The sequence below is a fragment of the Crocuta crocuta genome, unplaced genomic scaffold (genome assembly GCF_008692635.1).
Source record: "Crocuta crocuta isolate KB4526 unplaced genomic scaffold, BGI_CrCroc_1.0 scaffold795, whole genome shotgun sequence".
Taxonomy (NCBI): Eukaryota; Metazoa; Chordata; class Mammalia; order Carnivora; family Hyaenidae; genus Crocuta; species Crocuta crocuta.
The window spans coordinates 449,855-521,943 of NW_027527825.1; the positions used below are offsets into that span (position 1 = coordinate 449,855).

General features: G+C 41.3%; 1 long non-coding RNA gene across 1 annotated transcript; it reads right to left on the reverse strand.

The window, feature by feature from the left end:
* Positions 1-11,852: 11,852 nt before the first annotated feature.
* On the reverse strand, positions 11,853-41,575 carry LOC144243306 (uncharacterized). Its single transcript, XR_013338601.1, has 3 exons — positions 41,508-41,575; positions 41,290-41,418; positions 11,853-12,322 (listed from the first exon to the last, which is right to left on the reverse strand). It is a non-coding gene; the product is annotated as an uncharacterized LOC144243306 (long non-coding RNA).
* Positions 41,576-72,089: the final 30,514 nt, after the last annotated feature.

A 72,089-nucleotide genomic window follows, 5' to 3' on the forward strand; every position in this document is an offset into this window, starting at 1 on the left:
CGTGTATTAGCAGTAACTTTGTCTTAAATTAGTGTATTAAATCGTGTATTAGCAGTAACTTTGTCTTAAAAAAAACTTTGTTTTTTTAAATGTGTATTTATTTTTGAGAAAGAGAGAGACAGAGCATGAGCAAAGAATGAGCAGAGTGAGAGAGAAATAGAATCTGAAGCAGGCTCCAGGCCCTGAGCTATTGGCACAGAGCCCAACGTGGGGCTTGAACTCATGAGCTGTGAGATCATGACCTGAGTCTAAGTCGACTGAGCCCCAGGCGCCCCTTAGCAGTAACATTTTTAACTCCTTGATGGTTTTAGGATGCTGGCCATATATATGGGATCTGCATGAATTAGCACTAAAATAAAAATATTTAAAAGATTTCCTGGCTTCTGTGTTGTCAACATTTGGAATAGTGGTTTATTTCTTGCCATGCTTGTAATATATTTTGTATTCTATACATTAGCTCATAAACATAGTAGAAGCAGCTTGATTGATAGAGAGTATAGATACAGACACAATGTCTGGGAGACTCAGAAAGGAAAGAAGAGTGAATCTCGTCTTTGCTTGGAACTTGGGGTTTTTATTGAGGGTGGGGGTCCAGTACATGAGTCCCCCGAGCCATCCAGAAACTAACTGTTGAGGTGTTTTCCATAATCCACTTATGCCCTGGAGCCAGGGGTCTTGATGAGTCACTGGTCTTGGAAAATGTTCATGATGGCCCCACCTGCTCACTCCTTAGATGTTATCTATTGTGCTGGAATGCTGCAAAGAAATCATTAACTCTTTGACCTTTACAAAGAGGACATACATTATCTATTCTGTGAGGCGCGTGTAAGGCAAGTGTGTGGATCCTAGTAAAAAGAGAAGCAGGAAAAGAAGCAGTATTTCATGGGGTCCCTTTAGTTTCCCTGTCTCCAGTCCTTTCCCCAGGCCCCATTTCCATGTTGGGAATTGGTGGTGGTGTGCACAGGGACTTCTCTAGGCCAGGCCACAGAACCATCTCTTGGTGATTGCTGATGTGTTAAGGTGCACATGTTTGTTGGTCTTGTTTTGTCATTGCTAATGGAAATCTCAGAAGCCAGAGCTACAAAACTGGGGGGCACAGGCCAAGCACTTAAAAGCTGTTAGAGTGCTCACCAACCAATTCTGAAAATCTTGTGTTAAGGTAAATTGGTCTTAGAATGGGTTAGGTTGACACTACATCACCTGCTAACCTCAAGATAATGTCCATGCAGCCCAAGGTATGCTGTAGGACATCGCACAATCCCCAACCCAGCGGCATGTCCCTTCTAGGTATTCCTTTGGCTCCAAGAGACCCAAAGGCTTAGCTGGAAGAGACAGGATTCTTAAGTTAAAGTGTTAAGTGTGCCACCTTCTGGCACACCTATTTATCTTACGTCTAAAAACTAGAATCCCAGAAGCTATGAATATTTACAACAGTGGCAAAATCTTACTGAAAACAACCTATAATTATGGTGGCCATTACGGGCACTACTCCGATAAGATTAAGAACATTTTAGAAGTAGACCTGAAAGCAAGGTTTACCAAATTAAACAGAATGGGATACCTACTTTCTTTTCTGTTTTAAAAATATTTATTTGTATTTGAGAGGGAGAGAGACAGAGCGTGAGTGGGGGAGGGGCAGAGAGACAGAGACAGAATCTGAAGCAGGCTCCGGGCTTTCAGCACAGAGCCCGATGCAGGGCTCAAATCCATGGGCAGTGAGAACATGACCTAAGCCAAAGTTGGATGTTTAACCAACTGAGCCACCTAAGTGCCCCAGGGATACCTATTTTAGTTGGCATGTAGAGGCCTCCAAAAGATTTCAGAATTCTATAATAATTTCACTGAAAGATTCATTGCAAAAACTAAAAACACTAAAGAACTAAACATTAAAGACCTAAAAAAAAGGTGCTTAAAACAAAAAGACTATAAGACTGAGGCATAAGACTAAAGTAACTCCTTCTGTTCCCTTCTCACCTGTATTTGAGTAATCATTCCAGTAATTCTCTGATTTCAGAGAGTTCATAGTGCCTTTGCACTCTGAAGAGATTATTTTTTTTAATGTTTATTTATTTATTTTGAGAGAAAGAGAGGAGAGGAGGGGTAGAGAGAGAATCCCAAGCAGGCTCTGCATTGTCAGTGACTTGGGGCTCCATCACAAGAACCAAAAGATCATGATCTGAGCTGAAACCAAGAGTCAGATGCTTAACGGACTGAGCCACCCAGGTGCTCCAGAAGAAACCATTAAATAGTTACCTTTTAAAATAGGACCACCCAAAGCTTCAGGTGAACCTCTTCAACTATCTTTCACTCTTGGGATAAAGGCTGACCCAAGGACCATAATTAAAACATTTCCTAAACCCAGAGAAGATCCTCAAAGTTTTTGTAAGTGAATTACCCCCTGAGATGAGTGGTTTGATAGAAAAGGCAGAAAATAGAATGGGAGGCCAGTGGTCTGACAGAACACGTGATCATGGCAGAGCACTTCAAAAGGACTTTGGAACAAGACCATAAACAAAGCCTGCCATATTATTGGCCTTACAGATGGCCCCGTATCTACCCTCAAGAGAGGGCCTTTGTATGGGCCCCTCCCAGGGATAATGAAACTCTGAGAAATTTTCTGCTAAGCTGCTACATTATTCCCTTAAACAGCCAAGGGAAAATAAAATTAAACTTAATGGTAAACCTTGCCAAATTTTGGTCAATAGTGGAGCTACACTCTCTTTGTTTATTTTTTTTAATGTTTATTTATTTTTGAGAGACAGAGAGAGAGAGTGTGAGCGATGGAGGGGCAGAGAGAGATAGAGACACAGAATCCGAAGCAGGCTCCAGGCTCTGAGCTGTCAGCACAGAGCCCAATTCAGGGCTTGAACCCAGGAACCATGAGATCATGACCTGAGCCGAAGTCGGACACTTAACTGAATGAGACACCCAGGCACACCTCTTTGTCTCTGTCTCTGTGTCTCTCTCTTTTAAATTTATTTTGAGGGAGGGGAGGGGCAGAGAGAGGGAGAGAGAGAATCCCAAGCAGGCTCCATGCTGTCAGTGCAGAGCCTAGTCTGATGTGGGCCTTCATCTCATGAACTGCAAGTTTGGGACCTGAGCCGAAATCAAGAGTTGGACATTTAACTGACTGAGCGACCTGGGGCCTCTACAGTCTCTATTTTAAACCCTGGTTGGAGCTCCCAGATGGGATCCTGGGAAAACTGGCAGAAGCCAGCTAAGGGTGAGAATTCTTAACAAAGTCTCCCTCCCACATGTCTGTAGTACCCAATGGAAAGAGAGAAGAACATTTTAGCACTTTCTTTGGAGATACCCCTTGAGGCTAAAGGGGTGTTCAATCTTGACAGTGATACTTGCTGTTTGTCCTGGCTGAAACCTGACAGGATATTTGGAAACATTTTTTAAGTAGCTCTATGGTCAGCGGTTGGCCAAATTGGAAGATACTATGTAGAGCCTGATGGGAATGTTTTTTAAGGCCTTCTTTACTAAGCTAAACTGAAACTGTATCAGCAATGTGGATGGAACTGGAGGGCATTATGCTAAGTGAAATAAGTCAGTCAGAGAAAGACAGATACCATATGTTTTCACCCACATGTAGATCTTGAGAAACTTCACAGAAGTCCATGGGGAAAGGGAAGGGGGAAAAAATGTAACAAACAGAGAGGGAGGGAGGCAAACCATAAAAAGACTCTTAAATACTGAGAACAAACTGAGGGTGGATGGGGGTGGGGAAGAGGGGACAGTGGGTGATGGGCATGGAGAAGAGCACTTGTTGGGAAGAGCATTGGGTGTTGTATGGAAACCAGTTTGACAATAAATTATATTTTTAAAAAAACTATGTCAGAGGAAAAGAAAAACATTTTGAAGCTTTCTTGAAAAGGTTTACTAAAACATTCCAAAGACAAGCAGCTCTAAATCCACAGCACAGACATTTTCTGATTTCCATTTTAGTTGGAAACTGTCTCCCTGATATAAAAAAGCAAATTGAAGGTGAGGTGGTTGGATGGACAGATTCACCTGCGATATCATTTAAGTTGGAATTCTTTGAGAAATTAAAGTCAACCCTCCTTATCATACATATCTTTGCAAAACCAGAAATGTGGCTTCAGAAATAACCCAAAGTCCATTCCTCCTTTTAACCAGTCCCTAAACCTTCCCCATTTATCTAAAATGGCTTGTAAGTATCATAAAAATTCTGGCTGTAGGGAACAAAAGCCTTTCTTGGAGGAACTTGAAGTTCTCTCCTGTGTCCTTGAGAGGTAGCTGTTTTATTTGGTCTCCAGGAACTCTTGTCTAGACCAATTCCAGTTCCTAAGACAGAAGGAGAAAAGGTTGGATGCGGGGAGCTTTTGAAAAATAGAGACCTCTTGTAAGCTCCCTCGCCCAAATTATGGTCCACAGCTTCTATAAGGTTACTTGTCAAGGTCAAATGCAATATTTTTTAAGGCTCAGACTTTGTGGTCTTACTAAGAGTTTACATTTTAGTATTCTAGATGTTTCCTCATGGTCTGTCTCCTCAGTCATTGTCCATAGGACTCTAAGCAGCTGTAGGAACGTGCAGGCTGGCTCTCTCTCTGACCTTGTGGAAGAGGACTGTCATCATGAGCAGAACCCTATATCCATGTTGGACAAATGCAAACCTTAAGTGTCTTCTCCACAAATATTAGTAGAAAAAGCTTTAGCCATCCGAGCAGGTAAACTTAACTTATTCCAACATTTTTTAATTTTTAAAGCTAGTGAATCTTACCCTTCTCATGGCTAAAATTTTAGAATGAAAACTATAAGGTCTCTGTTTGCCTTTGTATGTTTATCTATGTATGTATACGTGTTGTAGAGGTGTGGTACTTTCTATGTTTAGATAGTATTGCCAAAGTTAATTTGTAAAAAAAAAAAAAGCTCTACTTAATTGGCATAAAGAAAATTAAGTGCTCATATGAATTAAGTATTCCTAAGACTCTCAGAAACATAATAGAAACTAACCCAAATACTTTTAAGTTCACATGATCCAAGATTACCTTTGGTAAATAAAATTTAAAGTCTTTTGTTGTTGTTGTTTAGTTAAAATAGGGATGTTTTCAGTGTTATCAGCATTTAACATAAGACTTTTATTCTGGGTTTACTAGAGGTTAAATAAGTTCTTGTTATCTTTTACAAAATTTGTCAGCAAAAAAAAAACATAGCTTGGGATTATGGCTGGCTTTGTCTAATGTCTCATGGAATTTTGCTCAGTAATCAAATTGTTAAGAACAACTGAATTAAATAGGTGTAAGGATCTATTTATTAAGAGGTAAAGAGTTTTTTTATTTTTTTTAAATGTTTTATTTGTTTCTAGGAGAGAGAGAGAGAGAGACAGCGTGAGCAGGGGAGGGTCAGAGAGAGAGGGAGTCAAAGACTGAAACAGGCTCCAGGCTCTGAGCTGGCAGTCAGCACAGAGCCCGACGCGGGGCTCGAACCCACGAACCGCGAGATCATGACCTAAGCGAAAGTCGGACGCTTAACCGACTAAGCCACCCAGGCGCCCCTTAAGAGGTAAAGAGTTGAAGGATGAGACTTTTCTAGGTGACCTTTACATCAACAATTATGTTTTATGGTATGCCTACTTAAGAAATAGATTCCGAAATATTTTTGGGTACTTGAAACTTAAAATGTTGCTAAGTTAAATTACATAATGAGTGAAGCGCTTTGACTATCAAGATCATTTCCAAGTAAAATAAAATAATGACATATTAACAACTGAACATATGTTTACCAACTTTTGGTTTCACATTACAAAGGAACTAAAGATATTTGGGTCTATTAGTAAAGGTGTTTTGTGCTATACTAAAAAAATCATACTGTAAGGAACCATAGGCTTTGAGAAATTAGGAAATGTATTCCTAAATTTGCCGATGTAAAGAATACTGGTGTAACAGTTTGCAATTATTCACTTCTTTATTTTCACTGAAAATTAAGGTTTTTAAAAGTTAAGAAATTTAAAATATGGGAGCTACTAGAAATAATGAGGAAAACATCTTGATATGCAAGGAAAGTGGGATGTGTGTTTTTGATAAAAGAAAATACGAAGAATGGAAATCCATTTTTGTTCAGGGAAAAGAAAGTAATTTTGTCATACAAGTGAGGCTGGTTATTTCAAAATAGGAAAGAGGAAAAACATAGGACAAAATCTAAATGTGAAAAAGAAAGTTGTAGCAGGTTTGTGGCAAAAGGAATCTTGAGGAAAGAATTTTATGCATGGTCAAGCTGGCTGAGATTAAAATAAATTTATTTGAGTAACAAAAATGAGTTTTTATATCAAACCTAAACTGGTGCAGTATTAGAATTTGGTTTTCTGTCTGTTCAAAGGAGAAACATTTTTTGACTATTGGTCTGCTCTCGATAAACAATTGTAAAAAGCTTGACCTTCTGATTTGTTTTTGTTTTCTTAATTTTATTTAAACCAAAGTGAGTTAACATATTGTGTAATAATGATTTCAGGAGTAATATTTGGTGGTTCATCACTTATATATAATACCCCGTGCTCATCCCAACAAGTGCCCTCCTTAATGCCCATCACCCATTTAGCCCATCCCTCCACCTCCCCTCCAGCAACCCTCAGTTTGTTCTCTGTATTGAAGAGTCTCTTATGGTTTACCTTCTTCTCTGTTTTTACCTTATTTTTCCTCTTTTTCCTTTTATGTAATCTGCCTAGAAAACAAAGATTTTGTGTCTTATCAGAATAGTTTCCTCAATTCCATGTTGTCTTTATTAATTTTGGTTACTTAAGAAAACTAAGACTTACCTGTTAAAACAACTAGGTTTTGTTTTGTTTCATTCTTTACAACTATGTTAACTTTCTATATTTGCCTGTAAAGTCTTTAATTGTCACTTTGGTTAAATGGATAACTAAGTATTGTTTCCCAGTGCCTCAAGATCTTATTTGACCAAGCATTGAAAAACCTTTCAAGATATCTAGATATAATATATAATTATATATTATATATATTAATTTTAGAGGGAAAGCAAGAGAGCGAGCAAGGGAGAGAGCCAGAGAGAGGGAGAGAGAGAGAATCTTAAGTAGGTTCCATGCTCAGTGCAGAGACTCACTGAAGGCTAGAATCCATAACCCTGGGATCATGACCTGAGCCAAAATTAAGAGTCAGATGTTCAACTGAATGAGCCACCTAGGCACCCCAAAACCTTTTGATATTTTTGACAAAATTCCCAAATACCCAATTCTAAATGAAGTCCTTTTGGTGTGGAAGTAACTTTGGGATTTTTGCCAGAGGGGCCCTAGAAAATGACAAAAGATTTATCATTTTCTCCCTATAAAAAGAGAAATGTTGGGGCACTTGGGTGCCTCAGTTGGTTAAACGTCCACCTTTGGCTTAGGTCATGATCTCTGGTTCTGTGGGCTCAAGCCTGGTGTCGGGCTCTGTACTGACACCTCGGAGCCTGGAGCCTGCTTCAGATTCTGTGTCTCCCTTTCTCTGCCCCTCTCTCACTCATACTCTGTCTCTGCCTCTGTCCCTCTCTTTCTCTCTCAAAAATAAATAAATAAACAAATAAATAAGCAAACAACAACAACAAAAAAGAGAAATGTTAAACTAAATATATGTATTTGATGTGTTAAGCTCCATGGGAAACATTGTCAAATAAGAAGTAACACTATACCTTCTTTATGCTGTATTTGTAGAGGTATACATAATGGATGTTGCAGAAATTATATGAAATTCCTGGAAGTCTGATATGAATGTTATCCATCAGAATTCCAGTTATTATTTTAAAATCTTAGAGATCACAAAAATATCTACAATTCCCTATCAAATGAACTGTCATCAGATCTTTAACAATAGACATTTTTCAGTCTTTGTCATTTTAAGAGTGTTATCAGTTCACTCTGATACTTTCACAAAAATGTTCCTGTAAAAGTGTTTCATCTCCAAGGAAATTCATGGAAAGGACTTTGACAAGTACAAGTCTCTGCTAACTTTAAGATTTTAAGAATAACTGTATAAAAATTTCCAGAACTAAGAGTAAAACTGGATTCAAGCAGAGTGAGGGTCCGTTATATGGGCCTGAATGAATTGAGGAGGATGATTATAACTTTTTATGACTTTTTGTTTGAAATATTGCTAGTTCCTTAATGGTCCCCCCCCCGCCTCAGATTTAGGGAAACCTTTTCTCCTAATCTATCTATGACTTCCAGCAACTTGAGAAAGTACATCTTTGTAAACAAAGATGAAACATTTCCTTTTTCTCCCTACCTGATCCCTTCAGAATTCAGAAACTCTTAAGTATTCTTTTCATGATGATATAGTTAGTTATTTGCATAAGTTCAATAAGAATCTATTCTCCTTGTAATAGGACACATTGGCTATATTGCCAAGGCTCTGACTGGAATGTTATATTTGAGAGAGATGTGTATAAACTCAGCTATGACCAGGCAGCTAAAACCGCTAAAAAAGTAACACAAAAAAATTTGGCCTACTATTGTACTTATAGAGTTCCCAGCAGCCTTACTAGGTAAGCAAGGTAGATCACTTCTTGGTGAGCCCAAGAACGTCAGAATATTTTGGGGGACCTCAAGAAGTGAAGAATTTATCCAAAATTTAGGTATTGTAAATTAAATCTACTGGTGAGTCCTTGGTTTGGCTTCCTGGCCTCAGGGGCTTTTAAGAGTTCAATATGAGATTCCTTATGAAAAGTTGCAGCAAAGCAGTCTTGAAAAGAGCTTATATCATTATTCTTGTTGTACTTATGTAAGTACCTGGCCAAGTTTAGTACAAATAAATTAGTTCTGCTGTGATTATCATGGTTAAAAAGGTGGGGAGATGTAAGCGAGGAAAACTATGTGTGCACCATATAGATACTAGACTCTATCCTGTTAATTGCCTTTGAGGGGCTGTTATACACCTGTAAACTGGACTAGATTCTGAATTCTTCTAGTTTCCTCAACTATCTTGCTATAACTCTCCAAACATTTCTAATTTTCTCCCACCCTTCCGATTTGGAATCACTAAGAACAAAGCCTGCCTTTGAATCTCCTTGGAAGGGACTATACACTTCTTCCTCACTACCTAGATGGCAGCCAAAATTCAGGGACTTGAACCTTGGACCCACATTTCCCAATTAAGAAGGGCACCTTCAGAGTCCAGGAACCAAAATACCAGCTACAGTGCTCAAAACCAAACTGATGAGAAAGACAAGTAGCTGACATCAAGGTAGACTGCTTCTACTCAAGACACTGGATCAAGACTTCTAGTTTAGCCAAACAGGAAACTCATTTTTCTTTTCTATCTTTCTTTCACTCTGGCATGGGCCTGGAAAGATACCACCATCATCTGTATCTCCCAGGACATTGCTAAGGGGAAGAAGGTAAATCTTTCAGACTGCTGGATATGTCATCAAAAGCTCTGACCTGTCCATGGTGCTAGAAATAGTGTAATCTTAGCAGGAGTAGTTTGTGCTCAGACAGGATTTATCTTGGTCTGTGGTGGTTATCACCTCCTTGGGCTTTTGGATGTCCAGATAGCTGGCACACAGCTGGGCAGTGCCAGTAGCTCTTCACAGACACCTCATTGGTTTACGCCCTTGAATTTACATTGTTAAGTTAGAAAGGACCTACCAGGAAGTTTCATCATTCAGGTTTGCTTCCTTTGGAGGTCCTTGTATCCCTAGTTATGAGTGAATACAAATGAGGCTATGATCAGGAAATTCTCCTTACCTCTGGAAAGTACTGCAGAATCTGCTGCCATAGCAATAGTTACCAACAAAGATCCTTAGACTCACTGGCCAAAGTTGTTTTTGCTAATAGGATAGCCTTTGATTATCTTTTAGCTGAGCAATGAGGTGTCTATGCTGTGACCAACACCACAGCTGTACCTGGGTTAGCATTTCTGGGAAAGTTGAAACTCAGCTAAATAAGATCACTGAACAAGCTGCTTGGCTTAAGAAAGTTACGCTTTCAACAGGGTCTTTCTTTGACTTATTTGCTTTTGATTGGATGGGTCTTGGGGACCACAGCTCTGAAGTGCACTCCAGACATTGGGGATTATCCTGCTTATAGTAATCATAGGAGTCTCCTTGGAAAACTGTGCTCTCTCAAATGCTTTAAATACATGTTTGCAGCCACTAACCAAAGCAAGTGATCTCCCCAAGACTGGATTGTCAAAAAAGGAACAAAGAGAAAGACCAACTTAAAATGGGAACCTAGAGGCACCTCCTGGGCATTGGGCTCTGTGCTGACAGCTCAGAGCCTAGAGCCTGCTTCAAATTTTGTCTCCTTCTTTCTCTGCCCCTCCCTCAATTGTGCTCTGCCTCTCTCTCTCTCTCTCTCAAAAATAGATAAACATTAAAAATAAAATAAATAAAATAAATAAAATAAAATAATAAAATGGGAACCTGAAGTCATGATCTGTAAACACCACAGAGAGTGAACAAAAAACATCATGACCTGTGAATACCAATTAGAACCAGAAAAAAATTTGAGAACTACAGTGTGGTGGCTGAAAGTGGCAATAATGCTTTACAGTTTGATCCCATCTCTTAGCTGAGCTTAGAGTCTGATTAAAAGGGGGAAGTTGTGAAAGAGAGAGAGAGAAAGGCCCTTTTGGGCCTTTGGAGTCAATTGCATTAATCTCTCCTCACCAAACTGAAACTTAATAACTAATCTAATTTCATTTTCAGCTTTTCTGAGGTTTGTGCATCTTAACCTGTCAGTCTGGAATTACCTGGTCAGCACTAGTGAAGTAATCTGCTTGATAGACCCCCCACTAGCCCCTAAAAGGTGACCTTGCCTGAAACAATCCACTCTTTACTAGTGACTTCCTCGTCCTGCCCCTTCTACCTGTAAGAGTCTTCCATTTTATAAAACTCCTTGGAGCTAGCTCCTTTTTTACTTGTCAGATGGGATGCTGCTCCATGTATGAATCATTGAGAAAAGCCAAGTAGATCTTTAAATTATTTGAATTTTGTTTTTTAAGAAGCTAAAGATGAAAGACACACCTGTTTGTGGGGAGGAGGGCCCCTTATGGAAGGTTGCCAGTAACACAGTCCACAAAGGTAAGGTTTGTTATGCAGATTTCAGTCCCTGCCTTCTCCACTGATAATAGTTTCTTGTGATCTGGAGTCATCCTTTTCTTCCAGTTAGGGGGTCTCTTACACATGGAGATTTCCTTTATACATGTAAATTTCCCGTGAAAAGGGTAACTCTACTATGTTTTCAGAGCTCCTCTGTGTCTGCAGTTTCTTGTAAATAATCAGCTCAAAATAATCTTTATGCCAAAGAGGAAGTATTTTAGGGTGGCAATTCTGCCTCTGCTACCTTCAATTCATAAATGGAATCACGTAATATGGATTGTGTGTGTGTGTGTGTGTGTGGCTTTTTCTGTTTATTGAGTTTGTAAGATTCATCTATGTTGTCCTGGGTAGCAATAGTTTGTTCTTTTACTTGCTGAGTAGTCTGCTACTCATAATATACCATTATGAGAATATTTCAACCATATCACTCTACTAGTGATGGACAATTGGTTTATTTCCAATTTTTATCTATTTTGAATAAAGCTGCTATATGCATTATTGTATAAGTCTTCTGGGGGACATATACACTCATTTCTCTAGGGTATATAGGTACATGCTCAGAGTTGAAACTGCTGGGTCATAGTTGTAGTTACAGGAAGAGCCACTGTGTTATTTTCCAAACCTATTATGCCAATTTACACTTCCACTCACAGGGCTCAGAGTTCCGTTTGTCCCAAATCCTCACCAACACATGGTATTTTTTTATTAAATGTAAATGCTATTGTTTATTTTTTCAGTCTTTCATTCCCTCTTAATAAAAAGTATTTATTGAGACCTTATAGTAGAGCAGGCATTACAATATAGTAGTATGGTTTGGTATCATATGGTATGGTATGTATGGTCTGGTGTGATATAGTATAGCTCTTAGATTTAAGAAGTGTGTGCTATGGATGAGACATTGTTTCTGCTGTCACAGACCTCATACTCAAGTTCGGGGCCCACAGGCTTGTGCAACACATACACATGTACAATATGGTCAGCCTTTTCAATGAAGAGGATTGTTATTTCATGTACCAGAGACGACATCCAGAGACGACAAAGCCTTCTTGATTGGTTGGTCTAGCAGCTTTGTGGTAGCACCAAGGTCTCAGTTTCTTCCTAGATCCCTACTCTGGTTTCTAAGGTGTCATCTTCTCTAAGACTGGTTCCCCTCATGGTTTGAAGATGGCTGTTGCAGGCATTGCAGTTCTGGGGCTCCTATTCAGTTCTGGTGCAACAGAGAGAGTTTATGTCTCAGCAGTCGGATCAGGTCCTGAGATCCATCCTGTGTTTGAAAGAGGGAAGGATTGTGTTTACTCTGGGAGTGGGGGTGGGGGAAGGAGGCAGGAAGAGAAGTAGCTACCTAAGTAAAATCTGGGTGCTATTAAGAAGGGAAAGATAGGAAGTGTATTGGGTAGGTAATCAACTGTGTCCATTATAAGCAAGAATTCTTGACTTCTGTGTTTCTGGACTTTGAGACACCACCTGGCCAGGTCCTCGACCAGCCCTAGGGATTCTGATTCAGTAGATCTATATTTTAGCACATCTCCCCTGCTGATTCTGGTAACAAACTACTTTTGAGAACCACAAGAGTGTATGACATTAGAAAAATTTTAAAACATTGTTAATGAATTCTTTTTCCTAATAGCAAGAGTGCATGTTCATAACATAAAATTTAGAAAATGCAGAAAAGATTTGAAAGGACTTTTCTCCCTTCACACAGAGAATATGTGTGTTTCCTAAATAGGGACCGTGTTTGTTAAGTGCAAGTATTGAGCACGAGCTTTGAAATATCTATTGTGTTTCTTTATGATGGATACTTTACATCTCATTAGAATTCTTCTACATCTTCAGAGCAATTTTGGGATCCTTGCCAGCAGCTAATGGTCCCGCCGTACTGTTAGCACATGGGGACAGAAGAGCTTTGTCATGTCATCACCAAGACTGGCTTTATGGAGAGAGTCATTAATCAAGGCAAGCAGGACACTTTGCAAATATCCAGCCCTGCAGAAGATGACCATATCAATTGAAGATACTTGTACCTGGGAGAATCTGGATGTGACTCAGCCTTCCCTGCAAGTGACTGGGCTTCAGCAATGACATCTCTTGAAGGACTTCCCTGTGGTTTAGGCTTTCTCTTTTTATTTGCCTTGTTGAAGGGAGGCTTCTGGTCCCACACTTGCAGGTTGAACTGCACACGTGACCTTTGGGCTGGAGGGACATTTGCCACTCCCAGCTCTGTGGACAACCCACCATTCTTGCTTTTCCAGGCCCATGTTCACATGCTGTTGGAAGGGAGTTTATTAAATTCAGGGAACAATTCACAGATGTGTTGGGTTTTCAAAGGAGCAGATAATGGTAACACAATATGTTTCAAAGCCCTACAACTTCAAAGCCTTCCAGGAAAGATTTCTGGAAGTCATTTTACAGTCATAGAGTAGATCTTCTTTTTTTTTAATCCATTTTGTTTGTGCCAGGGATTCTTTTGAGAATCCTAGGAAAGCTATGGATCCTTTGCCCAGCTATATATCTATATCTATATCTATATCTATATCTATATCTATATCTATATCTGTATCTATCCAATATCAATGTAATTTTTGGCCTATCTCTGGATAGGTTAATAGAGCCCAGGTTGAGAAATGTAATTCCTTGGATGGATATATAAAAAAGCGGACTCCTGCGTTAGGCTACCATAATTTATTTGCCTTCTCTATTACTTGTATGATCTTTGGCAAGCTACTTAATCTCTGTCCCTCAGTGTCACTGTCTATGAAATGGGGACAATAGGAGAAACTACTTTTTTTAAATGTTTGTTTATTTTTGAGAGAGTGCAAGCAGAGTAGGGGCAGAGAGGGGGACAGAGGATCCAAAGTGGGCTCTTCACTGACAGTAGCAAGCCCGATGTGGGGCTTGAACTCATGAACCGTGAGATCATGACTGCAGCTGAAGTAATACTTGTTCTCATTCACTGGTTTTGATGGCAGCAGGTGGGCTCAGAGGACCCAGACGGGGTCCCACAGGACCAGCCAAGAGAGTTACTGGCTGCATGTGAGCAGGATAGAAATCAAATGCGAGCCAGCAGGAGGTGAAAGCAGGGTTTATAGAAGATATAGAGAGAATGACAGAGTGTCTGGAAGACTCAGAAGGAAAAGAGAAAGTTTCATCTATATTTGGGGTCTGGAGCTTTTACTAAGGATGGTGGTCTAGTGTATGTGTCCTCTTGGGCATCCAGGAACCAGGTAGAACAAAGACAAGGGCCCAGGTATTATTCCTCAGAGCCAAGAGGTCTTGGCATCAAGATGTCTTGTGCTAGCGATCTGAAACACACATATGATGGCTTCATGCGGTCATTCTCAGCTAGTCCTTTCTGAGATGTGATCTGTTCTAAAGAAATCATTAACTCCTTGTCCGTTACGAGAAGGACATCCACTATTTGCATTACAAGGCATGTGTATAGTGGGGTGGGAACAGAACAGAACAACAGAACAGAAGCAGGAAAAAGAGCAAGAACAGAAGCAGGAAAGAGCAAAAAGCAGATTTTTATGGAGTCCTTCAGTTTCTCTGTCTCAGTTTCAATGAAGTTGTTGCAGTTTCTGTCCACTAAATCACCTAGCATCCTCTTTAGATGAAGTTTGGTTTATCTGCTATGTGATGGGGGACCATGGAAGGGTTTGAGATGAGGGGGGTGGTTTGTTCAGATTTTTAGTCTCTCATTTCCTTTGCATCTGGTGTGCAGACAGTGCACAAAATGGAAACAGGGAGGCCACCTCTGTTAGAGGAGAGCCCTAATCCAGGAAGATACTTTGGGCACACACCAGGGGATGATGAGGGGACATGAGCAAGAATGTTAAAGAAAGAGCTGCATCACTGACTGATACAGAAGGCGAAGGAGAGAAAGGTGTAGAGGACTATTGCAGTTTCCATCTTGGGTGAGTGTATGGTTTAGTACCATTTAGTACCATTTGTCCAGAAAACCACAGGGTCCTAGCTTTCATTCTGATTTAGAATACTAATAACAAGAACTTTGGTTTTTAATGCCAGAATTTCCGGGATCCTTAGATAGTAACTTAGAGATGCCTAGAGGGGACCGGACATATAAAAGGGTTGGGGTGGGTTTATGTGTGGGAGTTATTGACATAAGACAGCACTTGAAGCCTTTGAGAACTTGGAACAAGAGAATAGGAACAAGAGGAGAGGCCAGAAACACATCAGCATTTATTGGGCAAAGCAGAGCAATTGGTAAAAGAAGCTGAAATGAACCAGAAGAAAGGAGGGAAACTATGATTTAGGTCACAGACTCCAAAAAAAGGAAGACAGGAAGGAAACATGCAGTAAAATCACATGACCTAAAGGTCACGTGAGCTCAGAACCAGGTTGCACTGGATATTTGGTTTTGTTAGCATGTTGGGGAAACCTCATCATTGTGAGCTAATGATAGAGAGGAGTTTGGGAAAATCATGGATGCAGATGATATTCCTGGGCTTTGGATTCACAAAGCAAGGTGGGGTGGTGTTCAGAGGAGAATTTGGGGGAGGGGATTGTGCAGGGATGAGGAATATATTAATGGGTAAAATCTTGGATTTTTCCTGATGATATAACCTACAATTAATGAGGCTGGGTGCTCTGTTCCCTGCTCAAAGGACTTCCAGTATAAACACTGACTTTGTAGTAGTAGTAGTAGCCTGCTACGGTGTTGACTGCTTCTCCTGCATCCATTTCTCAGAGATATATGAACACTGCCCCCTGGAGTTGTGCAAAGCAGCCACTGTGGCCATGACTCGTAATTAGCTTTAAGTCCATCTTGTCCCACTCTTCTGGCCACAGGGATGGTTAGGGGGTGGGCACATGTCCCAAGTCAGGCTAATCAGAGCTAAAGGCACCTGGAGTTATTTAAACTCTCAGGGCTGTGACCTAATTATTTCCAGGTTTGTACCAGGAAACTTATATCCTAAATGCTATTTACAGTCATTTTGTGACCACAGAAGCAGAAAACCCCTCGAGGAGCTGGAGAACAGAAGGAGAGCAAGCAGGTCTTGCTGACATTGAGCCCACACATCCACCCTCCCCCTGCCTCCAGACATTGGGTAAGTACCTTCCTTCCATTGTTTAGGCTGTCAGAACTGGGTTGTTTCTTACATGGAACTAAGACATTTTGTCCAGTGCACCCTTCCATTTCTTTGAACACAATTTTAAAAATACAAATTAAAATATCCACTTCCTATTTTGTTTACTCAGCAGTGTACAAAGATATTTCACATCCATGGTCTCATCTAATCCTGACAAGTACTGCACATTTTATAATTGAAGGTCTTTAGTGAGAACTGGAATTCACACCCCTGACTCCTATTCATTACATCACCATGTAAATCCCTTTTAAATATAGTCAGCTGACTATACAATTAATAGTTTCTTATTTCTCGGCTAGTTCTGCCTCTGTGGTGGGTTTATATTTTTATGTGTTATGCTAAATCACTGAAGCCCTTTACAAAGGCTGTGGCCTTTGGTGAATAATCCATGGCTTAGTATGAAAAGGCATAAAATATTAATGCGTTAGTAGAAAACACAAAGCTTCTTTAAATGCTTTTACCCAAACAAGCTCAGATGGGTTACAGCCTAGAGTCCTGAAGGAACTCACAGGTTTTATCTCACATTTTAAAATTATTGTTACAATCATTTTCTTTACTTTTGAAAATGTTTGGAGAATGGGAGAGGCACAAGAAAGGAAAAGCTGGGGGAAATATGACCTGGTATTCAAAAGGGAGATACAAGGAATCTTAATGGCTGAAATAAAAAACCTGAAACAATTCTAGAGGATAACCAAGAAGTGCTCAGTGTGTGGGAACTTGACAAAAAATTTGACGATGACTGGTGTAAGTTCTGTCAAGCTAACTTGGTCACTGATAATAAGTCAGTCATATCAATATCAATAACTTCTTCGCTGTATGGTGATTGTTCTTTTATTACTATTAAATTTTTTTCAACGTTTATTTCTTTTTGAGAGACAGAGCACGAGCAGGGGAGAGGCAGAAAGAGAGGGAGACACAGAATCCAAATCAGCCTCCAGGCTCTGAGCTGTCCCCACAGAGCCTGACACAGGGCTCAAACTCACAAACCATGAAATGATGACATGAACTGAGCCAACCAGGTGCTCCTACTGTTCTTTTTAAAATTGAAGTGTAGGTGACATGCAATATTATATTAGTTTCAGATGAACAACACCTTGATTCAACATTTATATACATTATGAAGTCATGGTTATTAGTTTAATAGCTCAAAGGCATTTCATATTTTTCTGTGATTTCAACAAAACTTTTGACAGTCTCCTCCGAGGGCTTTTTCAGTTCAGATGATTATAAGATGAGAGGGTTCAATAGATTGAAATGTAATTTTAGAACCTACCTAATACATGATTGTGCATGTGCGCGTATGTCTCCACTGCCCAGAAAGGCGTTTGATTATACACTTCAACTGATGGTATGCTATTCACTCTACTCTGTGCAAGACCCTTCTTTTGTTTTATTTGATTTCATTGATTATATCCCTTTTACCCCAACTCCATTTCACCCCTTAGACACATAATAAATGACTTTCTTATCCTTCTTCGTCTGTTTATTTAGATATCTGTTTAGTTTTGAAAATGTATGGTATTGTGTGTGTTTATTTAAATTCATATGAGTTTTGGGACACCTGGGTGGCTTAGTCAGTTAAGCGTCAGACTCTTGATTTCAGCTCCGGTCATGATTTCATGGTTCATGAGATTGAGCCCTGTGTCAGGCTCTGTGCTGTCAATGAGGAGCCTGCTTGGGATTCTTTCTGCACTTGCACTTGAGTTTTTTTCTCTCTCTCTCAAAATAAGTAGATAAACATGTTAAAAAATAAATTTATGAGTGTAACCAAGATATAAAATTCTTTCCCTTTTCCTCCATTAAGTGTTATGTTTTTAAGAATTATTTATGTGCACCTGGTAAATCTACCTTATTGCTCCTGACTGTTACAGTTTTCATAGCATTCTATCACATACATTTGTTGCCTTTTTACTTGTTCTTCTAGAGATGAATCTTGCTTTCACATGTTGAAATGTTGAAATAAGCATCCCTGCACATGTCTCTGTATGGATTTGCATGAAAGGTTCTCCTGAGTATATACCTCAAATGAATGACACCAAATTGTTCATCACCTTGTCTGGACTAGGTAACCTTTCTGCATTTGATAGTAGCCAGCTTTCTATTATTGCTAATACTAGACAATTCAATACAAACGGAATCTTATTATTAGTTTTTAGCATTTCTCTGATTAATAGTGAGACTGAATGAAGAGACTGAATCTCTTCATTTTTCTTTAAGCCATTTGTGTGTCCCAGTTTTTGAACTTCTGGATCACTGTTAGGGACCAAACGCTTCTGTCGCCCAAGAATACGCGTGTTGAAATCCAATCCCCTGTGTGATGGTATTTGGAGGTGGAGACTTTGGGAGATAATTAGGTCATAATGGTTCACAGCCCCCACAAATGGGATTAGTGACCTTACAAGAGGTCAGCGAGCTAGCCTGTTCTCTTTCCACCCCGTGAAGACATAAACCAGAGGAGGATTATATCTTTGTACCAGATCCCAACCATGCTGGCATTCTGATCTCGGACTTTCAGTCTCCAGAACCAAGAGAAAGAAATTTCTGTTGTTTATGAGCCAACCCCATCTACAGCACTTTGTTATAGCAGCCCGAACAAAGACACATATCTGTAGCCCATTTTTCTTTCCTTTCTTTGCTGATTTAAAAAAATTCCTTAGTCGTTCTAGATATTAATCTCTCTTGTGCATTATGGATGACTCTGATATCTCCTCAGTCTGTCACTTGTCTGACAACTTTGTGTCCTTTGCTAGAGAAACTTCTCTAATTTTGGGGGACCAAATCAATTTTCCCTCTAACACTTTGTATTTTTTGGATTATGTATGAGAAATCCTTTCCCACCCCAAGTTCTCAGAGATATTTTCATACATTTTCTATTCTTACATTTATGGTTTTACCTTTTTTTAAAATTCTTTTGTAATGTTTATTTTTTGAGAGAGTGAGAGAGAGACAGAGGGGCAGAGAGAGAGGGAGACACAGAATCCAAAGCAGGCTCCAGGCTCTGAGTTGTTGGCACAGAGCCTGATGTGGGGCTCAAACTCATGAACCATGAGATCGTGACCTGAGCTGAAGTTGGTGGCTTAAAGGACTGAGCCACCCAGGCTCCCCTTACCTTTTTCAATTTAGATCTCTAATATGCTTGGAGTTTTGTGTATGTTGTGATATGGGTTTCAACTTCATTTTTCTCCAACTGATGAGCCCATTTTCTTAAGTACGTTTGCCAAATAATCCAAACATTTCCTAATTTGAGATGCCAACTCTGTTGTATACACACACACACACACACACACACACCTGAAAATCTACATATTCATCTTTGGTCCCATTTGGGGGGCTCATATATTTTACTGATCTGTGTTTCTCTTCTTGAGGTGCCAACGCATCTTACTTGATAATAATGTGCTTTTGGGCTATATCTTGCTTGCTGTTGGAGTAAGTCAGCCTTCTTTGCATTTATTTGTAAAAGTTGTCTCAGCTTTTTCTAGAAATTTCTTTTAATAAAATTTAAAATTCAGTTTGTCAAACTTTTTCAAAAGTACTACTGAGTGCTAAAATTAACTCAAAATGAACCATAAAAATCAAATTAAGAGCTAAAATAAAAATAAAAAAAATTTGTGCATCAAAGACACCAATAGGAAAATTAATAGATAAGCTTCAGACTGGGAGATAATATTCACAAGATAGAAACCTGACAAAGGATTTGTATTTAGGGTATATAATGTACGCCTAAAATTGAATAACAAAATGCAAACAATCTTTAAAATGGGCAAAAATTTGAATAGATGCATCACAAAAGAAAATATTGAATTTCCAATAAGCACATGGAAAAATGTTCAACATAATTATTTACCAGAGAAATGTAAAAACCACACTGAAATACCATTACACACCCACTGGAATGGCTAAAATTAAAATAATTGACCATAACAAATGTTGGCAAGGACATGGAATAACCACAAATTGTTGGTGGGAGGGTAAAATCACCGTTTTAGACAAGATCTGAGAATTTCTTACCAAACTAAACTCTTAACTAAACATAACTTTATGGCACAAAAATTTCCCTCCATGGTATTTGTCCAAGAGAAATGAAACATGTTCACACAAGATTTATAGAAGAATGCTCAGTTTGGGACATAATGACCCCAAATTGGAAACAGCCCCCATAAATAAGAGAATGGATAAGCAAACTGTGGTGGTATTCAACATTAAAAAAGAATAGACTACTGATACAGGCAACAACATGGATGATTCTGAGAATAAAGGAATGTATGTTGCATGCTTCTATTTATATAAATTTCTAGAACAGGCAAAATTTTTTTGTGTGTGTGGGACAAAACTAAGAAAAGTTGTTGACTGTGGTGGGGAGCCAGGTATTGACCAAGAAGGGTGGTACTTTATATCTTGATAAGGGTCTGGTTACAGATATGTATATATTTGTAAATCAGTGCATGTGCATTTAAGATTTGTGCATTCGTTGCATGCATGAAATGTAATCACGTGCATTTTACCCTAAAATGAAAAGATCTAGAAAGAAATATTAGACTTTAGTTCATGATGCACACTTGAACATATCAAGGGGGTAAGTACGCTGATGTTTGCAATAACTAAGATGCGTTGATGAATAGGGATAGATGGATAGATGTGTGTTAAAGCAATTCTAATGGAATGTTGCTATTAGAATCTAGGTGGTGAGAATATGTGGGCTTACTGTAAAATTTTTTCAACTTGGCAGTTCTAATAATTTGGTCATTATATTAGCGTTCTCTAGAGAAACAGAACCAATAGGAGATTAGGAAATATAGAATGAAATTTCCTTGTAAGGAATTGGCTCAGATGATTGCAGAGGCTCAAACATCCTAAAATCTGCTGTCTACAGCCGGAGACTAAGGAAAGCCAGTGGTACAGTTCTCGTCTAAGCCTGAAGGCCTTAGAACAATGAATGCTGATAAAGTAATTTCTATTCCAAGGGCAGGAGAAGACCAAGGTCTCAGTGCAGTCAGGCAGAGGAAAAAATGGAGAGAGAAACCAACTTTTCCTTCACCTTCTTGTTCCACTTGGGCTCTGTAGGAGTTGGATGATGCCCACCCACACAGAGGGCAATTTGCTTTACTCATTCCACCAGTTCACATGCTAACCTCTTCCAGAAACATCTTTCCAGACACACCCAGAAATAATGTGTAACTAGATATCTGGGCATTCTGTGGCACAATCAAGTTGACATGTAAAATTAACCATCACACTTACTCTCTAGATTTTTTCTGTGTCATTTTCGAACAATGACTACTTGTTTCCTTCCTTCCCAATCTTCTAGCACCTCTAATAGTGTGTTGAACCATAATGATGATAACATATGTGATGGACTAGCTTGCTAAACATCTTTCCAACCTCATTTTGGTGTGTTGAATGGAGGAGGGTGAAAGGAATGAAGCATTCATTTTTCTGGTGTGGATTGTAGACAGATTGCATGGTCCTGGAGACAGCATTGTTGCAGAAGCTTCCTGGCTCAATAGGCAGCTTCCAAATAATGTTTATCTCCCATTTTATTTATTTATTTAAAATTTTAATGTTTATTTATTTCTTTTTTTTATTAAAAATTTTTTTTTAATGTTTTATTTATTTCTAGGAGAGAGAGAGAGAGATAGCGTGAGCAGGGGAGGGTCAGAGAGAGGGAGTGACAGACTCTGAAACAGGCTCCAGGCTCTGAGCTGGCAGTCAGCACAGAGCCCGACCCGGGGCTCAAACCCACGAACCGCGAGATCATGACCTAAGCGAAGGTCGGACGCTTAACCAACTAAGCCACCCAGGCACCCCTATTTATTTCTTTTTGAGAGAGAGAGATTGTGAGCAGGGGAGGGGCAGGGGAGGGAGGTGGGGTAGAGAGAGAACCCACAGCAGGCTGTAGACTGTCAGCAGAGGGCCGTACCATGAGGTTCAAACCCACAAGCCATGAGATCATGACCTGAGCTGAAGTCAGGCACTTAAGCAACTGAGCCACCAAGGTTTCCCTTATCTCTCCTTTTAAATAAAAAAATTCTTATCTAAAATTTGATATTCATATCATAAAAAATGTATAGCATATATGTAAGTTATAATGCATAATGATAAATTGAATATCTGTAGTATACCCACAACCCAACTTAAGAATTAGAATATAGAGGGGCGCCTGGGTGGCTTAGCCAGTTAAGCGTCCGACTTTCACTTAGGTCATGATCTCGCGGTTCGTGGGTTCGAGCCCCGCGTCGGGCTCTGTGCTGACTGCCAGCTCAGAGCCTGGAGCCTATTTCAGAGTCTGTATCTTCCTCTCTCTCTGACCTTCCCCTGCTCACGCTGTCTCTCTCTCTCTCTCTCTCCTAGAAATAAATAAAAAATAAAAAAATTAAAAAAAGAATTAGAATATAGAGTCTGCCTGTATGTACTTTCATGTCCCCTCACTCTGTCACATCACCCACCTCAGAGGTAACCACTCTCTTGACTTTTGTTGATAAAACCCTTCATTCTTTAGATACTCTTATCACAGTTGGGTATGAGCTGTCTGCTTGTCTGTTTCCAGTTCTTACTTTTTCTCTCTCAATACTATGTTTCTAAGATTCATTCCAAGTTACTTAGAGCTATAGTTCATTCAATTGGTAATGCTATAAAATATTCACTGTTGTGAATATTCCGAAATTTATTTATAGACATTTCTAACTATTGTCTTCTGTGCTACAAACTTGTTATGAACATTCTAGTAACTGTACATTTTTGCAAGCATTTCCCTAGGGTGTACTGAAGCAAGGAATACCTGTCTTTAGATACATGAATGCTCAAATTTATAAGAGAGGGCCAAGTTGCTTGCCAACAGTTGCTCTAACAATTTACTCTCCCATTAGAAGTACAGAAAATTTTTCATCAACTCATATCCCTCAGGGCACAGTATTATCAGAGTTCTGATTTTTTGCTTATCTAGTCTATTTAATATGATACCTTCTTATGATCTTAATTTGTATTTCCTTTATTGGTAATATAGTAGGTCATTTCTTCTTGTGTTTATTTGCTATTTGTAGTTCTTTTCTGTGTGAAACACCAGTTCATGTCTTTTGTGCATTTTAAATTTTTTTGTCTATTTTTTAATTGATTTGGACAATTCTTCTATATTCTATATATTAATCCTTTGTTATATGTGTTTTGAAATGGTTTTCCCCTATTTTATGATGTATTTATGCACTTTATTGTGTCTTTTGATGAACAGATATTAATATTAATGTAGGATTCATCAATCCTATTATGTTTAGTGATTTTCGTAATTTGTTTAAGAAGTTCTTCTCTACCCTTGGGTGATAAAGATACCCTATGAATAAAATGGGCTGGACATTTTCATGCTCTTTTTGAGTTTTGAATCAAAGTTATTCTCCCTAAGTGGGTAGGCTGGGAAAAATATTTATGTTTTATTCTCTGGAAGAGTTTGTATATTTTGGAATGATTTTTTTTTTTGAAAATTTGATAGAATCTTCCTGAAAATAAGATCTTGCCTGTGGGAAGATCTTTAATTACTGTTTCTATTTCCTTAATGGTTTTTGACTGGGCAGGCTCTTTTTCTTCTTGAATCAATACTGTAAAATTATACGTTTCTAGGAAGTTGTCCATTTTATCTGTTGTCAAGTTCATTAGCATAAAGACTGCTCATAATGTTCTATTCTTTTTAATCTGGTGAATCTGCTTATATGTCTATCTTTTCATTCTTATTGTTTATTTTCGTCCCTCCCCCTTTCCCCTGGTGCTTAATGTCACTAGGCTTTCTTCCACCTCAAAAGCCTTAACAAAGAACCCACCTTCAGCTTTTGATCCTGATCTTTAGTCTGTTCTTGTTTTATCTTCATCTTCCTTTTAGTTTTTGGATATTTTGTTGTTGTTGTTGTTTTCTAAATTCGTAAATTGATTGTCTAGCAAATTATCTTCCAGGCTTTTCCCTCACTGTAAGCATTTAGAATTATGCATTTCCTCTCAAGTATCAGTTTTGTTCTAGCCCACAAGTATTGAGAGGTAGTATTTGCCTTGTAATTTAGCTATAAGTATTTTTAAAATTTCCACTGCAACTGGGTGGCTCAGCTGGTTAAGCATCTAATTTCAGCTCAGGTCATGATCTCGCGGTTTGTGGGTTTGAGCCCCATGTCAGAGCCTGGAGCCTGCTTTGGATTCTGTGTCTCCTCTTCTCTCTGCTCCTCTCCTGCTCATGCTCTGTCTCTCTCTCTGTGTCTCAATAATAAATAAATGTTAAAAAAAACTTTTAAAATTTCCATTATGATTTTGTTATCTTCTGCATTTATATTTGATTTCTATTTCATAAACTTCTGCTCTTTTCTTCATTCTTTTCTTCCTTTATTTGGAGTTATTCAGGATTTTCTTTCTAAGTTCTCACACTGACAATTAGGCCCATAACTTTCACTCTCTACTTCTATTATAAGCATTCAAAGCTATATATTTCTCTCTAAATACCACTTTTGCAGTTTCCCATAAATTCTATCCAGGATTTCTTAACATTCCAAATTCTCACTGTATGAATTCTTGCTATGTGAATACAATAAGCAGATACTTTATATGTATATTTTAAGATAGATCTGGAGATCTTCATGTTTCTTCCTCTGCAAAAAGGAGTTTGTACCAGTTAAGTTTCTTTCAGTTCCAAAAGACAAGAAACTCAACCCCAATTTATTTCACAAAAAGGGATTATGTTTGCTAATGAAATTAAAAAGGCCAGGGATACGTATATTGTAAGGTGTCTTCAGGATGGCCTAACCAAGGTAAAGAAAGTCTCCAGGTTCTACTTTATGTTCTCATTTCTTGGCTGTGATCCTTCTTTGTTGTCTGTGATCCCAAGCAGACTTCCTCTAGGAAGATCACCCTAGTAGCTCCAGTCTAAGTAAAAGAGCCAACCTGCAACATCACAGTGACAAACATGAGGATGAAAACCACAAAATAAGGACATTCAAAAAGAAAGCAGCATAGACACCTAAATGTTTCATGAGACTGCTAGATCACTATGCTTCTTGGTGATTTTAAATACTCACTTTTAAAAAAAAATTTTTTTAACGATTTATTTATTTCTGAGAGAGAGTGTGAGCAGGGGAGGGTCAGAGAGAGAGGGAGACACAGAATCTGAAACAGGCTCCAGGCTCTGAGCTAGCTTTCAGCACAGAGCCCGACATGGGGCTCAAACCCATGAACCATGAGATCATGACCTGAGCTGAAGTCAGACGCTTACCTGACAGAGCCACCCATGTGCCCCCTCACTTTTTTTTTTTTTTTGAGAGAGAGAGAAAGCATGAGCGGGGGAAGGGCAGAGAGAGGAGAGAGTGAATACCTAGTAGGCTCCTGTGCTGTCAGTGCAGAGCCCCACATGGGGCTCAGTCTCATGAACCGTGAGATCATGACCAGAAATCCATGGAAACCAAGAGTCGGTGGCTTAACCAACTGAACCATGCAAGTGCCGAAAATGCTCATTTCCTATAGTTACTACATGTAAGATTTTCTATTACTTACTGCCAAATATAGTCCTAACTGAAAGCATTTGAAAAAGCACAAAATATGGAGACTGAGTCAAGCAAACTGTCTGAGTCACGGCTCCATGGATCAGCTTGGAGGGTATAGACCAGGCTTATCAAACCATACCGAATGGGTGCTATAGACATCTCATTTTTAAGAATTCCAGAAGGTCAGATATTTTTTCCTGAAATCAGGTAGCTGCCTGGGAAAGGAAAACAAGGATTTAGGATGTAATTGATGAACGCTGTTTAGAACTTCCTCCCTGATGAAGTGGCTGTGTCCCACTGGAGCCCTGTGTGAGTGAGCATAAATGGGATTGGGGAAAATCAATGGCTAATTCTGTTTGGCTGGCCTCTAGGTCCTTTCAATTGTGGTCCATAAGGCACAGAGAAGACAGCCTAAGGAAAATTCGGGGTGGCCACAGCTTCCAGTTTCCCGCCCTACATCTAATTAACAACTCTGCAGTTCATAGGAATGAGAAATTCTATACTGATCACACAGCTGTAATTGAGTACTTCACTGTCTTTTCTGTGCCAAAAATGGCTATGTTCATCTCGTCAAGTGGAATAAGATGATTACCTTGCACTGTTGTTGCATAATAGTTATGCCATCAATAAAACATGATTTCACATCTTTCAAGGGGAGCTAAAGCACTAACATTTATTTCAAAATGAATGGGTGGTACTTATAAAGCTTTTCGATATAAAATTCTGTAAGCCATTTAAATGATAAGAGTGGCATTTCTAAATTTACCTTTTGATAAGTTATAGCTAACATAAGGCTGAGACAAATAATAGCTTAGTTAAAAGGAGCAGAAAAAATATTGAACCAGGAATCTTCCCCCTCCTTGCTGACATCGATTGTGAAATGGGTGCAACTTCTTACCTCTTCCAGTCTCCATGCCTTTTGTCTAGTACAAGGTGACATTATCACCTCTCCCAGCAGGGTGGAGTCTGGAGCTGCCTACAGGTACTGTTAAATATAGCCCCCCAAATTCTTTGACATTCCTTTCACTGAGAGATTGACCTAGGCTCTCTGCCTTGAATCTGAGTGGTAACTTCTTTTTTTTTTTTAATTTTTTAATCTAATGTTCATTTATTTTTGAGAGAGAGAGAGAGAGAGAGAGAGAGAGAGAGAGAGAGAGACAGGATGTGAACAGAGAAGGGGCAGATAGAGAGGGAGACACAGAATCCTAAGCAGGCTCCAGGCTCTGAGTTGTCAGCACAGAGCCCCATGCAGGGCTCAAACCCATGAACCATGAGATCATGACCTGAGCTGAAGCTGGACGCTTAATGGAGTCATCCAGGCATCCTATGAATCTGAGTGGTAGCTTCTTGAAATACGGAACAATGTTTAAGTCATGCTGTGCCAGTTTCTGGAACAAACCTCAAGAAACTAGCAGTTTCCTATTTCTTGGGATGCTTGCTCTTGGGACCTGGCCACCATGTTGTAAGGGAGCTAGTCTGCCCTCTAAGAGTCTCATAGGGGGAGGAATTGCCAGCCATATGACTTAGCCATCTTGGACGTGGACCCTCCAGCCCTCGTCAAGCTGGCCGGTTGACATCTGATAGAGCAGACATGAATTGCCCCACTGAGCTCTGGCCAAATGGCAGATATGTGAGAAAAATAAATGATTGTTTTAAGCTACTAAGTTTTGAGGTGGTTTTTTAAATAGAAATAGATAGCTGGAATATTGCCTTTGAAGCTGAGGTGCCTGTGTGTTCTGCTTTGGCAAATAAAATGTAGAGGAAGCAACATGCTAGTTCAGACCGTACACCTATACTTAAAAGGTGTTGGGAACTTCTCATCCATCTTGGCACTTGACCTTTGGAACCTCTTGGAGGAAGAGAGACATGACCAGCTGCTGTTGCCCCCAGCCAGCAGCCACCCTACCTCCAGCAATGTGAGACCATCACATTGCTGTAAACCAGTCAGCCTCTCATTAACTGACCACAGATGCATGAGCAAGCCAGTCAAGAGTCACCAATCCTGGCCCAGACTAGAACATGCTAAATGTTTCTCTTACTATAATAATCTTGGCCTTTATCAAGAATGGGATGCAGTAGATCATCCCAGTGGGCCCTTCTCTATATATAACAACTTGGGAATAAACTCCATCCATGATACGTGTCTCTTAGGGACTGATATTAGGATACCATCAAGAGTAGATGACAGGTAAGGAAAAAGGATATTTGGGGATTGCAAATTGAAGTAATAACTGAAAGTAACTATTAATATGAGAATGAATTTTAAAAATGGAACACACAGTCAATGGAATGCAATATAGCGCTGAAAATTAATGAACTAAACCTACGTGTATTAATGCAAAATCTCACAAACATAATGTTGACTGAAAACAGGAGCTTGGGTTGCAAACCAAAGTATTTCTGTACTAGGTGTCTGAAGTTTTACAGCAACTGGCCATGTACTTGAACACTGCACTGGAAACCGTGATGATCATAGCTTGTTTGATAGTCGAAATAAGGGTCTCTTCAGCTATGTAAGAGCATTTTCAAAGTTTGATTAATTTTATTCATATAAAAATAAAATCTACTAAAGTCTGATAAGTAATCTATCACTGTGAATGAGCTATCGATATTTTAGTAGACAATAATTCTTGACAACTATGGCCTGCACATATGTAGACATATCCATGATGTTAGACTTCAGCTTTAATTTCATGGGCTTTATGAACATTATGCAGAATTTGGTCACATGGTAAGATTTACAGGTATTTTACTTAGTGTGTTCATTTAGTGTATTCAGCATCTATTTCTCCCTTACTCCCAAGGACTCAGGCTTTGCCTGCAGGCAATGGTTTACTTGGAACTCAATCAGTGCCTCTGGGAACTGAAGCACCACAGGGCAAATGCCTAATTATTCTGACACGGTCAGAAATTTGCATTACAGAGGCAGCTTGATTCATACCTACCTGCAAACAGCTTCTGAAATCGTGACCTTTTCTCTTCCCAAAGTCTTCAAAGATCTTCAGTCCCCATCACTGTGGGAAATGAGTCCCATCCTCACCTTCCACCTCTGGTCTGTGACTAGATGCCAGCATTTCTGAGAACTGGTCAACGATGCTGTTTCCTCCTCAGCAGTGTTGCATTACCTGTCGATTAGACTAAATTACTGCCTCCCTGTTGGAAGTGTGTGCTTGTACCATCTTTGACATGTGACTTTGCAGTGGTTCCCCTGCAGAAGGACTCCTGGACTTGTGGAAGACCAAGCAAGTAAACAAGCAAAGGTTATTGTTCAGAACTCGTTGGAGCAAAGGGGTCACCCCCTTCCTTGCATTTTGGCAGGTGAAAATTCTACCAGCAAACCACCCATGCCATCACTTGTATTTTGGAAAAGACTTAGAGCAGACAATAGAGTAGGAAAGCTTAGTGGGGAGGCTTCAGGTATGCTCTGATTGGAGGAAGCAGGATGTTGCATTTGATTGGTTGGGGGTGTATATTTGGCTTTCTCCTGTTGGTCCTAAGTTGGAAGCAAGGATGATAATTCCGGAAGCTGGCAGTTATGGATCCAGTCCTGGCCATTTGAGGCTGATTGTTTACAAAAATTGTTTGGCTTCCTGGATTATTATCGGTGATGGTTGTCTGACTTCCTACAAGGTGGACTTATTAAGCTGGCTGGCTTCCCTGGGCTGGTTACTATAGATAGGTTGGTTTCCCGGGCTTGTTCCTGCAAATCACGGTTACTGGTTATTTTTATTTATGGTCTGGCCAATGTCCATTTGTATATTTAGTTTCTCAGTACAGAATGCTGGAAATGAACATGGACTTCACAGAGGTTGAGCTCTACTCAAATAATAAATTTTAAGTCAAATACAAGTACATACTCTTATAAAATTAAATAATTCTTTGTGTAGGCCTATTAAACAAAATCCTGGTATAACACTGAAAAGAATCCACTTCCCTTTCCTATATTTCTAAATTTTGGATAATTTTTTTCCTAACACTGCATAATAGGGAAGGACAGATACAGGAAGTTGTGAGTAATCCTACAGTTCTGGAAAAGGTAGGAACTAAAGAAGAACTGGACGGAAGCACAGTAATTATATCAGCAAAAATTTAATCTAGGAGGGAAAGGCAATAATAGATCTACGTCAGCTACGGGTTGAGCAGCATCCTTCAATCTGCTTTACCTAGTATAAAACTTATATTTAAAAACCTTTGGTGCGCCTGACTAGCTCAGTTGGTTAAGCATCCAACTCTTGATTTCCGCTCAGGTCATGATCTCCCGGTTCCTGAGATCGAGCCCATTGTAGAGGCTCTGTGTTGTGCTGTCAGCACAGAGCCTGCTTNTTTAAATTACTATGTAGTTTAAGTAATTATGTAGTTTACAAATTCCTATGGTGTAATTTGTGGCCAAAAGATCAGTCACCGGATTGTCCACTAGAGGTCAGTGCATCCCCATCCTGAAATTATTGGTGGAGTATCCATCTGGGGACAAAAAAAAAATCTGTTTACAGGAGACATCATCACACCCTGCCTCCCTCTTATTGGTATGAGAGATGCCACAGCCGGGTCCACTTTCCGTTCTTTTTCATAGAGGACAGGCTCAAATCCCTTTCATCTTTGGGTAATTGGCATCTGCAAGCTCTGTTTTCAGTAATGACTCTCTTTTCCCCTTGTTACACGTGGCCATCTTCCATTGAAGAGAGTAATCAATGCTTTGTTTTGCTGTGCTAAATTAATGACAAAGAATACAACCGAATGCCAGGATCAGATACACAAATAAATGTTTCATTTGACTCATTTGTAAAGACCTCCAGAAAGGACAGTCATACACCCATATATTATTATTACGGCCATACCGCCTTGTACACTTTATCTGTAAACCACTGAGACTCATGGGAATCCTTCCAACACAGGCTCAGAGTGTGTTTTAAATGGACAATATATGTAGTATAAGAGAATCATATGCCCTGGGCTTCACATGAGTGAGGATGTTAATCAGGATGCTCTTGGTGAGGGACGCCTGGGTGGCTTAGTCGGTTAAGCGTCCGACTTTTGCTTAGGTCATGATCTCGCTGTTCGTGGGTTTGAGCCCCGCGTCGGGCTTTGTGCTGACTGCCAGCTCGGAGCCTGGAGCCTATTTCAGAGTCTGTATCTCCCTCTCTCTCTGATCCTCCCCTGCTCACGCTGTCTCTCTCTCTCTCTCTCCTAGAAATAAATAAAAATATTTTTTTTAAAAAAGGATGCTCTTGGTGAAGTCTCAGATGCATTCATTTAGTTGATAACTGTGGTTTCAGAAGCTCATTGCCTGGGCACAATTCTGATTAGCAGTCCCTGAATCATATCCAGTTGAGTTACAGTTGTAATTGCACAAGTATGTTCTGAAGCACACTGGTCCTATACGACTAAAAGGTCAAATAAAGAACACTAAAAAGATTCCATGAAATACCCTTGGAATACCAAAATCAAACACATTTCTCAGATGCAGGGACTTCTTGGTACCATTAGTATTCTTGGGTACATTAAGACCACCCAACGAATGGCCATAGTATCCAGGGTTTGACTACTTTTTTAACATTAGCATAATTGTGTTGCAGATTATTTTGCCAAATAAGTTGATTCTCACATGTGAAAAAAGACCAAACGTCTTTTGGACTACAATTAGACAATTTGTTTTATGTTCACCTTCCATTCATTCTTTTGCTTTCCTTTCTCATCATATATTGCCGACGTATAACTGTCAGACACTATAGGAAAACAATAACAATATAGATGCCATACAAAGACAAAGAGATTTCTAGGGCTTAATTTGTTCAGTAATGTGTAGTCATCTTTGCATCTTCATACATTTCATTTGCATCTTTGACACTTAGAACGTGTCAAAGTCAGCAAACCATCTGAAAAAAGCACTGGGCATTGCCGCTGACCCCATGTTTCATGAGAGAAGGAAATATATTTCTCTGCATTCAAAAGATTCCTTTCCATTTGTTTTGAAATCTTTCAGTGAGGGATTGACAAGAAAGGTTTAGCCAACAGCAATTTACTAGGCAGATTTGGAGCTGTTGGATTGGCAGAGGCAAGCATTTGGAACAGAATTAAGTATCTAAAGAGAGTGCCTTAAAAAACAAACAAACAAAAAAACCATATACGGAGGGATATTAGAGGCAAGAGCCGGAGCACAAATGCAGAGAAAATTGAAAGCAGGCAGTGGGGACACGGTGTCCAATGAAAAGCAGGGCCTGAATGCTGAGAAGGGGGCTCTCTGTTGATACCTCTCTGGCGTGAGCAACAAGAGACTTCTTAAAATGTTCACTGAGGTTTGAACAAGGCCAACCTGAGGCTGCCAAATATAGATGAAACCCTGCCGAAGCTGGGCTTCATCGTCCCTCGGAAATACTTGCATGGTGGGCACCATCTGCTCTCTGATCTGTCAATTTGCCCCTCAAGTCGTGTCCTGGGGATTGAGAGCTCCCTCCTTCACAGACCTGCTTCCTCATCTCTTCTAACAGATTTCTAGTGTTTTCTCATAAAATTGCAGAGAAGGCCAAGGGAGGGGTGTGGAGAAGGAGAAAGTCACACTATTGTCTTTGAGAGAAAAAAAAGGCAGAATGTGTAGCATGTCTATATAATCCTGTTCTCAACTGCTTTTTGAGATGCTGTCTGTTACCCTTTGTCACACATGGTTTAAATCAAGAGGGTGAACTGTGCCAAGTAGAGGAACAAATGGGTGTCATGATCTTCAACCAGTGGTCATGGGCCATGATTGATAAATGTAGGGCATTAATATCATTAATGTACAACTTCACAGAAGCACGTTGAGATGCAAAATAAAATCATTTTTTAAAAATTCTTGAAATTATGATCTACATATAGAAAGTTGAATGTAAGTGGAATCTTTTTAACATTTATTTATTTTTGAGAGAGAGAGAGTTGGGGGTGGGGTGGAAGGGGCAGAGACAGAATCCAAAGTGGGCTCCAGGCTCTGAGCTGTCAACACAGAGCTCGACACAGGGCTTGAACCCACGAACTGTGAGATCATGACCTGAGCCAAAGTCGGATCCTTAATCAACTGAGCCACCCAGGCGTCACAAATGTTAAGTGTAAATCTTGATGAATTTTCACAAAGTGAACGCACCCTTTTAACCAGCACCCAAATCAGAAAACAAAACCTTACCAGGGTCCCCAAGTGCTTCCGGGTCCCCTTCTACCCATTACCACTTGCCAAGAGCAGCCACCATCAAATTTATAACAGCAGAGATTAGTTTTGCCTGTTCGTGAACTTCATTTAAATGAAATCTTACAATATGTGCTCCTTTGTGTATATTCTTTTTCACTCAACACTGTATTTGTAAAGTTCATCTATATCGTTCATATAGTTGTAGAATGTTCTTTCCCATTAGTGTAGAAAATTTTATCATGTAAATTATTTTTTACCATGTATTTGCCTGTTCTACTATTGAAGGACATTCCAACAGTTTTCAGTCATAGGTGATTGAAACAGTGCTGCTATGATCAGTTTTGAACATGATTTTTGGAGAATGTAAGGAGAGGTCATGTTTCACTAAACGTTTAAATAAACCTGTCGGCACAGAACCGACAGGGTCTGATTTTTTTAAAAAAATCTGTCCTTCCTTCTCTGAGATATAAGAGGATATCTCAGAGATATCACAGGTTTAGATTCCCCATTCTAGGGTGACTCCTCTCAGAATTTTCTGATTTTTCCCGCTACTCGGCCTCTGCCAGGGCTACTGAGTCTATTAAATGTGTCTGTATAACTCCGAAGGAAGGAGGTCTGGAGCTTGTCCACATTTCTCCTAGAAGGCTTCTCAAGTTCTCTGTCAATTACTGGACTCAAATAGGCACATGGTAGGGAGAGACCATCTGATTCTGTCCACCATCAACTCGAAGCTCTGGGACTTTGCAAAGCTAAGACATTTTCTGACAAAACAGTGGGTACCTACTTTCCATTAGTATAATACAACGGAAGAAAGAATGTCCTCTCCATGATGACCTAATATTGGAGTCATAAAGCAATTTGCAAAAGGATATGTACAATACAATATCATTTGTGTAAAATTTAAAACTCTAAGAAACATTGCTATTTTTTATTGAAAAAAGTTAAAAATAGGTCTAAGAATGAAACCATATCAGCATGGTGGTGACCTTTGGATTGGAGTGGTCATGGTGGGGCTTGAGGAAAGGACGGGTAGACTTAACTGCATTTGGGACTTTTTTCCTAGAGTGATCCAAAGCAAATGTAGCAAAATGTTCATGTCTCTTAAATCCTGGCAGTAAACTCATGGGTGGTTGTTCTATTATTTTATGAACTTTAGTTTATGTTTGAGAAATATCACAATTTTTTAATTTAAGTTTTAAAAAGTTCTTCCTCATTGACACATCTCAAATGCTAAGCTGAAAATGTGAAGTTGAAAAGCAAGAAACAAAACTGTATATATAGTATGATCTCAACCATGCGCCCAAAAATGAAAAGAAAGGAGATTGAAAAACAAATCATAACAAAATGTTAACAGTTCTTTTCAGTTGGTGTGAAGAGTGGGTGGTGTGTATGTGTGTGTTAAGGATAGTAGATATTTTCTTTATATGTCCCCTCATTTTCCTAATTATTGAAGGTATCCAGAGTATCCCATTGTGGCATAAATATTATTTTGAGCTGAAGACATTTGAGAATCAACAGGTACAGAAAGGAGTTCTGGCCCTCTCTTATCTGCCTAAAAGCAGAACCTTCCAAATGAATTCAACTGCCATCACCTTTAAAGGACTTTTCCCACATAGTGGGGAGATGAGAAGTTGGAAAGATGAGAAATTGCAAAAGCAAACATTGTCAGAAAACTATCATACAGCCCATCTACTCCTCTAACGGCCCATTTGTCTTTCTGAAAGTCACTCATTTCTCCAAAAGTGCCCTCCTGGCGCCCCTTCTCCTATTGATGTGGTAGATAAGCCCCACATTCTAAACTCTTCTTTGAGCCAAGCTTCTATAGGCTCCCAGGTACTTACATGAGTAAACGTGATCTTTTCTCCTGGTCATTTGTCTTTTGTCAGTTTAATTTGTAAGCCCTCAGTTACTGAACAGTGAGTGGGTAAAGGAAATATTTTTCTGCCTGACATTATCTACCAAATTCTTTACCTAATTATCTAACCTGTATAAACAAGGGGTGGGATGGGGGGGAGGAGGAAGAGTGGAATACAATAAAGAGAGACAGAAAATCTGGGCCAGAACCAGCAAGGATAGATGTCAGTTCCCCACGACCCCTTGCCCTGCATGTGGCAACTGAAGTTCACGGTTGTCTCCTTCCACCTCGCTCAGAGCAGGGGCACCAGCTTTGCTCTCTCAGGCCGTAGGTTCTAACAATTCTCTTGCATGAAAACGGGGTTTCAACTCTGGTTGTTCCAAAGGGCGGTGCTGTTTAGGAGAGATCAAAATGCAGCCCGGCTGTCTCAACAAAAGCATTTCCTTGAACAATTTTCTGGGGCTGGCAGAGGCTGGTAATCCTGTTTAAAGAAGGCTTGTCATTATTTGAGTCTTTGCATCAGACCTGTGCTTCCTAAATTTCAAGGATATAAGAGATCTGTATGATGAAAACTATAGAAAACTTATGAAGGAAATTGAAGAAGACACAANTGGAGGAGGGCATTTGTCGGGATGAGCAATAAACTATTTAAAAAAAAAGAAGTGGCTTGTCAGAAGAGGGGGTCAAGTTAAGAATAAGACCGATAGGGGGCGCCTGGGTGGCTCAATCAGTTAAGCATCCAACTTCAGCTGAGGTCATGATCTCACAGTTTTGTGGGTTCGAGCCCCGCGTTGGGCTCTGTGCTGACAGCTCAGAGCCCAGAGGCTGTTTCAGATTCTGTGTCTCCCTCTCTCTCTCTGCCTCTCCCCCACTTGTGCTCTGTCTCTCTCTGTCTCAAAAATAAACACAAAAATAAAACAAAATACATAAATAAATAAAATTTTAAATTAAAAAATAATAAGACTGATACGGTGAGAATGGTCGCTGCTATGAGTGCATTGTAGGATCTTTCCACTAGGATTCTGCTTTCTGGAATCTCCCTGATTTCATCTGTCAGTGAAATCATTCCCATTTCTTATCCCCTAGCAATGCTTCTCTAACCTTTGTTGTCTACAGATCGCCTGGGGATACCATTAAAAGGTAGCTTCTGCCACAGCAGATCTGGGGTGGGGCCTGAGGGTCTGCATTTCTAGCCAGCTCTTGGGTGATCCTGAGGTTTCTGGTTCATGAACCACACTCGGAGTAGCTAAGCACCTATAGATGTTCTCAATTTTTGCAAAGAATACTTAACGACATCATTTTGGTTAACTGCCGGAGGAAGAAAATCTCTACTGAGAACCTATGATATGCCAGGCACCAGTGGCTTATTTAATGCTCATATCTGTTTCTTACCTCACTCTTTGCTTTTAGCAGTGCCGCATGTGATTACCTTCTACCCCAGCTTCCTTTTTCTGTTCGCTGAATTGTGAATCATCTTTCAAGACTCAGCCCAGCAATTCTGTATTCAACAGATCCTTTTTTTTGGAAAGAAGGAAATATAACCTGATTCATTCTGTCTCCTGACTCCTTACCAGTGTCTGTACCAGGCCTTGTGGATGACAGATAAACTTTTCCTTTACTCTCTTATGTCATGTCACTGGGTGTTGCAGATTAAACTTGCAAAAGACCGATTAACAAGAGAAAAAGCATCAGCATTTTATTAAATGTGATGTGCCTGGCGGTTCCCCACCAAAAGGTTAATTAATTGGATTTGATTATCATTTCACAATGTATACGTATAGCAAATCATCACATTTTACACCTTAAATACATACAATTTTTATTTGGCAATTATTCCTCAATAAAGCTTTAAAAACTAAAAAAGATGCTCCCAAGGAAATATTGTTCATTCTGGTGGTATTCTGTGATACTGATATTGGGGTTGATTTACATTAATGTCTGTATGCATTAGAGATGTGAAGGGGCGCAGAATATCCACCCTGAAATATGCCACTTTAGCAGACTGATTGTCTTGAATTAGAGGTCCTTGGGGAACAGCCATTGTAAGAGCACTCTGACCCTCCTTAGTCCCCTTGAAAGCAGGAGATAAATCTCCCATGTGAAAGGTCTCCTCCCTGCACCAGGGAGGGAGGTAGAAGGACTTTACATAATTAGAGATGGGACATTTAGAGCTGAGAAGACTCTGTATAAACAAATCTTGTTAGCTCTTCGCCAATAGCTTATACAAAGCCCAGACTCCTTTGTCTTGTCACCTCTTCACAGATGTATTGTTTCTTTGTCTCTAAGGCAGCTTTCTGCTCCGGTCGTTTCTTCAAGTTTCATATTTTTATGGGGCTCCCATACATACAAAATTAAATCTGTTTCTTTCCTGTTAATCTTTTTATTATGGGGGTCTCAGCCAAAAACCTAGAGGGGATGAGGAAAAATTATTTTCCCTTCCTACGGCTTCATATGGAAATCTTTAGAATAAAACGGCATAAAGTCAGGGATTTTCTGTAAAATAGTGCAAAAAACAAAGGAGAACAAAAGCAGAGAAAATATTCATAATTCAAAAGTTTGGCAGATGGCCGTATGAGGGTTCATTACACCATTGTCTGTACTTTTGTGTATTTTTGAAAACTGTCATGGTCAGAAAGAAGTTAAAGAAACGAAGCAAAGCAAAACTGCTCGACCCTAACAATCAAACTCCTGAGCATAAAACCCGAAGAAGTTCTCACTCAGAACTTGTATACACTTATTCCCTGCAGCCTGATTTGTGGTAGCAGGAGCCAGAGTTGATCATAAGCTACCTGCCCATCGCTGGGGGAAGGCGTGAGCAAAAGTGAGGGCAGTATTTGGGGATACACCGATCAGCAGTGAGCAGCAACAGAGTCTGTGGGATGTACCCACAGCAATCGGGATAGATCTTAAAAATAGAGTGCTAAGAAAAAAAGTAAGAAACAGAAATACACACACACACACACACTATATATACAATATAATATAATATAATAAATATTATANTTAAATATATTTTTATTTAGTATGCATATTTTATATATAAATTCATACAGAATCTCATGACATATTTTCCAAAGACACTTTAAAATTCTAGGAGATATATCCAATACATTGGCATGGCTGCTTAGAGTGAGGAGGGGGTTGCTGATAGCTCTGGGAATGAAAGAGAACCAGTGAATAAAACAGGAAAATGGCTCTCCGTGGATTAAGAAGGCTATGTGCTGAACTTAGGAGTATAACTACCTCCACTTTTCATGCTTGAGAACCAAAAGACACAGAAACGTCCCATGTAGGACTTCCTGAATCAAATGGGAAATGGGGGGGGAGGGATGGATAGAAATTTTCATATTTTTTCTAAGTCCTCTCAAGTGATTCAGAAACACCAAAAATCTAATCTGTCTTAAGAGGGACTGGGGCACCTGGGTGGTTCAGTCAGTTAAGGGTCTGACTGTTGATTTTGGCTCAGGTCATGATCTCATGGTTCATGGATTAAGACCCCAAGGGGGGACCTGTGTGGCTCAGTCAGTTAAGCATCCAAATTCAGCTCAGGTCATGATCTCACAGTTCATGGGTTCAAGCCCCGTGTTGGGTTCTGTGCTGACATCTCGGAGCCTAGAGCCTGCTTCAGCTTCTGTGTCTCCCTCTCTCTATGCCCCTCCCCCACTTCTGTTCTCTGTATCTCTCAAAGATAAACGTTAAAAAAAAAAAAAAGACCCCACATTGGGCTCTGCACAGACAGCTTGGAGACTGCTTGGAATTTTGTCTTTCCCTCTCTCTCTCTCTCTGCCCCTCCTCTGCTCATGTCTCTCTCTTTCTCTCTCTCAAAATAAATAAGTAAACTTAAAAAAAAAGACCCCCCATTCTTTTTCAAAAGAGGAACCACCTGATTCTAGGTCACCAGGCTAGGCCAGGAACAAAAGAACACAAGCTCCCAGGAAGGGCAAGCAAAATTGTTCCTACTGTCAAATTTCTGTGTGTGTGTAAATGCAAATCAGCTCCAAGAATGAGGCACTATATAAACGGTAATTCCTCCTAGCAAACGTAATTTCCTTTTACCTCTTAGGAAATGTCCTTTTGAATCCACCTGTGAAGGGAGGGAAAGACTCTGTTCTTCTCATTGTTGTTAGTTATAAAAAGCTTTAGGTCTATAGCAAAGATAAAAGAAGAAAAGATAATATACAATGTTGGTAAGGTATAGAGGAACAGGCAGCCTTAGGCACTGTCAGTGTCAAATAAATCCCATCTGAAAATTTCCCCTCAGGAATTTATCCTTCAGAAAGAGTCTTATGAATGTGCAAGAAACACATATAAGAATGGCCATTTCTACTCAGATTGTCATTGAAAACAGAAAGGGAGCAAATCAAACATCCTTGAACATTCGATTATTAGGGTATATCAATAACTGTTCAAAAGAATGAGAATGTATACATACTAATGTAGAAACATCTAAGATGTAATATTTCCAAGACAAATTGCTGAAAGAAAAAAATTGGGGAGACTAATATGTTTAATACAAACCCAAGTTTCGTGTTCTTTTTTTTTTTTAAGTTTATTTACTTATTTTGAGAGAGAGGGAGTACAAGTAGAGGAGAAGTAGAGAAAGAGGAAGAGGGAGAGAATCCTAAGCAGGTTCTGCGCTGCCAGCATGTAGCCCAATGTGGGGCTTGAACTCACAAACTGTGAGATCATAATCTGAGACAAAATCAGGAGTCAGCTACTTAACTGAGCCACCCAGGTGCCCCAATAAATGAAAATAAACTACTTTAGCATATGTACAGAAAAACAAAATTGAATGCATATGCTCTGAATTGTGTATAGCAATAATCTCTTTGGTATGAGATTGGAGAAATTCCATTGTCTTCCAAGTATTCCAAGTTCCAAGTAGTATGTATTTATGAAGTAGTTGTATGTCAGCCAACTCTGTATTGTATTTATGATCTGAAATAAAACAACAAAGCTTTGTGGATCCCCTAGCAAGTGAAAGGGATAGAAGTCTAAAACTAAAATGGTCTCCATTCTCCTATACTACGTACTATAGGCTGTAAGAACAGCATGTTTTGATTAATTAGACATTTTGTGGTCAAGGAGGTTTACTAATAGGAATTAACTGGCTTATCACACAAGCAAAATGTAACTGTTTGCCCTAAAAGCAAGTAAAAACTATACCAGCACGAAATTCCAGCCAGACCAGGGTTTATACATAGAAGATCTTCAAGAAACTAGAGGTAGCTCTGAAAACCAAAAGCAACTGGTTTTCATAAAAAGATCTATAATCTTTGAGCTAATTATTGTCTTCAATGTACCCTGCACTGAAGAGCAGTATGGATTTCTTGAATAAACTATGAAATCGCTCTTAAAGCAATCCCATCCCCCTCCCCCAGCAGAACACGGAGAAGCCAGGAGGGAAATTGGAGTGCACAGATGGGGAAGGAATTGTGAGCCCTTCAACTGCAGTTACCTGGGCAGGAGGCATGTCAACACACGAACTGTGACTAGGTGGATTCCCTCACCTCTCCAGGGAAGGCTGCGCCCCTTCTGTAGGAAGCTACAGAGCAAGCATCATCACGGTCAGTCGGTACAATGAGGGAAGGTGTGTTCACAGCCCCAGGCCTGGTTCCCTTCCATTTTCAGGAAACCAACAGCATTATGAAGTCTTGGTAAGATCTTCCAGAGAGACATAAGAGGGTAGCCATGAAAGGAACCCAAATCTGGGATTCTGGAGATGTAGAGCAAGTCTTGACTGCATTGCCAACTAGCTAGTCAATTGAACAAGTCTGCTGGCTTTTCACGCCTCAGTTTCCTCATTTGAAAAAGAAGACAAATAATTGTGTAAACCCAATTCCATCATTTGTCAAATAAGGTGGTTACGAGGATTAAATAAGTGTTCAGTATAAGACCCATAGGTAGTTAGCATTTGATGTGTAATACAAATGATTATTAACCATCGTTGTTGATGAAATGAGATATATTTTGAGGACAGTATTCTTTGAGACAGTGTATTACTTCTCTATTTCTGTAACAGATTACAATTGACTATTGGACAATGGGGGGTTAAGGACAGCATAAGCCCCTGCACAGTTGAAAATTCACATATAACTTCTGACCCTCCCAAATCTTAACTGCTGTTAAGCTCAACTACTGTTGAGCAGAGCCATACCAATAGCATAAATAGCCAATTAACACGTTTATGTTCTATGTATCATATGCTATATTCTTACAGTAAGGCTTAAACAACAGAAATTTATTTTCTCACAATGCTGGGGGTTAGAAGTCTAAGATGAAGGTGTCGGCAGCGATGGTCTCCTCCAAGGTCTCTGTCCTTGGCTTGTAGATGGCCATCTTACATTACATCTTACATTGTCTCCACATTCACCTCCCTGTGTGTCTGTGTCCTAACCTCCTCTTCTTATTAGGATACCAGTTAGATAAGATCATGACCTCATTTTATATAACCTCATTTTACCTTAATAACCTCTTTCAAGGCCCTGTCTCCAAATATTCTGAGATGCTGGGGGTTAGGAATTCACCATATAAATCTTGAGGGGACACATCACAGAGCCCGGTGTGGGATGAATAAGTGAGAGTTTTCAGGAAAATCCGGCACACACTCACCCAGCTGCTGGGGTGAAGCCACCAGGGAGGTGATGCAGAACCTCACGAAGGTCGTCGGGTTTCAGTGACCTTCATCTCGTAAGCAACCAGTGGCAGTGAGCTCACTGTTGCTTATCAGCACCGGTGGTACTAAAGGAAAGCCAGATGGGTAGCAAAGAAGTTCAAGGATGAACTGGAACCCAAGAGAATTTCAGTATCCCTCTCTTAACACCTCTTACCAACACTGAACTTCAGAGTGCAATGGCTGCTGCTTCACTTCCACGTCCATTTCCCCGGCAACTTCACTTTTGGCAACTTGAAAAGAGGTTCTGGGAAATGTAGTTCCACACATAACTAAGCAACCGAAAGAACCATAGAGCACATTCTAGAACCCTATCTCTGGGTGTTAAGTTGCCTCTGTAGAGAGTCTCTGAAATCACTTTTGTTTTGAAGTGCTCGACATTTGAGTTTCCATTGGTCAGTCTCTAAAACACTATGGTGGCCCATTAAACCACAAATAAGCCCTTCACAACCAGAACCAGAAAGAATTATCAATTCGTGTTTGCATACAGCAGGGGGAAATAAGTTTCATTAAGTGTTTAGTGTGTGTCAGGCACAGTGCTAAGATATTTTTATGTATTGTGCCATTTAATTTATTTACTCTTCTAATCAGTGTTATTGGCATGCCTGATATGCAGAAGAGGGAACACAGACCCGGAGGGACAAGGCATTTTTCTCTTAATCATATAGTTAGTAATAATAAAAATAATAACTGATTTTTGCTGTATGCTCACTCTGTGCCTGGTACTGTAATTTAAAGGCAAATTTTCATTTTATATGAGCACAACAATTGAGTCAGAGTCTATTGTAATTCCTGCTTTACCTTGGAAGATAATGAGCTACAGAATATTTCAGTACCTTGTCCAAGTTCCTGTAGCTATTCACTGGTAAGGCCTCATGTGGCAGAGATAAGAGTGCTCATTAAACCTTGCACCTGCTCTCTGATATCTCTCAGGGTTGGTTAGTTGTGGACATGTGACTACTCACAGGCTGCATGTGACAGTGGGCTATAGGCAGAAGTAATGTGTGTCACTGCTGGGTGTATGTGAAGAGCGTATGTGAAGTTTGCATATTCTCTTACTGCATATTCTTTCTTTTATATTCTCTAAGGGTGTTCCATAGAGCAGAGGCTCTATCAGCATGGGTCCCTGAGTAACTGTGTGGAGCAGAGTCACCCACTCAAATACATAACATAAGCAAGAAGTTAATCTTTTGTTTTACATTGAAATTTGTTCATTGGTGGGCCACGCGCTGTTGCAAAAACTCAATTCTGCTATTGTTTATTTGTTACTGTAGCATAACTGGCCTATCTTGACTAATACAACTCATACTGGTCTAACTTCGGAGCCCCCTATCTGTTTTTAACCACTAAACTATGCTATCTTTACCAAGTGATAGGGCTAGAAATGGGCACCTGAGTGTAAAACAATGTATCTGATTGCCTTTCAGAAATAAGGAAGCAAAAGTGGACATAAGATATCTGGATATCATGGAAAGTCCCATGTGACCACAAGCATTGGACTTACCAAAGTCGATCATGGCAATCAATGATAATTCCCCTTGGCAGAATTTCAAGGGATATTTGTAATATTTCACCTAAGGAGCAAAGCTATCTTCTCTAAAAGGAGGAGAAAAGAAAGAGGAAGGGAGAGCAAATTAAAATATAGCAGGTGACAGCAAAGTCCGGACTGCTGCCTGATTTTGTTTAATTGGAACACAGACACATGCTCAGTCACTCATTTGCTTATCCAAATGCATTTTGTTAATGACTACTTTTGCCTTACAACAGCAGAGCTGAGTATTTGCAACAGAAACCACATAGCCCACAATACCTAAACTATTTGCTCTCTGGCCCTTTTACAGAAAAAGTTTGCCAATTCCTCACCTAAGTATTAAAGAATGACCAGGAGGTAGGAGGCTTTCCCTCATAGACACTGAAAGGCCTTCCCGATTTTTACAAGGGTCCTGATTTTACAATAGTTCCCCCTTATCCTCGGTTTTATTTCCCCCCCTGGTTTCAGTTACCCAGGGTAAGCCAAGGTCCAAAAGCAGTTGACCTTCCTTCTGTATGTGGCCAGAAGGTCAGCGGTAGTCTTAATGTTATATTGCAATGCGTGCTCTACTCACTTCATCTCGTTCCATTGGCATTTTATCAACTCACATCTCACAAGAAGGGTGAGTATAGCACAATAAGGTATTTAGGGAGAGAAGGAGAGAGTGGGAGAGAGATCGTAGTCGCATTAACTTCCATTACAGTATATTGTTATAATTGTTCTATTTTATTATGGTTAATCACTCACTGTGTCTAATTTATAAACTTTACCATAAGTATGGATGTATCGGAAAATACACAGTCTGTAAGGGGTTCAGTACTAGCTGTGGTCTGAGGCATCCAGTAGGGGTCTTGGAGCATAACTCCTGCAAATAAGGGGGGAACTATTGTATTCTGAAAATTCCCTCCTTAATCACACTTTCAAGTTAAATTAAGGCCTCAAAGGGCCCCATAAAAATGCAAATGGGTTATCTGCTAACTCATTGCCCCAGTTAACACCTTGGCACTAATTCCTTTTGCAGTCTTCTCTGAACTGTGGAGGAGGAACGGGGGAGAGGAAACAGATGGGGATGGGTTAGGGGCAAGGTTGAGAGGCTCCTGTCAAACCCCTGGTCTGCGCGGCAAATAGAGTCAATCATCATCCCTTGCGTCAGAATTTGGGCTCCATTTAGAGAATTCGTAATCACTCTTCTGTGGGTGGATCCAACTAAATTGCCACCCTCTGCTCCTACGGTTTGGGGGGTGAAAGACAACAGCATCTCTCTGATTTGGGGAAACACAAAGTCACTGACCCTCATGAACAATTTAACATCAGCTCTTGTGAACAATTTAACATCAGCTCTTGTGAGTACTTCTCAGGTCTTGATGTCCCATCACACATTGTCGGTCCACATGGAGTCCCCCACCCTATTTTCTGTTGGCTAAACGTTATGCGTATGTCAAGGCTCAGGTTAGGCTGGTCTCCTCCAGGAAGCCTTCCCTTATCGGCCAAGAGTGGGCTAGGTCTTCCCTTAGCCCCGTATACTATTCCCATTACTAGGACTTCCCAGGCAAATGAGGAGTCCTGCCTTGGGTCCTATGCTCTTGAGGATTCCTTTCAGGTGTCCTCCTTCCATGAAGTGAAGAGTCTTGGCCCTATTTCTAGATCATTCTCTGAATAGCCAGAACCGTGAAATTTCTATCCCAAATGGCCTTAGCCCATGTCCATTTGCCTACAGAACATCTTCCCCAGATTCTTTTTACAGAGGATAGATGGATTAGCACCCCTGGTTCTAAAAAATGGCCCAAGGTCAGCTACTTGGGATGAGGGTGATGGTGGATCCAGTTTAGACACATTGGCATTGAATCCTTAATGTGTAGGATAGAGCCTGGGGTGAGGAGGGAAGGAAGGCAGATTTCGTAGTCTCTGCAAATGCTTGTAGTGGGCCTAGCCATCACAGCACTTACCCAATGATATTACTCTGATTCTTGCGCCATTAGACTGGGAACGAATTAGGGGCAGACACTGGTCTCAGTTCTCAGCTGGGTGAATGGCCAGGTGCCTTGTTAATTGTTGCCATGGAGAGAAGCACCTGGAAATGAAGCTATGCTGCAGCTCTTGTGTCTTCCCATCTGGAGAAATATTTTTGTAAAGCCTGAAAGTTCACCCAGATTCTCTCCCTCCATGCACCATCTGCAGAATTCCATTACCTGGAGGTGCCTGGGCTTGAAATGAATAAGGAATCCTTCCCGGCGGGGTCTCCACTACCACCTAACCTATTTCTAAAGAGTGGAGCTTCATTTAGAGAATTGGTGAAGAAAACTGACCTTGCAAAACTGTAATGAGACCACACCAGCCTAAGACTTGAACTGTGAATTCTTAGTGGTGAGCTGGGGAGAGACATGGATGTACTATGAATGAACCGGGCGGAGCCCTGCCCCAGCCAGCAGGGATGCTTCCATTCCACTGGAACAGAAGTCTGACTTCACTTGTTTATTTATTCAGGACCTTGGCAGTTCAGTTCTGTTCCACACCTGATTTTAAAAATTGATTTATTGAGCTCCCATTATGTTAAATATTCCAGAATTGTGTGAACCGCTTGAAATTAAACATAGTGGGGATAGTGATACAATGGAAATTGACAAACACTACAAATTAAGGCCCCCTTCCCCACTCTCCTGACCCCAGACCCCTGACCCAGCTGATTCACCAGCACACTACTGCTGACCCTGCAGAAGACCCCTTCTTCTCAGGAGTGCAAGAGTCAGATACAAAAACACATAATTTCTTTACATCTTTATTTTTTAAGTCATGAAAGTATATATGCTTGTTTCAACAAATTCAAAAGAACTGAGTGTAGGAAATAGAAAATAACAGTTGTCTCTTTCGATTCCAAATCCCTTCTCCTAGAAGTAACTGTGGAGTATAGCCTTCTAGAAGTTTTCTGCAGTTACACAAACACATAGAAACAAAAAAAATTTTTTTTTTGGATAGATGGATTGAAGCCACCCATGTTTTTTAATATGAATTTTTTTTCTACAGGAATATATTCTGGATATTTGTTCAAGTTAGATCATATAGATCTACACCGTTCATTTTAGTGACTAAGGGTATTCCACAGTACTGTGTTCTTCATGGCCAGTTAGCTCCTTTCCATTTGTTTTCCATTTTTATTTTTTGCTTCTACAAATAATCCTCTATTAATCATGCTGTGTATGTATGTGTATGTGTGTGTGTACTTCTATGCACATAAAAATTATTTCTGTTTTTAAGTTCATTTATTTATTTTGAGTGAGAGAAAATGCAAGTTGGGGGGAGGGGCAGAGAGAGAGAGAGACAGACAGAGAAAGAGAGAGAGAGAAAGAGAAAATCCCAAGTAGGCTCCATGTTGTCAGCATAGAGCCCAGCAAGGGACTCAAACTCATTAACTGTGAGATCATGACCTGAGTGGAAATCAAGAGTCCTCAGACACTTAACTGACTGAGCCACGCAGGTGCCCCAGAAGAATTTCTTTAGGATGAATTTTCAGAACTAAAGTTTGCTGAGTTGTTAAATACTATCTTGGAAGATAGTTCTAAATTTTCCTACAAAAATAATTGTACTAATGTCCCTTATTTTCAGCAAGCATAAGGGTGTTTATTTTTTCAGATTCTCATCAACAAGAAAGTTACAATATTTTTAAGTTTTGAAAAGTTGTTAGAAGTTATATTTTGTTGGGACACCTGGGTGGCTCAGTTGTTTAAGCATCTGACTCTTGGCTTCGGCTCAGGTCATGATCTCATGGTTCATGGTTTCAAGCCCTGCATTGGGCTCTGCACTAACAGTATGGAGCCTGCTTGGGATTCTCTGTCTACCTTTCTCTCTGGCTCTCCCCTGCTTCCTCCCCCCTCCTCTCTCTCTCTCTCTCTCTCTCTCAAAAATAAACATTTTTAAAAAGTTATATTTTGTTGTTTTAACTTGAATTTCCTTATTCACGAGGAAGACCAAGTGCCTTGTTTCACATTTGTATTTCTTCTTTTGTGGGTTACCAATTCATCTTCTTTGCTCATTTTTCTATTGAATTATTTATTTTAGGAATAAATGTGTAGGAGCTTTCTAAATAAAATGTATTTTGGCCTTTAGTCTGTAATATGCACTGCAAACATTAGCTTCAAGTTTATGCCTTTTGATTTTGTATTATGTTTATCTACACAGAAGGTCTATAAAGTTAAACTATCCAAGGGGTGGTTTTATGTTTATACTCAGAAAGGCTATTCATACCCCAAAGTAGGAAAGCATTATCTTATATTTTTCCTAAAATACTTTCTATTTTTCTTTTACATCTAAGTTTATTTAATTGTTTGTTTTTATCTATTCAGAATTTATTTTTGTTTCTGATGTGAGATAAGGATGGAAATGATATATGGAGAAGGATGCTTTTTGTAATAGTGCTTGCAGCAGCAAAAAACTGGAAATAACTCTATGTATCTTACTAGAAGGGTAATTACAAATATTGTAAACATATACCACAGGCCATTAGACACCTCATGAGAAGAAATAGGTCTGTCTCTGTTGACATGGAAGGATGTCTCTGTTGTGTTAGGAGAGGATACATTTCAGAAAACTGCACATGACATGCACTGTGAGCCTTATGCTTAAGGCCATGTAGACTTTGTAATGCTAACTCCATAGATGGTGGGATGATTGGCAGCCCTAAGATTGTCTGATGCAGAAGTTCTGTTGACTGCACTGATAGGCTGCACTGATATAGGTGATGCATATTCTGCTGACCTCTGGTGAGTCCCTCTCCTCTCCTTTCCTCTTTTGATATACCCTTGAACTAACTTCCTTCCTTCCCTTTCTTCCTTCCTTCCTTCCTTCCTTCCTTCCTTCCTTCCTTCCTTCCTTCCTTCCTTCCTTCCTTCCTTTCTTCCTTCCTTCCTATCCCCCTATCTCCTTCCTTTTTTCTTTCCCTCTTTCTCTCTCTCTCTTTCTTTCTTTCTTCTTTTCAGAGAGAATGAGTGAGTGGCAAGAGGGGCAAAGGAAGGAGAAAGACAATCCCAAGTAGGCACCTTGCTCAGCACAGAGCCCAATGCAGGGCTTGATCCCATGACCTTGGGATAATGACCTGAGCCAAAATTAAGAGTCAGATTCTCAACCAACCAACTGAGCCACCCAGGTGCTTTGAGGCTTCTCTTTCTTGGTGGGTCCCCAACTGGGTTTTCAAGACAGCTCTAGGCAAGTCATGTGGTAGGACCAGGGGGGGAAGGCAGGCTTTCCCACTAAACACCAGTGGTGCAGACCACATCCACCATAGCCTCTCTTCCCACTTTTCCAGTTTGGGATCCCACAGTGAGGTTCCTGTTCCTGACATCTTCTGCCAGAACCACACACTATTCTGTGAATCCTGATTCACCCAAGACACACAGATGAGAAAGAAATGCTTGTGGTTAGTCACTGAGTTTGGGGGTGGTTTCTTATGCAGCATTGTTGTGAAAATAGCTGACTGATTTTCTCCTTATTCTATGAAAACAAAATCCTAATTTTATTGGGGCAAGATTGAGCACCAACTAAAAAGAATACATGTTTAAGCTTTCTTAAGTGCTTGACATATCTGTGTGACTAAGTTTTAGTCAATGCAATAAAGTGCTGGTCAGATTTCTGGGAAATAAAGTTAGAAAAAAAAGCTTACTCTGCTGAGAGATACATCACTTGGCCCTTCCCTCCTTTAATCTTCCTGATTCCAGTTTCATAGAGGAAACCCAAAGAATCAGTAGCCCCCTTTGGATCATGAGGCGCCTTTGGGATAGAAGCCAAGTGCTAGGATAGTGAGAGAGAAAGGCAAGAGCCTGGTCCCTGATGCCTGGAAGCCACCATAACACTCCAGATTGCCTGCCTCCAGATTTCTCTTGCTTGAGAAAAAAGAAGCTTCTATCTTCATTAAGCCACTCCTAATCCTAACAGATTATGTCCTATAATGTTGAATGAGAATGCCAATTATAACTCTCTATCTATACTCTCATTGTAAATACATTAAAATAGACTATACGTAAGAGCAAAGACTAGAAGGGACTAGAGCTAAATGATAAGTTTGACTTGATTATGTGAAGGGAAATGTTTGCCAAGTAACAAATGGTGAGAGTCAGCCTGGATGAAAAGTCAGTGTGCCAGGTGGAAAAATAGCTTTGGCTTCTGGTCCTAGCTGTGAGCAAACACTAGCTGTGTCACCGTGGGCACATCACTGAACTTCTCCAAGTCTCCATCTTCTCTTTTACAAAATGGAGACAATCCAGAGAAAATCCTATTTAAAAGTGGATTGTGATCATGGGAAATCAGGCAAAGCTCAGGTAACAGTGAAAATTTATCATCCTTCTTGAGACATTTTTGGAGGAAAGAGGATGTTACTGGGACTTATCTGGCTACACTGGGTGTAACACAGCTAGGATTTGGGACCGATCCTCTTCTACCCAGCAGAGAGAGGGACATTTAAGTCCAGTGTTGGGCGCACTTGTTTATTGTAATAATCAGCCTAGTGCCTACGCATCTAATCCATGAGGACATCTTTTCTTTTTTTTTCCCCCAAAAGATAACTGGAAGAACAGTTAAAAAATTATATATTCACTAATCTCACACCGATGCAATTCCATGTGTTATGTAATCAAATTATTTGGCCCCATTTATGCCACACTCTAGAGTTATCCTAAGACAATAGCGACAGATGATCATCTCTCAGAGTTGGCCAAGAATCACGTGAACATCTCTGATTACTTCGAAAACGGGAACAGCTTCTGGGAATGCTAGGTGTTGTCACTGATGGAGGAAAAATGTGAAATGACAGCTATCGGGGTAACAGAAATCACCTTGGGACACAAAAGTCAGTGGCCAAGAGATGATGTGGGCAGACACAACTGATATGCAAATGAGACCGTAATTACACACCCTCTCTAGACCTGTCTCCTGAATATGATCACTGGGAAAACCGTGACGGAGACATCTTTAGTCAAAAACAAAGAAATGGAAACGAAAGCAAACAAAACAAAATTGGGTATGTACACAATATTACCCAAATTTAATTCCTTTGCCAGCTAAGCCCATTAAAGTGTAATTGTTACTGTCACTGACTCCAATGTATTATTAAGAACAAGGAATTATTATGATGATTGTTACTGTTGCAATTATACAGTAAATTGACTCTTTTAAAGAAATTTGCAAACATTAAATAATTTTCCTGTAGGAGCAGCCCCCGAGGAGGGGCGCAGTTACATTGCTGTGCAGGACCACGTACACATCTGTGAAATTCTGCCTCTGGTATATTTTATACTTGCCCCATCTCCTGGATGAAACCAAGCTGTCAGCACTGGGCTGTTATTCCCATTCGCTGACTCACATTTGTTCATTCATTTCTGTGTACTTATTTGAGTGCTTACCATCTGCTAGGTGCTTGCTATGGTAATGAACAAGACTGTAAGGGCTGTTGGCTTCTTGCCCACATTTCTGAAAACTTCAACGTGCTTGTGAGCTTTCCAGCTGCCGGTACCTGTGTGTCTTTTCCTGAGAATATTCTCCAAGGTGATGAAAAATCACATACTGCCACGTTCAGCCACCCTCAAACAATGATTGATAGGAGTTAGTGTATAAATACCCTGACTCTCTCCCACTTTCTGATGGGAAACCCCTGTTGCATGTTTTTTACAGTGTCCCAGAGTTAACCCCTTGGGTTTAAAAATCATTTGCCCAGAGTGGCAGTGGCTTGATAAAGATAGCCTTTATTTAGTGCTTTCCCTTCCCTGTCTCATTACCCTGCTGGGACTATCTGGGGTCCAAAATAAAATACTTACTTATAATCTTTGCCCTAGAGTCTGCTTTTGGGGGAATCCTTAAAGACATAACCTTGACTTCAAGGTGGTACGGAAGCAGGGGTGCATATTCAGGTGCCTACAGGGGCCAGGCAGGTGTGGTAAATGAATGAAGCAAACTGATGTTCCTAGCCTGAGCATGTCTTACTGCCAGTATATGTAGTATTCAAGGAGCTCTGCCCAAAGACGTTAGCTTACTAGCTATTCTTTCCTCCCAAGATATCATCCTTGCTTCCCAGAGGGTCTAAGGAGGAATGATTGCCACCAGGTAGTGACTGAACGAATAACAGTACATTAAGTAACCTGTTCACTCATTCATTTGCTACCCATCAACGGATCTACTAATCACCTGTGCATCCATCAATGCATTTACTTACCACACATCCACATACTTGCCACCCACTCACTATCCCCTTATTCATCAATCCATATATATATTAACTTGTTTACTCACCAGCCATCCAGCCTGTCCCTTGCTGTTCACCCTCTCCCTATGCATCCTCAAACACTTTTGAAGTCTTCACTCTGGGTATCAGATCATGTAAGTTACAGTAGGATAAAACAAGGAATTTATAAAAGGTCATTTGGGTCCTTCATAAGCTGACTTCAACATTTGTCACCTCTAGCTACTTCCTTTCCATGAACACTTTGGTCCACTAGAAGTTTTCTGAATTCCTTGGGCTGTTTCACCTCAAGATGCATTCACATTGACTATTACAACTTTTAAATCTCCCCTCCCATCTTTAGTATGTGGATAACGTGTTTTTATCACTCAAAGCAATCTTGAGAGTTAATACCTCTAATGGTATTACGGTTTGACACAGAGGCCCTCCCCCCCTCCCCCCCCGCCCACTGCAGGACCAAGGCACTAATTTACTGCACTGCTGATGGTGTTGGTGGCTGATGGCTCATAGCACCGACTCTTCAGAGACCTGACTGGTCAGTCTGAAGGCACAGAACCTCAGTTCTTTTTGTACCACCAATTGGCTCTCTCTTAAGGTGCATCCCAGCTCCAGAGCCTCCTGTGGGGTTGGTTGAGAAGTCAGCTGCAGTTACAATACAGGTTATATTTTCCCTGGTCCAATTTTGCTCTTCTCACTCTTCCAGAGCACTTCCCAATCAACCTTCTACCCTCAAATCTCAGAGATTCAGGGTTTATGTCTAAGATAACCTTATCTAGCTTTGTAAAGCCTTCTCAGATTCTCCCAGCTCCTGCTCCAACCAGGTAGAGTGAAACAAGGACTCAATCAGTTTATCACCTCCTCTTCTATGTCCTCAAGATACTTTGTTGATACAGTTCAGTTAGAAAATGTTGATATGGTTCAGTTCTGTCAGGTTCAGTTAGGAAAACAGAGATACTATTAATGTCATGAGATATCTTAGTATCTTGGGGTTGCTATAACAAAACACCACACACTGGTTTTCAAACAACAGAGATCCTATTTCTCACAGTTTTGGAGGCTAAGAAGTCCAAGATCAAGATGACAGCATGGTTGGGTGAGGGCTCTCTTCCAGGTCACAGAATTTTTATTGTGTCTTCACATGGGGGAAAGGGGTTGGGAACTATGTGGTAGCTCTTTTGTAAGAGTACTAATCCCATTCATGAGGGCTCTGCTCTAATGACCTAATCACCTTCCAGAGGCCTCAGCTTCTAACACCATCCCTTTGGGTGTAAGAATTCCAACATATGAATTTTGAGGGTGATAAGGATGCAGACATTTGGATCATAGCATGAATATGTGGGATTTAACCCAGGACTTTTTCTTACATAAAAATGGAAGGGGTCAAGAAGGTGAAGTTCTGAAAGTGAGGAGTCAGAGCAAGAGACGAATAGTAACTCCTCGGGTTTGGCTGAAGCTCAGGCTTGAGTAGACAGCTGGAATTTGCAGGGAAATCTGAGATGCTATGTGTGTATCTAGCTGCTGACATGTGACTCAAAGGAGGCAGTCATGGAGAGCATGTAGAACTTGCTGTGAAAGCTATTGTCCTTGCAGAATCTGTTATTTTGACAAGATGCAATCAATTGCCTTCTGGTCAGCTTGGGGTCATGGTAGTCAATGGGACTAGCAGCTAGGAATATGAGGTGGGTGCAGATAAGGGTCCCTCTGAGCATATTTCTCTTTCTCTTCACGTTTGACCATCACAACCTCCTAACGTAATGATCTCTGTTTTTCTTTTGCTTTCCAATTCTCATATGAGTTCCTTCTAGTCAACTTTAACCAAGAGCCATAAGGAAAGGCATTTCGAAGGGATGTGGTTCCCAACCACAGATGAAAGTGGTCATGCCAAGTTGCCAACATACATTCCAAGAACAAGTAACATTAAGACATTTAACATATTGTCTCATTGTTGTATTTTTCTACGTTGAGATTCTGTCTGGATCAAGAGCTGGACCAACTACGACTTTGAGCCAAATCCTTCCTGCTGCGTATTTTTGTAAATAAAGTTTTATTGGAACAAAGAGACACCCATTCATTGTTTATGACTGCTTTCTCTCTAGCATGGCAGAGTTGAGTAGTAGTGACCAAGACAATATGGGTACCAAGTTTAAAGCATTTACTAACTGACCGTTTATAGAAAATGTTTACCACCCCCGGTTCTGAGCTGTGGGATCTGTGAATGCAGGGGCTGTCCTACTTATTTTTATGTCTCCATTGTCAGTGTCTCACACACTGTACACAAGAGTCTAATGAATATTTGTGAAGTGATTGAAAGAATTTTGGAGATAAAACATAAACTCATACAATTAATGAACATAGGAGTTGATGCATTAAGAAATACTAGTAGGTATAGCTGTTGGAGACATCAAAAATTTTGTTCTTTGGGGCAGAATATGTGAGCTGTTATCATGTAATGGAGGAGGTATCAGGAAATCCTGGGTGGATTTAATGAAGGTACTAAATTCCCCAGGAGAGTAAGGAAATAAATTAGAAATGAGAAAACTTGGGTTTTAGACCTGGCTCTGTCATTTTGTAGCCCTGTGATCTAAAGCAAGTTACTGAGGGCTTTCTGATTCCCTTTCTCAGCTGTGGGTTAAGTATAAGAATAGTGACTTAGCCAGACTCAGAAGGTTTTTTTGTGGCAAGCTACAGACATGATGGTGTGGAATGTTCTGAAAACTGTAAAGCAATCCCCAAATAAAAGGGATTACTTTGCAGTCAGCAATAATTTTCAAAATTGACATGGAACACTACATTTGTGAAGCTCATATTCTATTTGTGTTTTCCCAGGGGTCTTAAGCCTTGAGGGCTTGGTTCAGTCTACAGGACCTATGAACCTGACCTTCTGTGGGCTATGATGCTCAGAGGTCAGAATATAGGGGTGGGATGTTGATGGAAAATGATCTTTTTCTTCTAAAAATTCTTCAGGTCTTCAAATTCTCCCTGGCAATAGGCTGCATCTTTTTATAGAATAGCATATGACTTGTCAGCAACATCTAGGTAGTTTATTGATTTAACATTTCTTCAGAGATGCTGAGAAATATGTGGTCTGCTGACAGCAACAGAGAGCTGCACCTTAAAAGGGGAATCTGATGGCTTGCTCCCAGCTGTCCTGGCTCAGAGCCTCTGCAATCACTGATTTTCAGAAAATTGTTTTAAATAGAGTTTATGTTCCATTTTGAGCCGCCTCTTTTTTGCTTCCTCATTTCCCCACAATCAATGGGGATTGCGGTGATTTTGTGTGGAATCTCACACACTGCTCCTGAATGGAGTCATTTCATGGTGAAACAACCTAAATGGAAGAGAAATCTGCTTTGGTTGAGAGCTGAAGTTCACTGTGTCAAAACAATCAGGTTCTAGAAGTGATTTGCAAAAATCCATTTCTTTATTGTTTTGGAGCATGGAGACGATGGGATCTGTGGACCAGGTCCCTGAATGAGAGTGTAAAAGGCAGGGCAGGTAGGGCTTCTAGAAAGTAAAAGGAAAGAACTCACCTTAGAATGAATTCCCCAGGGGTGGAAGGTCCACTCCTTCCCAGGAGTCTCCTGCCTCCCTCCTTATTCCTTTCGTATCTCCCCACTTCCAAGGGAGGACATTTTACTGATCTAATTGGGCTGGACTTAACTTGTGGTTGGGCCACTGTGCCTTAAAGGTCAACAAAAGCTTCTGGATTTCTTTCTTTCCTTTTATCTCCTGTCTCCAACAGCGTGGGTGTGGTCAAGGTGTTAGTCTCCCAAGTCCCCCATCTCTTCCCTCTTGTCTGATCCCAAATATTTAGGTTTGGGGGACAAGTAGGAGGTTAGGACGACCAACTTGTCCTGCCTTTGCCCTGGGCATCCTGGTTTTAGCACCAAAATCTACCACCTCAAGAACCCCCTCCATCTCAAGTAAACAGACACAGTTGTTCACCCTGGACCCCATTTCATCTTCCAAACTAAGCCCCAAGTTCCAACTCAACTATTAATGGGATGCCTTGTGTTGGGGATTTTGGAGGCTGCCTCAGGTATTAAGTAAGTACTACTTAAGGGAAAAAAACCTTTTTTTTTTTAAATTCTCATTTGGCTTTTTTCCCTTGTACCTTTTCCTTTGTTCTCTTTTCCTGGGATCCCCTGAAGAGAAGAGTTGAAGGGCAGGATGGGTCCCTTGCTATAATGGATCTTCCAACTCAACTATTAATGGGATGCCTTGTGTTGGGGATTTTGGAGGCTGCCTCAGGTATTAAGTAAGTACTACTTAAGGGAAAAAAACCTTTTTTTTTTTAAATTCTCATTTGGCTTTTTTCCCTTGTACCTTTTCCTTTGTTCTCTTTTCCTGGGATCCCCTGAAGAAAAGAGTTGAAGGGCAGGATGGGTCCCTTGCTATAATGGATCTAAAAATGACTCTCAACATCTACAATAGAGTGTTTTATAGACACAGGCAGGGAGCCTGTGGTAAGAGGCCTTGGGGGCAAGAAAAGCAAAGAGGTTTGTGAGGACCAAAGAAGAAGGAAAGGAAAATAAAGATTAAAAAAATTTTTTTAATGTTTATTTATTTTCCAGAGACAGAGTGCAAGTGGGGGAGGGGCAGAGAGAGGGGAAGACACAGAATCCGAAGCAGGCTCCAGGCTCTGAGCTGTCAGCACAGAGCCCGATGTGGGGCTCGAACTCACGAACTGCGAGATCATCACCTGAGGCAAAGGAGAATGCTTAACCGACTAAGCCACCCAGGCACCCCAAGAAAATAAAGATTTTTAAGAAAATGAGCCAGTTCTTGAAAGGGGTCTCATTTTGAAGGCCATGTATTTAGGTCAACACTATTGAGTTCCCACGTTGTGTGGCGCCCCAAGGCATTTGTGAGTGAGACACAGCCCTGCTTCTAGGGACGCCTCATCCTGCTTCCCTGGCCACTCTCTGTGGTGTGAGCTCCACTCCCTCCTCAGGCAACTGGGAGGCTAGTGTTGGGGTTGCTCCAACTGGAAATCCACACTGAGGCCTCTTGTCCCAACTGTGACCATATCAGGAGAGGCCCCCTGGGCTTCTAGCATTCTGGCAAAGTGAAAATGCCACACAGTTTCTTGGCCTGGTATGAACAATGTTTGCCATCCAGCACAAATGGACGTTGATCTCTTGTAGAAGCCAGATTTCAGGGAGGTTCAATGTCCTTGGCAGCCTACTAAATCTGAGATGATCCGCTTGCCTTCTGGCCCAGGACCCAAATTTCCAATCCTCCATTCACTGGAGAACTCTGGGAAATTGCTTAATCCTGCTTGGTCTCTTCCAGGGTCACCTCGGGTACGAAACGGAGTGCTGTCGTTTTCATTACGAGTTTGGTTATCACTACCTGCTAGGCATGCCCAAAATTACAAAAATCCAAACATTTTATTCTTTTGAAAAAGTGACACCTTCAGCAAACTCTGGGCCCCATTCTTTGAGTAACCACAAGTGGCTGGAGTTGGGTGAGGACTGTTTCCTTTAAAGAAAGAATGGAGTTCCGAGTCTCCGAAGCCACCCCACCCGCTACTGTCTTGCTCATATTGTGCAATGGCCATTTCTCATTTGTATGGTCCCATGGACCCCAGGGATCGTTGGTTCTGTGAGCCCTGAGGTAGAGTCTGCAAGCATCATACCCTCTTCCATAGTGACCACATCCTTCCTCCTCTCTTCCATTTCTACCCTGGACCCTCTCCTCCCTCATCATCTCCCTGCCTGGTAATAGAACTTTACACAGAAGTGTGCATCACCTGCAATGTACATAGCCCAAGCCCTTAAATACCATGTCCATTCAGCACAACCATCTAAATCAGCGGATCTCCAAGTGTGGTGCCCCGAAGGGCAGCAGCCCCTGGAAAGTCATTGTAAATCCAGATTCTGAAACTAGATCTCCTCAATCAAAAACTCTGGCGCTGAGACCCAGGAGTCTGTGTCTTAACCAGCCTTCCAGGTGACTCTGTGACAGGTAAGTCTCAGAATCACCGGTCTAGGCCGGAAGACACCCATTTGTTGAAAATAAACTGCGCCTGTGGAAGGCAATTTGCTTTTCTGGCTCTCCGCTGAGCGTCATGTAAAACCCCTCCTCGTTTCTTCTCCATATGCAGTGTGGGGAAGTGAAAGAAATGTCTGTTTGCAGTCCCGAAATCGCCATTTTGTGAGGTGTCTGGAGGCCTTTTAGCTGCAGTCTTGCTCACTTTCGGTTTTATTGTTGTCTAGGACTCTCCCTTCCGTGTCACGGGCAAAAGGAAAGGAAGAGGGAATATTCCTCCCTTGTGTGTGGTCTATTGGCCTCAATCAGGTGCTATTCTGCCCCTTCCTCGTTCCTCAGGCATAGATCTTGTCTCCTATAGATCTTGTCTCCCAAACAGACAGTAAGTTCCTTGCAGGCAGGGGCTTCAGGCAAAGCCCGGCTGATGGATTTGAAGGAAACAACTTCTTTGCCCACCCCCTGGCCAAAGGTGGAGAAATCTCACTTCTCCATTTGGCTGAGGATGGTTTTGGGAACAAGAGCTGCAAGGTGGCTCCAGATCCTATTGTCTTGGGTGCAGGTGCCTTTATCAAGCAGCCTAGAGAGCCCTCCAAACTCAGGGTTCCGCACACGCTCCTCCCAGAACAAAGCCCAGGAATCCATTTCTCCTCAGCATGCTGACCATGGCACCGGGGAGAAGTGGGACTCATTCTGGGATGGTTGAGAAGAGGCAATGGATCATGGGTGATGATCTGATCATGCAAGACCTTGACCTGACATGATACGATTGGACTGTGCCATTGATTACACATGCAAGTGAGTCAGCTGAACTGTATCAGTTCCTTCATCCTCCTTCGTATATGCTGGAACTTGAGGCACAGGGAAGGTAAGGAATATGTCATTGAGCCACTAAGGGGACATTCATTCATTCATTCACTCACCCTATTATTTGATATTCTCTATTAAGCTACATCTGAGTTCCAGACAGTGTGTGTGTGTGTGTGTGTGTGTGTGTGTGTGTTATGAGTTTCTTCTCTGTCATGCTCCAAATAATAGCTTTGATACTTTTGCAATTTATTTCATTAAGTTAATTTTATTCATAATGTTGGGGACATAAGAAATGGATGCAAATGAATGCTAATTTATGAATTCATATTTTGAGCTAAGGTCCTTGCTAATTTTTAAGGGAAGGGTTCCTGTAGTGGTTTTGGAATTCAGAAATAGGAGCTTCGGTTTTACCCCTTTCTCATTTAAGCTGGGTAGGCTCCTACCCTGAGAATGAAGTTTCTGAAGGCTTGATGACTTCTGTCCTAGTTTTATTCTATCTCTTGAGAAGTATTCATTAGATGCTGGAAATGTTGCCTTTTGCTTCCCTCCCTCATGACTCTTTTTTTGATACTGGATCCAAGAATTGATGATAATGGATTCTCTTCTTTCTCTTCCAATTCAACTTTTCGTTCTTTGCTCTTTTGCTTTGTGCTCTTACCTGGTAACACAGGATGGCACTCAGAGGGAGGAAAAGGCGCCTGGGGGAATGTGTGTGTTTCAGCCCGCTCCTTCTGCTGACTTCATCCATCACACGTGTTTCTCTGTTAGCTTCAGGCCCAAGGGGAGGAATTCTTATGGAGAACGGCGAAGTGGAAAACTTTACTTACCTACAGACAGCAATGACCTCATATAATGTACTCTTTTGGGATTTGGCAATGAGGTGTTTGTTTCAATGGAGAAGTTTCGCTCCAGATGAAATTCCACCTGCTTCCTCTGAGTGCCTCCAGACAATAGTAGCCTTTTGCCTTCATTTGGGTGGTGGGGGTGGGAGGTGTTCCTATTTTTGCTGGGGAGCAAAAGCTCCTGAATTCATTTCTTTGGTTATTTCAGAGCTTCCACTGTGAAATAGGAAGGATGTGAAACAGGCTGTTCGTGGCTATATCCAGGAATTTCTATTCTGGACCAGACTCCTCGGCCCAATGCACAAGACATTTGAGGATCTAGCCTTTGCAGCCCTGCCAGTCCTGTCTCCCCTTTCATACCTCCCCATGGTCCAGCTATATGGAAACTCTTCACCATTCACTGAATACTCCATACTGGTTGGCTCCTTTGGGCCTTTGCACACTTGCTCTCTGGGTCAGTTTACATGGGGAAACATGTGGCCATCTTTCAATACCCAGGTCAAGTGTCACCCCCTAGGTGGAGCCCAACAGAGGCTTGTCTCTTCCACCTCACATCACCCCCAGGTAGAGCTGCTATTGTTTCCTTAAGTTCTACTTGCACCTATGTTGCAGTGTTTATGATACCATTTTGCAATTGTTGTTTTCTTAAATAATAGGATACTATCAGTGTTTAAGCACAGAGATTCTGAAGCAAGGCTGCCTAGGCTCAGTCCCCCTTCTGCCACCTACTAACTGGCAAGTTGCCTGGTCTCCAAATGTTAGTTTCCCCATCTGTGAGATGAGCATAATAATAATCCTACTTGCTTCATAAGTTTGTGTTAAGGAGCAAGTGAATTGTCATTATTCCTCTTCCTCCTCCTGCCTTGATATGCTTCATTTCTTTTTTTTAATGTTTATTTATTTATTTTGAGTGGGGGAGGGGCAGAGAAAGACAGAGGGAGAGAATCCCAAGCAAGCTCCATGCTTAGTCCAGAGTCTAATATGGGGCTCCATCTCATGACTGTGATCTCATGACCGGAGCCAAAGTCAAGAGTTGGGTGGTCAACCAACTGAGCCACCCAAGTGCCCCTATACACCTCATTTCTTATGCCTAGTAGTTTTCCCTCTATACAAACTGCCCTCAGGGATGGTAGAAGCAGTGCAGGATAATTTATTTTTTCATTTTAAATTTCTTCTTTCCTTTTTTTTTAGAGGGAGAGAGTGAGTTGGGGAGGAGCAGATGGAAGAGAGAGAACCTAAGCCAGGCTCCATGCCCAGTGTAGAGTCTGACACGTGGCTTGATCTTAAACTGTGAGATCATGACCTGAGCTGAAATCAAGAGTCTGAAGCTTCACCAACTGAAACACTCCCCACCAGGTGCCCTTAGTTTTAAATTTCTTAAATAAGCTTCTGTAAATTTATAGCAGAAGTAATAGTGGTCGAATGCTGACTTCTCAAAATACTACCCAACAACAAGACAACCTGTTGATGAAGCAAGTCTGAGTTTATTGCTTACTACAAGAAGGGAGATAATGACCTTGAAGTCTTTTAAAGAATGTTTATTTTTTTATTTTGAGAGGGTAGAGGGGGCAGAGAGATAGGAAGAGGAAACCTCTGACAGCACAGAACCTGACATAGGGCTCAATCTCACCAACCGTGAGATCATGACCTGAGCTGAAATCAAGAGTTGATGCTTAACCACCTGGCCACCCAGGTGTCCCACCTTGAAAGAGTCTTAATATCATCTCAGAAAAGTGAGGGCAAAGTTGGATTATTTATGATTCCATAATAAGTAGTCAAAGTTTATGATGAAATAGTTTGGGACCGGTTGACACAGCAAGGTGAGAATTTCAAGGCAAAGGGTCTTGCCTTGTCAAAGCCAGTCTTCATTATTGATGAGCCTAGTTGACATCTATTTCTGTTTGTTGAGAACTTTCAGGAAGTCTCTGAAAGGAGCAATAAAAGGTCTTCAGAATTTCATCTTCCTGGGCAAAAGTATAGACATAGACAGTAAGTTGGATGGGCATAGATGGTTTCAGTTGTCAATACTCTGCAAGATAAAATAGATTTTATTTTCAACAGACAGACTTTGTTGGGGTAGGTATGTCATGAAGTCCCACACAGCTAAGCAGCCAGAATAAACCACAATGTTTGAAGGATTTTGAGAATACAGTGCAATAGAGGCAGAAAAATACAGGACAACATAGGAGTCTTGGAATGTCACACAGGAGGAGAAACCATCTAGCAGGAGGGAGAAATTAGGAAGGAATGGTACTGGAGCTTAAACACTGTTGTGTCTCAAAGATGCCCAGTGCATCTTCTTTTGGAGGTGGGAATGATGGAGACCCTCAGATATTTGGGAATCAGAGGGTTCAGGGGCCTAAAATTCTGTTTCTTATCTGGAATGAGCCAGTTTTCTGTCTCATGTCAACGAGAGGCAACCACCTGTCTGGAGAAGGGTTGGGGGTAGCTCCCCTATCTGCCATGTTGGAGTGGGAAAAGGAAGAGGGCCGAGAGCTAAGAGCTGGAAGGATTGCCCGGGCATCACTGTGGCACTAAGCGAGGGGACTTCATAAGGGAAGCTGTGGATTGCTTATCCCAAGCCAGACACTGAGTGAAGATCATAGCCAAGTGTTAGGAGATCGTAGCCATGTCAGAGAAGACATGGGGGTCCCAGATCGATGACTGAACATTGCTTCTGCTGGGAGAATAGGGGGTGAGGTGCAGCAGCTAGTGTTGTCTTTTAGATATCTGTTAACTTTACACACAAAAAATCCACCTTGGAATGTTGGCTTAACCGTAAACCCTTAACAACTATTAGTTTTGCTCATAGATCTAGGGGAGAGGGTGACTGGGCTCAGCTCAGTCGTTCCTGCTCAGGGTCTCTGATGTGGCTTGCAGATGGTAGCTGGGGCCAAGGTGGCCTTAAATATTTATTGGCTTGTTTTACTCCTGAGCTAAGAAGGCAAGCAGCTGAGAACAAGCCTAGTGGGGACTTGCCCAAACTTCTCTCTCTTTCTCCAGATCATCTTTCCATGGAGCAGCCCCCAGTCCCAGACTTCTAATAGGGCGGCAGCCCCTCAGAGGAAAGACGGTGCTGGAGAACACCTTCATGAACCCAAGTGGAAAGGTGGTAAGAACACAAGAGGTGTTTTGATCACAGCACAGAGAAAATTCTCCAGAATAAAACCTATGATCTTTTCATCTAAAAGTGTCATAGATGAATGGACGAGGCTGATGACTATTGAGGCAGGAACCAAACTGAAAGCTTCAGAGAAGGAGTTGAGAACAAAATTGCAAAGAGAGGGAAATCACGGAGTGAGAGCTTGAGGAAGTTTGTATATGGATCCATGAGACCGAATGTGTGAACAACAGCAGCTCTGGAAGGCACAGAAACTCATGAAAGAGGGCTTATTTAGAAACAGATAATAAAGGGGCACCTGGGTGGCTCAGTCGGTCAAGTGTCATGGTCATGATTTCACGGTTCATGGGTTCAAGTCCCCTGTCAGGCTCTGTGCTGACAGCTCAGAGCCAGGAGCCTGCTTCAGATTCTGTGCCTCCCTCTCTTTCTGCCCCTCCCCTGCTCACTCTCTCTCTCTCAAAAATAGATAAACATTAAGAAAAAGAAACAGATAACAAAAAGAAATCTATCTGAGCTGATGGCTGACGAGAGAATCGAAGTGAAAAGAAAACCCTTAATCTGCAGAGTAAAAATGTTCTGAGTAACAAGCAATATTAAGGAGAGAAGCCATTATAATTCAGTATATCCTGGTACAATTCCTGAATTTAAAGGGTAGAGAGAAAAAAGCCGTCTATGCTGCAAGATGGGAAAAAAAAAAGTTATGCTGGAAAAAGAATCACTGTCATTTGACTGTATTTTGGCAACACTGCATATGCGAAGAGAGTAGAATAACATCTATATACATTTCTAAGAGAAAGATCTGTGCCTGCAGAATCTTCTATGAAGCAAGGATATTATTCACCTGCCAAGGTGAAAGATTGAAATCTCTGGATTTGCAATAAGTCAGAGAAAGTACCTATGAGTAAAATAACTGACAAAGAACTCTAAATGAACAGACCCCAGAGTGATAAGCAATGGACGATGATAGAGTGAACGTGGATGTGTAACCTGAGTGCTACATGAAAATTTTGAGGTAGAGAATGTCTTCTCCCTGGGTGATAATCTGTAAGTAAAAATATCAAAATGTCCTCATCAACCTGGGAAAAGGGAAAGTAGAAACAGTTGATGGGTCTTGTCTTATGGGGTATAAGGAGGAAGCGAGAGAAGAGTCAGGGCTGGCTTTGTGGCCGGCGATCTGTACGGGGTCCCCTGCTCAGAAGGGCTTTGTGCTTGATTTAACACTGTGCCATTGCTGCCTTGCAATTATGAAGCATTTGGAGGAAGGGGTCCTGTGTTATCATTTCGCAGTGAGGCCCGATAATGACACAGCCGGTCCTGAACAGAGATGGTTAACAGACTAGATGTAAATCCTGAATTGACCACCTTCACATCCAGGAGATCCTGCATTGCTTTTGAGTGGAAAAGAAGAAGATATTTTTTCCTGGTCAGCAGTGGTGGCTTGGAACCTTGGTTAAATTAAGAAACAGGAAAAAAGTTAGATGCTTTACACCAGATCCTATGACGTTTATAGCCGATCACATGCAAGCTCTTTGAGGGCAGAGACTCCCTAACGTCGGCATCTGCGTGTCCTCAGGGACCTTCTCACGGAGAAGCCAGACAAGGACACTCTGAAGGAGCCACTTGCCACCTTGTGCCACAAACCACACAGGCTGCACTGCAAGAGCTATGGATTTTGAGACAAGGAAGTCCTCTGAAGTCAAAGTGTTCTCTGCATTGAGGGCCAATAATCTCTGATGTTTTATTTGCAATGAAAAGATTTCCAAAACTGTCAGGCACTCTGCCAAAGGATGCCAGGAGATGCAAGATACATTCACAAGTTAGTGGTATTCACAACCAGGGCAGTATACCATTCACAAGTTAGGAAGAGCTAGTCACCTCTCTTCAGGCCCCTCTTCCCATCTCTAGGACGGAACTGCTTCAGCGTGTCCTCCTTCAGTGGCTTTTTAAGTTTCACCTTGATAAGAATATTCCTCGTCCAACTTAAGGAATCTACTTCGTCGCACCTGCCACAGTGGGCGCCTGTGGATTTCACTACCCAGTTTCCATGTGCTTTGCTGGTGCCCATCCTGGTTTTGTTCTGGGAATCCTTCCTTACCCAGGACCAGGTGAATCTGTTCTTTGCTTCCCTAGTCCTGTGCCTGTTCAGTAATAGGTGGCCATATTATGCTCTGTCATCTAAACTGAAATGCTTCCAGTGACAGGGGGTACTATTAATAATTATGCTGGGATGACAGGGAGACAGGGACTCTTCCAGACACATTTGGATATGTGGTTCCCCTAGCTCAGGGGGGCCGCCTGAGCCAGGCCTTCTGAGCACATGGGAATGCCTGGAAAGGAGCAGCGCTCTCCTCAGAGGCTATTAGAAGAAATGAGCCCTTTCTCTGCCTGGTGCCGTGTGAGGGTGTGGGGCTGGGAATTGCTACAGCCTGTGTTGCCATCTGCTCCCTGAGGGTGACAAAGCCAGCACACAGAGGAAGGAGGAAGGAGAGGGGGTTCCCAGGGAACCGAGGCTGGAGTCGCCATGACACTGGTCCCGATTTCCTCCACACGTTATTCCACAGGAGGATGCACTTCTGTCCTACGTTCTCCTCCTCTCAGAAGCCTCCCCACAGTGCTGCCCACCCCAACCCCTGACCTGAGCTCTCAGGAGACGCATTGATTTTCCCATGGAATATTTCCTTTGGGAAGTCCCAGCATTATCTCAGAATAGATCACAGAGCTGTCCCTACACCGGCTCTGGGCCCTAAAATCTGTTTTTATCATCTTGTCATTTGTCGGGTACTCGTTTTGTCCTATTCATTCAAATTAGAACTTGATGTCCTCATTCTCACAGACCTTCCTCTATTGCCTGAATTGCACGGGCTCATTTTTTCCTTGGCCTCCATCTGAAATTCTTCCCAAACTGCTTCAAGATATTCCTTCCCTTCCGAGCTTCCTCCTGGCTCGAAGCTTTGGACTGTGTTGGATTGTGTCAGAGCCTCCCCGCTGGCCTTCTGGCTTCCAGACTCTCTTCCTCCTCTAATGCAAGGGCTCGTAATAATTTTTGTGCCCTTTCCTTTCTGGTCTCCCATTGGCACCACTGAAGGGTTCCACCAAATAATGATTTTAGATGCCCAGAGTAAAGTACATAGGATTACAAAGTCAACCAATTATATTAAAATATAGCTACTGAAATAGAATTCCACGCCCCCCCCCATGCAAACATCTACTATAGTAATATACGTGCTTCTCGATTAATGCTTCAGACAATAGGATCCAGTAGCAGGTTCAGTAATAACTGTAATTTTAAAGCTGTAAGGAGTGTAAATGATATTTTCATATATCTGTAACAACTGTACTGAGATCTAAAGATATCTATAACGTTGATGCTGGCAAATATACAAGTAATACTGATACTCCTACAATCTGGTGCCTACATTCAAAGGAGAAGAAAATGTCATGTTCCCGTCAAAGATTAGTATAAATAAAAGTGTTCATTTTTTTTCCCACTGAGGTACAGGGATCCCAGATCAAAAGCCCCCACTTTAATCAGTCCTAGATGGAGCTGTCCATTCTTATCACACAATCTTTTCACTGTGTCACTTCTTTCTTCAACCTGTGCTGGCGGTCTATTGCTTATTGGACCAAAATCAAATTACTGAGCTTGGCATTCAGGAGAATTTCATAATCCTTGCTACCCTCCCTGTCCAGACTTTTCTGACACCATCACTCACCCTGGCTTCTGCTCCCTAGCTAGGTGATTTCTTTGCTATCTTGAAACACAGGAAGTGCACATCTCTAAGTTTTAGCTAGGCTTCTATGTTTTCTACTGAAAGAACCATCATTTGCTTAAGCAAAAAAGGATTCAAGCCTGAATGGATCCAGGTGTGCAAATCATGCTTCCTGGTATCTTTCAAAATCTCTCAATTCTTTTCTTAGCACTGGTCTTTAATTTCAGGTAAGATCTCTCTTACTATGGAAGGATGGGACTAGAAATCCAGGCTTTCTTATATCTTTTTCAGCTTACCAATCCTAACAGAAAGAGAATCTCATTCTAAATGGTGCCGAGAAAAGTGTTCGGAGTTCCCCAGCTGGGATGAAGCTTGGGTCCTGCTGCTTTCCTTGATTTGGCTACCTCAATCACAGAGCTAGAATATTCTGACTGAATATTCAGAGCTAGAATATTCAGGCCTGGGTAATGCACCAGTCTCGGGGCTGGTGATGATGTCAGCAGGCTCAAATCCCATGGGAAGAACAAGGAAGGGGATGCACCCCAAAGAAAATTCACCTTACTATAATCAGCAGGACGGTTCTTATAACAGGCAGACACAAACCATATGTAATCTGCTTCTTTTTTAAAGACTGGGTTCTAATTCTTTCCATAAAAATATGTTCTTCCCCTTCATGTTTCCCTAGGCAAATCCCTTCCTTCACTCAAGAAGGGTAGGTAGGTGGGATAATTAATATCATTGCGCAGCTACTTTGTGCCAAGGGCTTTATATCCATGTCACGGGATTTAAAATTCATAGTCACAGTTTGCAAGAACAGCAGTGGAATTCAATTTATTGCTCCATAATCAAACTCAACGTGTTCTTTGTGGTGGGGGGAAATATTTGTCACATCGAGATAATGCAGTCTTCTGGCTTAAAATTTAATTTCTTTTGGAGTCCGTCCTCAATCAATTCGGGCTTTAAACTTAGTTAATGCCAAGTCGAAATTCCCTCTCAAGGTTGATCTCCCTTCTTGGGGATTCTCCCTCCCTGCTGTGTCTCCAGGAAGCTCCCCGAGTGCAAGGGAAAGTATGTGTACAGTAGCATCACAGCCACAGGGCAAGAGTGGCATCTATTGGCTGCCCTCACGGGCCTCCGCTGAGCTCATGGGTTCTCAATTGTGGGGAGCGGCCCTTAATTCCTGCTGCTTGCTGGCTGTGTTGACTGCTGTCCATGGACCAAGTCACAGGCTGCAGTCATGATGTCTGTGTACTTGACACCCTCCTCCTCCTGGCCCCACGCCCCTCTCAGCCCATAGATCCTTCAGCCTTCTGCCGCGTCCTTCCACTGGAGCACGAAGAATTACGGATCTCTATGGGACCCACAAATGCCATCGCAGGTGTTCTTGCTGACTCTACAGTGGGGTACACTCTGAGGGGTTCCCAGGGGAGGTTTCTCCCAGAATTATTGAAGTGAGTTGAGGTAGAAGCCTCTTCATGTTTAACATGTCTGGAATTTATCATGCCTGGTTTTTCTAGCATCCCACACACCTGTCTAAAGCACTCTCCCTACGGGACAGGAGGTCCACACCTTACCTGTAATCCTGTCCTCTTCCATGCAGACCTAGGCTTCTGTCTCCTCCTCATGTGGTGGCTGAGCTTCTCTTAGGACACGTCCTCCCCCTTCATCTTCAAAAGTCTATAAGCTTTTACCTGCAGAGGCAGCAATCTCTTTTTTTCTTTTACTCTCAAAAAGTCACCAAGTTTACAAAACGAAAGTCAGAGCTTTCACGGAGCTCCGAATGTGCTTTGGCAAATCCAAAGCTGACCATGGGGTGTTCTGTTCTGGTCTGAGTTCTGTTGTCTTCCTGAAGTGGGGGGCGCCTCACCCTCCAGGCCAGGGAGCAACAGCTTACAAAATCCACCTGTAAGAGTCTCTTGTTGCTGGTGTAATAAGCTTCCCGACTTAATCATACATATTCATTGTCTTGTGGGTCTGAAGATAAAGAGCCTGAAATGGCTTTTATTAGGCTAGAGCCTAGGCTGTGTGCAGGGCTGTATTCCTTCTAGAGGCTGTAGGAGAGAATCTTTTCCCCTAACTTCATCAGCTTCTACAGGCTGTCGGGACTCCCCGGTTTGTGGCCCTGCATTCCTCCTACCTCTGTTTCTGTCTTCACGTCTCCTTCTCAGTCTGTGCTGCTGCCTCCCCCTTATAGAGATCTCTGTGGTTGCATTGGACTCACGTGGAACACTCAGGATAAATTTCCCCGTCTAAGACCCTTAACTGAATTATGTCTTCAAAGCCCCCTTCACCATTTAAGGTCCCATAGTTACAGATTCCAGGGATTAGGTTGTGGGCAATCATCGGGGGGCATGTCATTATTCAGCCTTCTACTTCCATTTCATTCCAAAATGAAAAAATTATATTAAAAATATTACAAGATATTACCTCACTCGATGTCCTAATCCCTTATATTCCTAAGAACCCTAGGAGTCGAGCGCTATTATTCTCATTTGACAGAAGAGGAAATTAAAGTTAGGTTTGGGCCAGTAATTGTCTGACTCCAAAGGCAGTATTTTCTCCACTACTTCACAAAGGGTCCTTCTTCCCTAATAAGGCTACCCCAGCCCACACCAAATTTTCCTTTAACCCAAACTACAACAGCATTTTTCATTCCAATTGATCGTATGCTATTTAGAGTATTCAGGGTACAATAGTGTATGTGTGTGTGTGTGTGTGTGTGTTTGTGTGTGTGTTTGTGCATGTGTGTGTTGCCAGATAAAATTATAAATACCTAAGCTGGGTTGAGATCTATTGACTCTTTTGAACTACTATGAATAGAGCCACCATGCGGTGGCTCTACTAGAATCTGCACCAGGTATTCAGTCAGCTGGCTAAAATTTATTGAGTTTCTACCGTATGGTAGCCCTGGGTCTACTGGAGAGACAGGAGTCAAGAACATATTCCCTGTACCGAAGATATTCACAGTCTGATCCTAAAAACAGCAGCGGGTGCCTGGGTGGCTCAGTTGGTAGAACCAATCTGACTCTTGATTTCAGCTCAGGTCATGATCCCAGGATCGTGGGATCAAGCTCCATGTCAGGCTCTGTGCAGGGGTATGGAGCCTGCTTGAGATTCTCTCTCTCTCTCTCTCTCTCTTTCTTTCTCTCTTGCAAATAAAAAATATTTTTTTACATTTAAAAATACTTAACTATTAACCTTTTATAAATTTAAATTTAAAAATACATTCCAGACCATGGACCACATCCTGTCAGATACTGTATTTCGGTTATTAAATCCTTATTGAATTCTGAAATTTAGAGGTGAGATTTTTTACTTTTTGGTCCCCTTGCTTTTCTTTCTGTGACCTTCTCCTTGTTTCTCAGACCATTCTCATGGGCAGTGGCACCCCAGTTTTGTATTAGCAAAATTGGAGGGCCATTTGGTGGCTCTATTCACAAAAAGATAGATACACAAACCTGCCACGATACCAGGAGAAGAAACTGTCGAGCCTGATCATTAAGGACCTTGGGGTTTTAGGTAATTCAGTAGTTAGGTTTTCCTAGGTTCCTCAAAATTCTTGTCAAGGGACTATTGGTCATGACACCTGGCTTTTGTCATTGGTATAGTTAAAGGTACCGGCAGAACTAGAAATGACTTTGGGGCCAATAGGATGGCTACTTACCAAGTCCAAGTGCGTGGCTGACTGCTGACGAGTCCTGCCAGTGAGTCTCAGAAGCCTCCAAACTGCTTTCATCCTTGGTCACATTACTATTTTCTCCACTTCCTGGCCACCATCTTGTCTTTGATGAAATGAGGTGGATGTGTGTAGGAAAAGGGAAATTGAAAAGAAAAGAGAGATGCTATTAACTTTTGTTGGAGCCCTCCAAGGGTGAGGCATTTGGTGGGAGGCTTTATGTATAGTATCTCATTCATTCTTTCTAAACAACACTAAAAAATCTAAGTATAATTGTCCCCATTTGACAGATGGGAACGTGGATGTCATAGAGGTTAAGCATTTGGACTGAGGTAAAATAGTGAGGGTATAGTGAATGGCATTTTATATCCTAGTCTCTTGGTTTCCCCAAAGCCTGCATTACTCTAGTTTAGAAATAACCATGAGGGCTGGAGGCACTGAAGGATAATCCTACCAGGGTTTTCTTCGGCTTCCTAAGCTACATCCCTTGGACCAATGGTCTGTGATGTATAAGTTACATCCATACCCCATCCTTTCTCCCCAAGTAACAGGCTCCGTGGTCAAATAACTTTTGGAGAAGCCACTTTAAGTACCTGGTCTTGGAGAGTTACCACACATTAGCATCTCAAAGACCTAAAACCCTCCAACAGTGAAGATGAATTAGGCCAAGCCCACCTTTTCCACATGTATTTCACAGTCATCTGTTGTATTTACAAGAAACACTGCTTCAGCTTCCGGGGGAACATGTACCTTCCGGGAACACCAGCGTGGCACCCAGGCAGCGCCCAGCTTTGAAGTGCAAAAGAGGTAGAAAGAGGAAGAGACAACGCCAAAGGAAATAACTGTTTAGTGTTTCCTCCTTTGAAAACAGGCAGATGCCAAAAGGTCGTGAAAACGTGCCACTCTCTCCTGTGTGCTCCTTAGGGCGAAGTGTGTGGGCCGCTCACTGTGATGACAACCATTTCGGAGTGCCCTCTCAGTCGCTTAGCTGATGCTGTTAAAATTCCACTGCGGTAACATCACTAGCCTGATTTTCTGGGTCAAGGAGAGCCAAGGGGTGGGGGAATAGCCTCCCCGGTGACTTTCTGGATCCCTCTGTGTTCGCTTTCAGCGAATGCACCTCAAGATACAATTTTAAATTAAAAAAGAAGAAAGTGTATTGGATCAATTCATCATGGCTGGTTTTCTACCTGGGGCAAAACCGACTTTCTAAGCCACCCATCCAGGCTCGCACGGGAAATGGCGCAAAACCCGGGCCAGAGTTGTCGCCACTCGGGAGCTTGCTGGCGGTCTGAAGTCAAGGGCTGAGCAGTCTGCGGAAGAGCACGCAAAGCCTGGGCTTCTACAAGGCATCTGCCCCTGGTCTCCTGGGCTAACAGGGCTGCCCTGTTCTTGCAAGGCCGTCTTACCTGCAGATTTCATGGTACATTGCTGGAGGATTTTGAGTTGAAATTGCTAGGTGGTTAATTATACAGCTAATGAGCTCTGGGGAGGTTGCTTTCAGACTCCCTCATTCCAGGTGACAAGTGGAAAAAGTGCCACCTCACATCTTCTGCCCTTGGGGAGTGAGTGGAACAGGTTTTGAAATGCGGCACATTCGTGAGCAAAGCATCTGCAGTTCTTGTATTTCTTGCATCAAGTGTGTCAGGAGTGCCTTTCTCTCTTTCTGGAAAGGTCTTTGATGGAGAGTGTGTTTCCCTGCCTTGCTTATATTCTTTTATGTGTTTCTGTGAGGCAGCTCAGCTGTGCCCAAAGAGGAGGAAAGGGGTGATATTTTACCAGCATCACTTTCTCTGCGGCTTCTTATGGGTCCTGGGAGCTTGCAGGAAGTCCAAGGCCACCTGTCGGTTCGTATCCCACCAGACAGATGTTCAGTGTGACTTACTTTTAAGCATCCTTTCTTAAGAAGCTACGAGAAGTAATTTTTCCACGAGGGATGAGAAATTACACAAGCAGAAGGTTTGGCAGAAAGGAAACTGAGGTTCCCACATGGGAGATGTCCTGCATGAGAGTGAAGGGAAGGCTTGGAGTGACAGATGTACAGCAGACCTGGAGCACGGGACAGAGGGCTCTGACATGGAGAGATTAAAAAATAGTTTAAAAAATAAAAGTAGAACTGATAGATCACTGGATACATTTCCCTGGGGAAAAATGAATTGAGAGACTAGAGAACGGTGTAGAACACCTAGCAATAGCTGTAGAGAAAACTAACCAAATGAAAAAAACTAAGGCAACAATTAAATCCAGATAAAATGAAAAGCTATACCAGAAGGGAAACATTGATGGTTCCTAACTACTTGGTTTGGCAGTGAATAAGAATTACATAGCTATCGTGTTATACTAGAAGTATAATGAGATGAAGAGCCTATAAGTGGAGGGCTAGAGTTTATAAGAAAGCTCAATAATTACCTGCTATTATAGGTCATCAGTAGATAATTTCTAAAAGTGGCAAGTGAAGAAATAGCAATAAAATATATGCTTTGTACAGCTGCGAAAAACAAAAACATGAAATGACAATGAATTAAGCTGAGCAAATGCTTTTACTTCTTTCTCACTCAATATAGCTAGACGGTCCAGGGTTGTGGTGATAGTTTTGTTCCCTAATAGCCTCAGTGTAGCCCTGTATCCTATACTGTTGCTCTGATGAGGCAGGCATCCAGTCCCAACTTAATCCCATGGTTCAGTGTGGCTGCTTAGGTTCCAGCCATTATGTCTGCATTCCGGCCATCAAGAAGGAAGGAAGAATGAAGAAGAAGGCAGTCAAAGAATATGTTTCAGCTGTCTTTTAAGAAAGATTCCTGAAAGTTACATATAATACTTTTACATCCCTTCGACCTGGA